This window comes from Wickerhamomyces ciferrii, contig 00052 (genome assembly GCF_000313485.1).
Source record: "Wickerhamomyces ciferrii WGS project CAIF00000000 data, strain NRRL Y-1031 F-60-10, contig 00052, whole genome shotgun sequence".
Taxonomy (NCBI): domain Eukaryota; kingdom Fungi; phylum Ascomycota; class Saccharomycetes; order Phaffomycetales; family Wickerhamomycetaceae; genus Hansenula; species Hansenula ciferrii.
Window position 1 is genome coordinate 1 of NW_011887688.1, and position 63,000 is coordinate 63,000.

General features: G+C 29.6%; 23 protein-coding genes across 23 annotated transcripts; 11 read left to right on the plus strand and 12 right to left on the minus strand.

The window, feature by feature from the left end:
• Positions 1–446: 446 nt before the first annotated feature.
• Positions 447–1,833, minus strand: BN7_2328 (Polyadenylate-binding protein 1; the record flags this gene model as incomplete). Its single annotated transcript, XM_011277035.1, has 2 exons — positions 447–1,726; positions 1,803–1,833. The coding sequence occupies 2 exons, from the start codon at positions 1,831–1,833 to the stop codon at positions 447–449; spliced, it is 1,311 nt and encodes a 436-aa protein (XP_011275337.1).
• Positions 1,834–2,077: 244 nt separating this feature from the next.
• SGF29 (Sgf29p) lies at positions 2,078–2,857 on the minus strand (the record flags this gene model as incomplete). The annotated part of the gene is made up of 2 exons (XM_011277036.1): positions 2,078–2,372; positions 2,445–2,857. The coding sequence occupies 2 exons, from the start codon at positions 2,855–2,857 to the stop codon at positions 2,078–2,080; spliced, it is 708 nt and encodes a 235-aa protein (XP_011275338.1).
• Positions 2,858–3,313: 456 nt separating this feature from the next.
• MRP7 (mitochondrial 54S ribosomal protein bL27m) lies at positions 3,314–4,459 on the plus strand (the record flags this gene model as incomplete). Its single annotated transcript, XM_011277037.1, has 1 exon — positions 3,314–4,459. One exon carries the CDS (start codon positions 3,314–3,316, stop codon positions 4,457–4,459), a length of 1,146 nt encoding a protein of 381 aa, XP_011275339.1.
• A 78-nt stretch (positions 4,460–4,537) lies between these two features.
• On the minus strand, positions 4,538–5,026 carry BN7_2331 (molybdopterin synthase catalytic subunit; the record flags this gene model as incomplete). The annotated part of the gene is made up of 1 exon (XM_011277038.1): positions 4,538–5,026. The coding sequence occupies one exon, from the start codon at positions 5,024–5,026 to the stop codon at positions 4,538–4,540; it is 489 nt and encodes a 162-aa protein (XP_011275340.1).
• A 264-nt stretch (positions 5,027–5,290) lies between these two features.
• PGS1 (CDP-diacylglycerol--glycerol-3-phosphate 3-phosphatidyltransferase) lies at positions 5,291–6,739 on the plus strand (the record flags this gene model as incomplete). Its single annotated transcript, XM_011277039.1, has 1 exon — positions 5,291–6,739. One exon carries the CDS (start codon positions 5,291–5,293, stop codon positions 6,737–6,739), a length of 1,449 nt encoding a protein of 482 aa, XP_011275341.1.
• Positions 6,740–8,647: 1,908 nt separating this feature from the next.
• On the plus strand, positions 8,648–9,199 carry RER1 (protein retrieval receptor; the record flags this gene model as incomplete). The annotated part of the gene is made up of 1 exon (XM_011277040.1): positions 8,648–9,199. One exon carries the CDS (start codon positions 8,648–8,650, stop codon positions 9,197–9,199), a length of 552 nt encoding a protein of 183 aa, XP_011275342.1.
• Positions 9,200–17,432: 8,233 nt separating this feature from the next.
• URM1 (ubiquitin-related modifier URM1) lies at positions 17,433–17,867 on the plus strand (the record flags this gene model as incomplete). Its single annotated transcript, XM_011277041.1, has 3 exons — positions 17,433–17,461; positions 17,555–17,686; positions 17,750–17,867. The coding sequence occupies 3 exons, from the start codon at positions 17,433–17,435 to the stop codon at positions 17,865–17,867; spliced, it is 279 nt and encodes a 92-aa protein (XP_011275343.1).
• Positions 17,868–18,226: 359 nt separating this feature from the next.
• NAS2 (Nas2p) lies at positions 18,227–18,709 on the minus strand (the record flags this gene model as incomplete). Its single annotated transcript, XM_011277042.1, has 2 exons — positions 18,227–18,505; positions 18,647–18,709. The coding sequence occupies 2 exons, from the start codon at positions 18,707–18,709 to the stop codon at positions 18,227–18,229; spliced, it is 342 nt and encodes a 113-aa protein (XP_011275344.1).
• A 547-nt stretch (positions 18,710–19,256) lies between these two features.
• On the minus strand, positions 19,257–20,039 carry PRE6 (proteasome core particle subunit alpha 4; the record flags this gene model as incomplete). The annotated part of the gene is made up of 2 exons (XM_011277043.1): positions 19,257–19,957; positions 20,027–20,039. The coding sequence occupies 2 exons, from the start codon at positions 20,037–20,039 to the stop codon at positions 19,257–19,259; spliced, it is 714 nt and encodes a 237-aa protein (XP_011275345.1).
• Positions 20,040–21,191: 1,152 nt separating this feature from the next.
• On the minus strand, positions 21,192–21,548 carry MIM1 (Mim1p; the record flags this gene model as incomplete). The annotated part of the gene is made up of 1 exon (XM_011277044.1): positions 21,192–21,548. The coding sequence occupies one exon, from the start codon at positions 21,546–21,548 to the stop codon at positions 21,192–21,194; it is 357 nt and encodes a 118-aa protein (XP_011275346.1).
• Positions 21,549–22,011: 463 nt separating this feature from the next.
• RTG2 (Rtg2p) lies at positions 22,012–23,718 on the plus strand (the record flags this gene model as incomplete). Its single annotated transcript, XM_011277045.1, has 1 exon — positions 22,012–23,718. One exon carries the CDS (start codon positions 22,012–22,014, stop codon positions 23,716–23,718), a length of 1,707 nt encoding a protein of 568 aa, XP_011275347.1.
• Positions 23,719–24,226: 508 nt separating this feature from the next.
• HXK2 (hexokinase 2) lies at positions 24,227–25,826 on the minus strand (the record flags this gene model as incomplete). The annotated part of the gene is made up of 2 exons (XM_011277046.1): positions 24,227–25,642; positions 25,788–25,826. The coding sequence occupies 2 exons, from the start codon at positions 25,824–25,826 to the stop codon at positions 24,227–24,229; spliced, it is 1,455 nt and encodes a 484-aa protein (XP_011275348.1).
• Positions 25,827–28,044: 2,218 nt separating this feature from the next.
• Positions 28,045–29,253, plus strand: RPN7 (proteasome regulatory particle lid subunit RPN7; the record flags this gene model as incomplete). Its single annotated transcript, XM_011277047.1, has 1 exon — positions 28,045–29,253. One exon carries the CDS (start codon positions 28,045–28,047, stop codon positions 29,251–29,253), a length of 1,209 nt encoding a protein of 402 aa, XP_011275349.1.
• Positions 29,254–29,350: 97 nt separating this feature from the next.
• On the minus strand, positions 29,351–29,977 carry ERP2 (Erp2p; the record flags this gene model as incomplete). The annotated part of the gene is made up of 1 exon (XM_011277048.1): positions 29,351–29,977. One exon carries the CDS (start codon positions 29,975–29,977, stop codon positions 29,351–29,353), a length of 627 nt encoding a protein of 208 aa, XP_011275350.1.
• A 340-nt stretch (positions 29,978–30,317) lies between these two features.
• SPO11 (DNA topoisomerase (ATP-hydrolyzing)) lies at positions 30,318–31,546 on the minus strand (the record flags this gene model as incomplete). The annotated part of the gene is made up of 2 exons (XM_011277049.1): positions 30,318–31,398; positions 31,458–31,546. 2 exons carry the CDS (start codon positions 31,544–31,546, stop codon positions 30,318–30,320), a joined length of 1,170 nt encoding a protein of 389 aa, XP_011275351.1.
• A 243-nt stretch (positions 31,547–31,789) lies between these two features.
• Positions 31,790–33,163, plus strand: AIM17 (Aim17p; the record flags this gene model as incomplete). The annotated part of the gene is made up of 1 exon (XM_011277050.1): positions 31,790–33,163. One exon carries the CDS (start codon positions 31,790–31,792, stop codon positions 33,161–33,163), a length of 1,374 nt encoding a protein of 457 aa, XP_011275352.1.
• A 377-nt stretch (positions 33,164–33,540) lies between these two features.
• Positions 33,541–37,533, plus strand: SPA2 (Spa2p; the record flags this gene model as incomplete). The annotated part of the gene is made up of 1 exon (XM_011277051.1): positions 33,541–37,533. The coding sequence occupies one exon, from the start codon at positions 33,541–33,543 to the stop codon at positions 37,531–37,533; it is 3,993 nt and encodes a 1,330-aa protein (XP_011275353.1).
• Positions 37,534–38,111: 578 nt separating this feature from the next.
• Positions 38,112–41,759, plus strand: ADR1 (DNA-binding transcription factor ADR1; the record flags this gene model as incomplete). The annotated part of the gene is made up of 1 exon (XM_011277052.1): positions 38,112–41,759. One exon carries the CDS (start codon positions 38,112–38,114, stop codon positions 41,757–41,759), a length of 3,648 nt encoding a protein of 1,215 aa, XP_011275354.1.
• A 322-nt stretch (positions 41,760–42,081) lies between these two features.
• Positions 42,082–45,819, minus strand: RAD9 (chromatin-binding protein RAD9; the record flags this gene model as incomplete). The annotated part of the gene is made up of 2 exons (XM_011277053.1): positions 42,082–45,195; positions 45,799–45,819. 2 exons carry the CDS (start codon positions 45,817–45,819, stop codon positions 42,082–42,084), a joined length of 3,135 nt encoding a protein of 1,044 aa, XP_011275355.1.
• A 71-nt stretch (positions 45,820–45,890) lies between these two features.
• BN7_2347 (uncharacterized protein) lies at positions 45,891–47,583 on the plus strand (the record flags this gene model as incomplete). The annotated part of the gene is made up of 2 exons (XM_011277054.1): positions 45,891–46,258; positions 46,338–47,583. The coding sequence occupies 2 exons, from the start codon at positions 45,891–45,893 to the stop codon at positions 47,581–47,583; spliced, it is 1,614 nt and encodes a 537-aa protein (XP_011275356.1).
• A 141-nt stretch (positions 47,584–47,724) lies between these two features.
• Positions 47,725–49,019, minus strand: SPR28 (septin SPR28; the record flags this gene model as incomplete). Its single annotated transcript, XM_011277055.1, has 2 exons — positions 47,725–48,936; positions 48,996–49,019. The coding sequence occupies 2 exons, from the start codon at positions 49,017–49,019 to the stop codon at positions 47,725–47,727; spliced, it is 1,236 nt and encodes a 411-aa protein (XP_011275357.1).
• Positions 49,020–49,215: 196 nt separating this feature from the next.
• On the minus strand, positions 49,216–51,153 carry BN7_2349 (Cyclin-T1-5; the record flags this gene model as incomplete). Its single annotated transcript, XM_011277056.1, has 1 exon — positions 49,216–51,153. The coding sequence occupies one exon, from the start codon at positions 51,151–51,153 to the stop codon at positions 49,216–49,218; it is 1,938 nt and encodes a 645-aa protein (XP_011275358.1).
• Positions 51,154–59,281: 8,128 nt separating this feature from the next.
• Positions 59,282–60,220, plus strand: BN7_2350 (Zn(II)2Cys6 transcription factor domain-containing protein; the record flags this gene model as incomplete). The annotated part of the gene is made up of 1 exon (XM_011277057.1): positions 59,282–60,220. One exon carries the CDS (start codon positions 59,282–59,284, stop codon positions 60,218–60,220), a length of 939 nt encoding a protein of 312 aa, XP_011275359.1.
• Between the last annotated feature and the right edge of the window lie 2,780 nt (positions 60,221–63,000).

Here is a 63,000-nt window from a genome sequence, read left to right on the forward strand (position 1 = left end):
GGATATAATTAATTTAAAATAAAATATATATTATAATTATAAGTTTAATATATATATATTAATATATTATTACAATATTTTCGGTTATACACTATATATAATATAATATTTTAAATTATAATATTTAATTAATCATCATATAATATATAGATAACTAAATTATTGAATTTAATATAAATTCGACTATAGTTATTTTTAATTTTAAATTATATATTTAGTTAAGTCAAAAAATTTATATTAATATATTTATTTAATGTCCATCGACAATTAATGTCGAGTGTACCGGTATTTATCAGCTATAAATTGTGCCTACATATTACTAAATCGATATAAATCCAACAAACCATAATTAATACATTTAAATTACAAAGAGATACAAACTTTTTTCAATGAATTTTATTTTCAAAGCAAATTCTATCACCAAAAGAAAAAGACAAGATTGAAATTTATGGAAGTTTTGCAAAAGTGATATTCAAAGGACGACCACCATAAGAATATTCATTCAATTCATTAATAGCAGCTTCTGCAGATTCTTCTGATTCAAATTTAACAACAGCAGATCCAGCTGGTCTACCAGTAGGATCATATTTAATTTCAGCAGCACTAACACGGCCAGCAGTTTCAAACAATTCAAACAAATCATCATTAGAGGTGGCGAATGGTAAATTATCAACATAAATGGTTGAATTTTTTTCACCATTTGCTTCAACACCTTCTGTAAAGTCTGAATTTTTTTGAACGTTTGGTTTGTAAGATGATTCTGGTTCTCTTTTTTGTTCAGATTCAAATCTTGAATTATTTTTACCTTCATGAACATCTAATTGTCTACCTTCTATTTCATATCCATTGAATTGTTTGATTGCATTATCAACATCTTCTTTATTTTTGAAAGACACTATACCGAAACCTCTAGATCTACCACCTTCATCTAATCTGACATCTGCATGTGTAATTTCACCAGCTTCTCTAAAGATGTCTTTAAGAGCTTGCCAGTTAATTGAAAATGGTAAATTTGCAACGAAAACTTCGAATCCTTTTGGACCATTACTTGAGGAGTAACCTGCTTCTCTTCTTGGTGGATATCTATCACCACCATAACCACCATAGCCACCTCTGCCATAACGGTCACCACCATATCCTCTGTCGTAACTTCCATAACCACCTCTTCCACCATAACTATCACCTCTACCACCATAACTATCACCTCTTCCGTAACCACCTCTTCCACCATAACTATCACCTCTACCACCATAACTATCACCTCTTCCATATCCACCTCTATCAGAGAATCTATCTCTTCTTTGACTTTGTGGAGGAGGTGGATTATCTTGTCTAACGAATATATCACGATCTAAAAATGGTGTATGATTAAATTCTCTGATGGCTCTATCAACTTCAGATTTTGAGCCAAATTCCACTGTACCCATACCACGAGGACGACCATTTTGAGTTACAATATCAGCACGAACAACATTACCAATTGATTGGAAATGATCCTTTAATTGAGTCCAATCGCAATCAAATGGTAAATTACCAACAAAAATACTGTTTTCATAATTTCTATCTGATTTACTGTGTGGAGGGAAGCCATCTCTTGGACCACTTCCTCTGCTTTCTCTACCACCCCTATAGTCATCTCTGTATCTTCTTGGTGAACGATCTCTTTGGTATGGACGGTCTCTTCTTGGTGAAGCATCACGATCACGAAGATCCTTTATTGATTTAACTGTTAGTCTTTGGAACCGGGGTTGGATATATAAAAATTAAATCACCCAAAGCTATGTTTTGATTTATAAAAGTACTCACGCTATCTATATCCATTGGTTCTGACATTATTCTCGAAATTTTTGTGAAATTCGAACTTGAAGTATTATTATTTTAAGTTATAAATGAAAAGCTCTCTTATTTACATTGTAATATCGTCACAGGTTCTTTTTTTTTTCAATCGGTGAACTTTGTGAATTCCGGTCACTATTGACCGGAATTCGTATTATCAATAAATCTTTACAACAACTACAAATCAATCACAAAAGCATTTAAATTTCATATTATTGGAGCTGATGTATACCAAGTAATTTCACTTGGAAGGGAAAGGAATCACCAGTCTTCTGTCAACTTCTGTTTCTTTACCTTCTTCTTCTTCACCTTCAAACCTAAGTCTACATCTTCCATCTCTTTTAGTTCCAATTACCTCTGCTGGATAAAAAGTTGTGGTTTCAGGATACCTTGCTAAAACTTTGGTACCATAAGGATAGCTTACTAAAGATTCAACTGATTGTGTACTGGGTATCATAATAACATCTTTCCATGTAGCTTTGTATGTCTTCCCAGGGTTATTATTTTCATCAGGTTCAGGATCACGAACTTCAAATCTAGTAAGGATTTTGTTAGTAAATTCAAAAACACATAAAAAAATTTATTCTGATATGTAAGATAACACTTACTTTGTACCATCTCCAATCACTTTGGTCACTTCACATTGAATCCACTCGTCTTCAGCACCTCTTTGACGAAGCCTGAATGCAACTTCACCACCCATTGTTATAGAATCTGATTCATTAAAAGGACTTGTCCAAAAACTTCTTCCTTTCTTGAATTTAGGGTCATTTGCCTTTCTTTTATTTTCAGTTGCAATCACTGTACTCAAATTATCCAAAATTGTTTCAAGAACTCTTCGGCTTTTATCAACATTTTCTTTATGATTTGTTAGATTTTGTAAAACTTCATTTAATTGTTTTTCATTCAAATCAGAAACATTTGTATTTAGAATATCTTTATCTTCATCGAAATTTAATTCTTCATTACTGTTGAAAATATCTTGTAAAGAAGAAATCACTATATCCCATTGTCCTTCCATTTTATGATTTACTATTAAAATTGTTTTATAATTGTTGATTAATGATTGTGTTTATTTATTAACGCGCGATAAACCACAAACTTTACAATAATTTTATCATAATATACCGTCATTACATAACAGCTTACATAAACATATTCTTGTTACCCTTAATTTCCAAAACTTTTGAAACATAAAAAGAAAGATTGGTAGTGAAGACAGTCGTTTCATGTTGATGTAATGAGTAGGTTGATTTAAGTTGAGTAATACATTCATTCATAGATTATTTTACAATCAGAATGGTTGATTCGAGTCCAATTAATTTTTGAAATGTCATTGAGTGGTATTCAACTTTTGTGTTACGAGCCCCGAGAGTTAGAGAAAACTTACTGAAAAAAAAATCAACGATATATAATGAATACAAAATGAATTAAAACGTTATAAAATTCTGAATAGTACTTTGAAACTTTAAAAGAAATGGCGTTTTGGAGTGCTAACAGAAATGTCTCTGTGATAAAGAGCGCACTAGGTTTAGCGTCTAATGTTTTCTCTAAAAACTCAACCTTAAGTGGTCCAATATTACAAGTTCGTACTGCTACTAAAAGAGCTGCTGGTTCAAGAACAAATATGAAAGATTCTGCAGGTCGTCATTTAGGTCCTAAAAAGAATGAAGGTCAACAAGTAGAACCAGGTCAAATTATAATGAGACAACGTGGTACTAAATTTTTTCCAGGTGAAAATGTTGGCATCGGTAAAGATCATACAATTTTTGCATTAGAACCAGGTTTTGTTCGTTTTTATTATGATCCATTCCACCCAAGAAGAAGATTTGTTGGTGTTGCTTTAGATCAAGAAAGTAGATTACCAACACCTCATTTTGCACCAAGAGCAAGAAGATTTGGTTACGTCCCAATAGAGGATCCAAAAAAAGCATCAATTGAAGAAACTCATTTAAATCGTAAACAATACCTTGCAAAACCAAAATTGGATGAAGATTTAAAATTTAGAGAACAAAAAAGAGCTAAGACTTTATCACAATATCAAAAAGACTTAAGCCAGATCATTCCAGAATTGGAAGCTGAACAATTGAACATTGCTTCAGAACATTTATTACTAGTAAGAAATCATTTGAAAAATGGTTCAAATGATACTGAAGCTAGATCGACAGCAATAGCCGTTCATATTCAAAACCTTAAATTGTCATTGAGAAAAAGAGAAATAAATGATTCAGAGTTTAAAAATTCATTAGATTCATACCAAAATTTGATTTCAAGATTAGAAAAAGAAGTTTCATTCGATTCTAAATACAATTTGATTAAATTCCGTTCTGAAGAAGAAAGAATAACATTGGTTAATGAATTAAGATCAACAATTGAAGAAGTATTGAAGAGCAACTCAAAGGATAAATTACAAAAAGTCAAAGATTTAATCTTCAACTCTACTGTTTTAACACTTTCAGAAGCCGTCAAATTTAAAAGAACTTTTGCTAAATCTGTTCTTCCAGAATCTATTGGTGTCTCTGAATCAGTTGGTAAAAACTCTATTGTTACAAAACGTTGGAACTACACTAAACAAAGAGTCGAAGTTATTGCCAGAACTAAAGAAGCATTTCTTTCAAAATAGAGAAATAGATGAGGAATACAACTTGTATATATCAAAGGTGTTTATATTTTAAAATCATGTAATTTATTTTAAATTATTTTAATTTTTCTTATGTACACTGGAATTTTCATTCTCTTTCCAACTAGATGTTCCATCGTTATAATTTTCCTTCTTCCATATTTCAGCTTCAGCTTTAATCTTCTCCAAAACCCATTCTGCTGCTTTCCAACCTTCTTGACGATGTGTACTACTTAACACAACTAGAACACTTTCTTCTTTAACAGGTACATGTCCAAGTCTATGCGCCAAATATACTTTATGAATTAAAGTATCTTTCCCATCATCTGAAAATTTGTCAAGAGCTTCTAAAGCAATACGCTCAAGTGATCTACAAGCAAGTTTTTCATGTGCTTCATAGCTCAAATCTGATACTTTTTTATCCTCAAAGGAGTTTCTTGTAGTTCCACCAAACATGATAACCGCACCTGCTTCTTCACACTTGACGAAATCAATACCTTCCGTAGGGTCCAGCTTCGATGAGGTTAAAAACACTTTGATAGCATCTTTCTTCACAGCTGATTTACTCATGAGTGGGAGAGTAATAATTTTTAATATTCAGTACTATAATATGGTATCACTTTAACTTTTTTATTCAAACTTGATGTTTGTTCAATGTTATATCGATATGGTTATCAAAGCGCGGAAAATGATTTCTCTATTGAAAAAACATTTTAAGGTTTCTGTAGAACCACACGATACATTGTAGCAAAATCTAAAAACAAGAATATCTGGTTAATTCGGGGCATGATCGCCAAAAGAATAGCTTATTCAAAAAGCTTATCAATCAGGAAAATGTCATCATTATCTGGTTTTCATCAGACTCTACTTCCGTTGGTGAAAGAAATGGATCAAGTAGCACCAAGATTTGAACTGAATAGCGATCAGATAGATATTATCCACGAACCATCCAATTTTTATGATCATTTAAAGCAAAAGATATCAAAAGCTCAGAACAGAATTTTCTTTTCTTCATTATATATAGGAAGGACCCAGGATGAATTAATTGGTTGTATTTCAGAAGCTCTAAAATCAAATCCAAATTTGAAAGTTCACATATTGACTGATGCTTTAAGAGGTACAAGAGAGGCACCATCCAAGTCATCGGCATCGCTTTTAGGTCAACTCATGAAAGAACACAGTGAACAAGTGGATATAAGAATGTATCATACTCCAAATTTGAACGGAATAAATAAATCAATTGTTCCTAATCGATTCAATGAAGGTTTTGGACTACAACATATGAAAATTTACGGATTTGATGATGAAGTTATGCTTTCAGGAGCAAATTTATCGTCTGATTATTTCACCGATAGACAGGATCGTTACTATTTGTTTAAAAGCAAAGGACTATCAGACTATTATTTTGATATACAGAAGACAATCAGCTCGTTTAGTTATAAGCTATTATATTCAAATAATAATTCAAAGTTCAAACTCGAATGGCCAGATTCAAATCCTTTAATTGAACCAATAAAGAACCCAAAAGAGTTCAAAATCCAATCTTCCAAAATCCTTCGAGAGCTTTTGAGAGGTGACAAATTTCGTTCTAAAATAATACAAACTGAAGATTCAACATCACCCAAAACGTTCGTTTACCCAATATCTCAATTTACTCCTTTAATGATAACCGACGAGTCAACAGAAAAGCCAAGTATATTAAAACTTTTGAATTATTTAAAAGAACCTTCAATAAAATGGGCTTTCACTGCAGGATATTTCAATATGTTACCAGAAATTAAAGACAAGTTATTGCAACTAAATTCAAAGGGTAATGTCATAACAGCTTCTCCATTGGCAAATGGATTCTATAAATCAAAGGGAATTTCAGGATACCTACCAGAGGCGTATTTGTATCTTTCCAAAAACTTTTTGAAAGAAGTAATATTGAGATCTAAGCAGGAAACAATTAAACTAAGAGAATGGAAAAACGGTGAGGTTAATACTAAAGGGGGCTGGTCTTATCATGCAAAAGGTTTTTGGGCAACTTCACCAGGAGAAACACAACCATCAATGACCATCATCGGCTCATCAAACTATACTAGAAGAGCTTATTCATTCGATCTTGAAACGAATGCATTAATTATAACTAACGCCAGTATTTTGAAAAACAAAATGCAACGTGAATTGGATAACTTAATGGCTCATACAAAGGAGCTAACTTTAAAAGATTATGACGAGGATGAAAGAAAAATCAGTAAATTTGCAAAATTTGCTACAAAGCTTCTTGGGAAAAGGCTTTGAATTCAAAGACTCTTGATAATTGAACTTAAATCTGTTAGTTATTTGGTCTTGTAAAAATTAACAAAAGTGATTTGTGGTATGGCAAACTTCATGTTAAAACTCATTTTCACTTAATTTCAATACATTCAGTCATTGAAAAGCCATATAGACAAACCATTAGAATTTTAGAGGCATCTTGTATCATATTGTGAATAATTAGAAAACAAATGTACATAGTTTAAAGAATAAGCTTTTAACTTCAATAAGATACATAAATCTTTTTCTTTAATTTTAAAACATTATATTCGAGATAAGAGTAACACAGAATGGATTTTGAGATGAGACTATTTGTGTCAGCGATAGCTAATCTCGATTCTCATACAATGAGGACGAATTTCGGTAAAATGAAAATGCATATTCAACTTTGTCAATTGAAAACTAAACTAAAAAAAAATGCAGAGCGAAACAGTCAAACCACTCCATCTGCAACATATTTTTTCAAATATGGTCTTTGATTCTTATATATCAAGATTTGTGAGTTCAACACAACCAATAGTATGAATTGCAGCTATGTTTCGTTAGTTATAAAAACCTTGACAGCTTTTTCAATATAATTATATATTACTCACTAAAAGCACAAGAACAGGTTTATTATTCTTAAGTCGTGTGTTAGTTTCAAGCCAAATCAGTTTATATGAATTTTCAACTTACAACTGGTTCATAGTGGAAATCCTTATTCCAATGAAGAAATTTGTTCAACAGTTTGAACATTTTTGCAACCAACTCCAATCTCAGCGTTAGGTGAGAAATCCCAGAGACAGACATCCCTAACCAGTTCACAGAAATCTAAAGCTTAAATTAGTGACGTATTCTAAATCCAATACTTGTAAACAACTTACCTGTGGAAGATATTTGAAGGAAGCTGATATGGATGCTAATATCCATAAGGAATCGATAAAATCAATATAAAATAGCCCAAATCTCCCCATATCAGATGCCGGATAATATAACATAGAATTGTAGTATATCAGCAGTGGAATTGAAGTTAAAAAGACCGCAATAATTAGGAAAGATGGTGTTATACTTTGAAACTTGTGACGTGAATATAATAATTTTCCATACCACATACCCAATACTAGAACTAGAGGAGTACGCATGAGATTTGAGAAAACCGCTACCTTGGAGACAACAGGATTTGGAAAGAGTGGAAACCTGTTAGAGTATTGGACTCTTGTCAATGAATCAAACTCATATGATAATGAGACAAGTAAATACAGTACATTATCAGCAAACTATTTCAATAACTATTAGCAAAGGAATGATACCTCTATAAGACTTGAATATACTCACCTCAAGAAGAAGATAGCCCAAAGAGTATCCATATATAGACTTTGACCTCTGAATTTTTTTTATTTGAACCGAGATGGCAAAAAGCTTTATATATCGTAGTTAGTTTATTGATTGAATCTCAGGATATCAAGATGATAAACCACAATTGAACTCACCTCGATTGATAATGCAAGAAACTCAAGAACAGTTTTCACCATGTCATCTAAGTAATAGATCCAATGAATGGAACGATCCTAAGAGGAACTGGCACAATATTTAAGTTATTCAGACATATTAAAGTAGACAGAAGAAGAGATAAAGGTGTAAATATGAACAATGGATACTACAAACCACAAACCCAATATAATTGAGAAGAAGTCTTTACAAATTACGGCTTAGGCGCTTTATCCGAAGACAGTTAAATAAACGCGTTAAACGCGAATGTGCTCTATACGAGCAGCATCGCGGAAGCGCGAAAACTTGACTGGGCGAAAAATTAAACAGATCATCAAACTCTGTTCATAACAACATCCAGATCTTAAACTTCCTTCACTAATTGCCGCCTCACTCAAGCTTGAAGTATTCATTTTCTAAAAAAATATGGAAGATATATCTCTTGAAGACGCTAAAAGTCATCCCTTCTTTCAACAAATTCAAAAACTCAATGTTACATACCAAAGGTTTTTAGATCAATCAACACCTCATGTCAAATATAGATGGTCTGGGTTTGCAGTTTTATTTTTGACGTTCTTCACTCGTATAGTCACTGCTCAGGGATGGTACATCATATGTTATGGTTTAGGTATATACCTATTGAATTTATTCTTAGCTTTTTTACAACCAAAATTTGACCCTTCCATTGAACAGGAACTACAAGATGATTCTATAGAAGCCGGTGAAATGACACAAGAATTCAAACCATTTATCAGAAGACTATCAGAATTCAAGTTCTGGTACCGCGCTACTGTTGCTACTTCACTATCTTTGTTTTTGTCATTATTCACTATAACTGATGTTCCTGTGTTTTGGCCAATTCTTTTGATGTATTTTATTATATTATTTTCATTAACAATGAGAAGACAGATTCAACACATGATAAAATATAAGTATTTACCATTTGATATTGGTAAAAAGAAGTATGGTTATAAATGAATAGCTTTCCCAAAGTTTCAAGATACTTCATCCGGAAATCATATTTAGAGAAATACTTTCGAGGACTCTTTAAAAAAAGTCAATCACTGAGTTAATATACATACCGCTGAATTAAAAAGCGTTGGTCTGTTTGGCACAGTAAGTAAGTCTATAACACGATGTCTATTGACCAAAAACCACTGTCTCAAATCTGGGGTGGAATATAAATATTTGGAGAAATGTTATTAATTTTTCTAAATTGTTTTCATTTCCTATAAGGACCCAAAACCTGCAATAAATAAAAAGAATAGACTTCACCCCTTTAAGCTCAATCACATATGCAAACCCCAATTATAAGAGTAAATTGTCTTTCAATTTTCCAAAACAGATGATATTACGCTTTAGATATTAATTCTAAATTTCTAGGAAAAACGTATAAGAAATATACAAATTAGGAAATTAGACAAATTTGTAATACTATTGATACAATTAGAGTAAGCCGATGTCGAAGTCGAATTAATAGAAACTGATTATAACTACTAGCATACTATGTTAATCCAATAAATGATAGCTTCATTAATACTTAGTCCATGAGTTATTAGGCATAAATTGGGAAATTTGGGATTTACGTGGTAAAAATCAGTTTTGTGTCACAATCACACTGAGATAATTAATCAGATTCAAATACATATCAAAATCCACAGAAACAAAAGCCAAGAGTTACATGGTTCAATCTGCATATTTTGTGTTGATTTGTTTGTTTTGTGTTTTGTGTTTTGTGTTTCGTATTTTGTGTTTTGTGTTTTGTGTTTTGGAAACCCGAAAAAAATATAAAGACTTCATTTTCCCTTTTTTCTTTTCTACTTTTTTGTTTTTATTTTCTGCTTCTTTTCTTCATTCAAACATTGGTTCAGCTGATTATACTTTTTAGTACAGGGGTTGAATCTCCGCTATGATCTTTGTTTATGTATTTCTTGTGGTGTTAATGTTTCAATTCCAGATCTATAGCTCCAGAGATTACCTGGTTCTATCATTTGTGGGAGATTAGGCTTTACATATTTCAGGGTTTATTTGGTTATTGATGATTTATGCATACTTTGATTATCTTGGGAGTGCCGACCCTTTTTATGACATGTGTGTATTATTGAATCATGAGTCTTTAAATCAGGTTTGAAAAATATTTTGGTCTATTACATGATTATGGTTCCATTGTGCTGTTTTAATTCAAGAGTTTTGATAACCAGATTTTTCAGGGTTTATTGGTGGACGATAGTTTAGTACATTATATTTGATTATCTTGGGAGTGCCGACCCTTTTTATGAAGTATGTGTATTATGAATTCTGAAGTCTTTAAATCAGGTTTGAATAATATTTAGGTAAGTTATATGGTATATGATATAAAGGTTGAATATCTATTACATTATTATGATTTTTTTACTTTAATAGAGTTTTATAACCAGTATGTTCAGGGCTTATTGATGAATGATGATTTATGCATACTTTGATTATCTTGGGAGTGCCGGCCGTTTTTATGACATGTGTGCATTATAAATTCTGAAGTCTTTGAATCAGGCTTGACATATATTACATTACACCTAAAGATCATAGATACTATTTATGCTAAGTTCCAAAATCACCTTAATAAAAATTGATTCTTGTTGGCTTCTCAGAAAGTTATTTAATCATTGGTGTTTTTAAAAATTATGTTTAACATTATGGATGTGAATGTTTGCAGAATAAGTTTTTCCTCTGTTTAAATCTTCATTTATTTCAAAGTCAAAACCTTTGTGTACTCATTAGTTGAAAGATTTTCAAACCAATAACTTCTGAAAAAGCTTTCATGGAAGCTTAATGAAGATTTTTGAATTTTTTTTCAAGTTCTTTATAAGGACTGTTATTGTGATCGCTGATAAATTTGCTTAATTTACCGTTAATAATTAATTATTGTTGCTATTATAAGAATTTGATGAATATCAAGGAAACTCATAGCTAAACTATAGGATTACTACTTCAAGTGAACATCTATTAGAGATTTCATTAAACTTTGCTATATGATTTGGTAATGGTTCAGATGTTATTATAATTCCAAAATTTTATGTGGGTTATAGGAATTACATTATGTCATTGGGACGCTTCATTTCATCCGTGTTTCATCTTCAGAGTCGTTTTTTCCTCCAAATCAACCACACCCACAGCTGCTTTTCTTTTGGGATATTATTGGAAAGTTCATTCGGGCGTTATAAGCCAATTCCAGCTACTCAAATTATCAAATTTATAAATTTTTTTCAAACCTTATGCTTATATGGTTATGTTTCGTTATAATGATTTATGGGTATTCTTATGAAAGCTGAATACTCAAATCATTCATGTTTGATCCCAAGAAATCAGAATTTAAGTATTAATTCCTGCTAGCATAACATGACATTACTTATTCCGGCTCTCATGAAATCTCATATTTTTTTGAAGTCATGTACTGTCGTCTATTTTCTGAGATATTGTGTTTGATGGCTCGGATCATTACTCAAACCAAAAACTTACATTTATCCTACAACTTTTATACGGTTATAATTAAAAGATTATATTATAATTGTTGAGCTATAAATCTATATTATTGATATAACTTTAAATTACAAAATTTCAAAATATCATACCTTCAGGTCCTGATAAGACCTGTTTATCATATTGTCTTTCACTTTTCAATTTCTCTTTCAAACCATTAACATCTTTGGGGAAATCTTTTGGATACTTCCATTTGAAGGTTTCAGTATAAATATTTGAACGACCTTCAATTTTATCAACTAAAAATTGTCCAAGTACTGGAAGCATCTTAAAAGCATGACCAGAACCACCACAGGCAACAAATAATCCATTTTTACCTGGAACAAAATCATAAATATAATCATTATTGATACCAATAGCATAACAGCCATTGAACTAACGATTCATAATGAAGGCTTTTCGCTTAGAAATTTATAAAATGCCGACCAATGTACATATGCTGGAGAAGACCAATAGTTTGCAAAAAAAATGCCTCATCCATTAGATCTGGTGGGTCCTTCGGTGACCTGATGTGAAAGATTAACCTATTCAAATTCATTTCAAGATCAGACTAAAGCTCTATCTATGATAAGCGCTAGTTCAGGATTTTTTAGAAGTGAGTTAAAATACTGTCATTATATTTTGGTTTGGCTGATTTTCGTTTAAAATTAACTGTAGTGATAAGCACAAAGGAATATTAAGACGAATAACTCTAGTTTTATACCTAAAGAAGTCAGAGAAAGCTTAGTTATTTATTGGAATGCATACTTTCCAGAAATTTTGGATATATCTTTTTTAAATAGTTTTAAAGATTCTCGCCGAACTAAAACCATATAATATTACATAGAATCTTATTTACAGCTTGAATTTCGTTTCAATTGATTTGAAGTAGCGTGATACAGCATAGCATTCTGTATGTCTTGAGATCAGATAATTAATTATATTGTATTCCAATTTCAATTATAGCTCGTTTGATCATACTGTTGTTCTAGTTTATTGTTAGTCAAGAAGACTTAACTAGGTAAAGTATGTAACTGTTACTATGATGACAATAACATGTATACTAGCTCTAACCCCAACACATACCTTTTAATTCTCTTAACTGTTGGAAAGTTCATGTATAGAGTAAAGCAGAGATAAAGGTCTTACCAACATCAGCGTCAGTACCTGTAATGAATATTCTTTTAGGAATTTCATCGATTTTACACTAGATTTGGACTTATACTAAATTGTGTATAATGAAATGATGAAATTATGATGGTATTCTATATAAAAAAGGCTCAACATTTTGAAATCTCATATAGTGTCATGCAATCTGACTGGAGAGTAGGCAACTAGATTATTTTTGAATCTCATTTGTTTGATTCTTATGCTCCTATGAGTTAACGCTATACACTCTTATATAGAAACCTAGTAGTACCTTTATTAATTGGACAGATAATAGATTGTTCAGATAAACGCGATGAAACCTGAGAAATTCGAGATTGACAAGTTGATGATTTTGAATCGGCATTCATCAGTTGATTAGTAGTAAATTGTAATGATTTAAATTATTATAGTCTTTGGAGCTATCATCACCAAAACATTTTGCCCCAATAAGTTAAAAAGGACCCAGAGTTTAAGTTACTAAAATTTCAATACTATATGCGATGGCCAATCTATAAAATACAACCAGCCCACATTATAGACCATAAAACCAATTCTTTGCGGTCATTATTCATATCATTAATAAAAAAACATATATATATATATATTGAATATTTCGTCACAGCTATACCCTAAAGAAGGTTCAGTCTTCCTTGGCACTTCATAAATACTGAATGAGAAAAAACTTAGGTGAACAAATACAGCATATTATAACCCGATGTGAGTATTAACTAAGCATACTCCTTTTTAGAATGACTGACTTAAAGTGATCAAATTATCAATATGTCATTTAAACTGTTTTACCTTGTCATTCAGTGAGGAAGTCGATTTTCATGGTTTATATTGCAAGTACTCAAAACAAATGTATGTCTTACTTTATTCATCAATTTGGAAGTCGTTTTTATTCAATAGCAGCAAAATAATGTATCGGAGCGGTTGTTGTTAAACTAGATAGTATAATACTTGTGAGAAAGACACTACAACATGGTGCTATAAATTATTCTCATGGTATTCAAGTAAGTCTAGATATAGTAAAAGGCAATGTTATAATAAAAAAAGAAAATCAAATGCATATCAGCTTCTTTTTATATAAATATATAATAAAGACTTGGATGACAAGTTTTCCTCAACAACATATTCTGTTAAACCACTATAAGCAATACATGGCATATCCAATGATCTGCAAGAGAGTTGAGATGTAAGTATACGGTAAATCGCAAATGAGGTAATGAAGCAATAAATCTTTTATTAAGATACGAAACTAGTTAATGTTACTAGTGAGAGAATTTTTTTTTTCCATAACCTGATCAACGATTAATCATGATGACATGATCAACTGTGTATTCATTTTATTTGACATTCAACCATAAAATATTCTAATCTCAAAACAATAGAAACGAATCTCGATATAAACCACCTTCAAATTTTTTCAATATCATATGATATCGACCAGCCGATTTGAGCTTTAAAAGGTCGAATTCATCCAGTAGCTTTACATAATCGCGGCGCATTAACACTAGAAAGCCGTTCTATAGATAACTTGGACATATTTTCAAAATTCTCTTGGAAGTTAGAGATCGTAACAGGAATACTCACTTCTCCACTACAACTACTATGTTCAAGTTAACAAACTTATTTTCATAATAACTAATAGACACTTTGATTTTTCTATATATTCGGTTATTTTTGAATCTTTACTTTTAATCACATTTATAATCATTAATATATATAATCATTATTAATCAATGTCTTTGTCATTGGATCATTCCATCCTATTGCAGGTTAGAGATCGTACCAGATTTTCTACTCATCACTCTATAACAAACTGTATATCAAACTTATACAAAACTTAACTAATAACTAATAGACAATTTGGACTCTTTGAATTCTCATTTATTCTTTTAATCTTTCTTTTACAATTCCCTTTAATCACAAAGTATATATCTTGTATAAGTATCAACACATCCAACAGTCTATTAGTTATATAGTTAAGTTTTGTATAGGTTTAATATAGAATTTGTGAAAGAAATATGTCTGTACTAGCAACGATCTCAAACCTGAGCCCAACGTATATGCAAATTAATGAAGTTGTCTTTGTGCCATTCAGCCATTTTATGCCTTATTACTTTCCAGATGCCAACCTAGTTTCAAATAAGAGTTACCACCAAACCTCCAGCTGTTTTTTGGCCTATTCTCAGCTTCCAGACTGCTCTCATTAGTTCAAAATAGTTGATTTCAGTTTTAAGTGCAGTATTCGAGTTAATCAGTTTTTTCAAGTTCTAATAAAGATATCGTAAATCATCAATGAAGTTTTTTAAGTTAAGAGAACAGATACAGGAAGATGATATACATGATGTGATTTAGCTGTCTAATAATCAATTATATTAGTTGTGTTATATATTTTTGAAAACCAAGAGTACAATTGACAATCACTAACCTAGAAAAGTATCGAATAAAATAATTATCTCAATGATTTTGATGAAATCTAATTTTCAGTTAGAAAATCTATAAGGTGATGGAATGAATAAAGATAAATGCTGAAGTGGTAGTGGGTTGGTTTTAATTATTTTTTTGATTTATGTATATGGAGTGTGTAGTAAGTCAACAAAATTATGAGGTGCTTGTATTCTACAAGACGATGTTACAGGTATAATACTTGAAACGATTGTTCAAACCATACAGAACTGTTCAATTTGATATATATGAAACAGTAATGTTGTTTAATCATTTAATTAACTGATTTAATAAACTTATAAGGAAGCCCGAATTTGCCCAAACGTTAAACTAATGTGAAGAGTTTAGGAAAGAATCTCTTTTTGTAAGATCGAAAAAGAGATGGAAAATGGTTCAGATAGATTATTTCTGGTGTAAGTTTCGAAACAGTTAAAAAAATTAAATGAACTTAGCTGTATTGTGGTTAAGGTTGTAACTATTAATACAAATAAGAAAACATCTTTAAGTTGATTATTTCTTCGTTAAGTAGAACACAATGAACTTTAGTTGATCTAACTTTTAAAGTCTTAACTCTTTATTGGAACTTCCTCATTCACAAAATTTCCGAAAGGTTTCACTAAAAATAATTCAGTCAACACCTTCCACATAAGGTAGTGAACAAAATTGCAATTGAAACGTTTCGAGATTTCACCTTTTCATTTCTATTAAAGGTTAATGAGTAAGGATGGTTCACTTCAACCAGTATATCCTATCCCAGTTTCATTTTCTTTCTTTGGATCTATTACTATATTACTACAAGGTTACAAGTAAGTAAGCCTTGTAACGACCGAGGAATTAGATTGGTACTACTAGTCTTTGATCTATAGCGCCTAAAGTTCCAGTATCTGTAATCTGTAATCTTTAAAATATTATATGTATACTACTCAATAGACTGTGTCTTCAAAGCCGAAGTTATGGTCTGAGAATATAGGGCGAACTTCTTAATTTGGAGACATTTCTATTGCTGCTCGAAGAACAGCGTTTTTGGAAAAGGTGCAAGGTGTATAGCTTTCAATGGATTGAATCCGTGGCTTTTGTTTTTCATTAGTGAATCCTCTATTATCAACAGCAAATGAGAAGTCTGATTGATGACTATTGAAGGGAGATTTGAATTAATTTATTGTTAATTTAATATATTTTTTGCATAATATCTTATAGTTAAAGTTCAGTTGATATGATAGCTTTGAGACGGCCATGGGTTTCAAAAGCATGCTTTAGTTATTTTCATTGATATCAAACTAATCTGATTAAATAAACTTTACGCAGAGTTTGATGGTCTAATTCTTATTTCTCTATTTTTGAAACTTTTCCTCTAGTGGTTTATGAATTTGGAGCTGGTAATAAATTTTAGGTGTGTTTAGACTTCTCTGTACGTTATTCTGTTTCCCATGCCACTATTGAACCAACTGACATCGTTTTATCAAATTACTATAAAACGTCCTTTTTTGATAACAGCCTTGAAAATCAGCCATAAAATCTTGAATACTTATGATCAGTTTTCATAAAATTAAAACGACAGGTTTTGATCAATACACCCAAATTATATTCATTGATATTCTTCACCTTTCTCCAAATTTCTTATTTGTTTCTTTGGATTGTTTTAAATTCTTGTTTTTGTTCTCAAGCACAACTGAATTAATACCATATTTCAAAAAAATAATCAGTATACTAAGAGGATAATGACCTGAAAACTCAAAACCCTAGAGTTTGGTGAATGACAGAAAGATTAAACCACAACTGGAAAGGAGCTCAGCAGAAAAACAATGATAAAGACTTGGGCAGAATCATACCTTGTTTCAAAAGCTAGTTAGTCCTTGAAGTCCATTGATGTCTTGAAGAAACTTAATCAAATGGGAAAAATAAGAATTGCCAAAAAAAAGCCAAACTTATATTCAATATCAACATTGAATCACAAAACCAATCTTTAGAATAAATATTCTTTTTATTATTATTCGCGAAAAAGATTTAATTAATTGAAAAAAATTATTTTAGTACCTGGAGTAATAGAAAGAAGAATGAAGGCTGAAGGCTGACAGCAGAAGGTAGATTTAAAACTTTGCGTGAAATTTTAAGGGAGATGGGATTGCCTATAAAGCTAGAGTTTCTGTATGTTGAACTTAGAGCCATATTGCCTACTATTATACGAAGATACTAACCTACTTTCAGTGGTGGACTAGATGTGATATTTGAAAGTCAAAGGTATTACAAAATAGACTTACCACAAAATGAAGACGGTTCACCGTCCACTGTTGCTGATCTTATAAAATTTATTGTGGACACTATGATAAAAGATCCTAAAGATGTTGAAGTCTTCTTAGAAAATGGAACCATGTATGTATTACATCTTTAGTACCATTATTATAAAATTAATATTAACAAAACTACTTTTTCTAGACGTCCTGGTATTTTAACATTGATCAATGATACCGATTGGGAACTGGAAGGCGAAGAAGGATATGAGCTTGAAGCTGGTGACGTTATTGCTTTCACTTCTACATTACATGGGGGTTAGTGGAATCGCAGAGGATGTCTATTTTGAAAAGAACATATTTGATCAACTAAATCTGTACAAAGCGACAACCCAATAGTCCCTGACCTGACCAATTGTTTGTAGGTATCACCTCAAGATGAAGTTTTTGAGATTTTCTTAGTACCTTTATTTCAATAGGCTTCTAAAATCATTTGTTGTTAATATATATAATTTCGATTTAGAAATACCAGTATACATACATCCACTGAATTTTTTACTGTCAATCCAACTGCTTGTAAACTATTGTGATTCGTAGCATCAATGTTGCCAAAATTTAAAATTTTATCGTTCAGCTCTAGCATCTTTTAAATGTAAAATTAGTATATTATAAATATGAAAAGTTAACGAAAAAAACATACCGCTTTATTAGCAGGGCTATTAGGAATGATTTCGACTATTTTTGCAAAGGGAATTTGACTGTTTGGCTTGAAAGTCTCTTGAGAAGTATTCGTTTCTGTCAATTGAGTTTGAATCTTTTCACTGATCTCATTTATAACCGCTTTCAGATCGTTTCTTAATTTGATAATTTTTACTCTGGAATTTCTTACTTCAATAACATTAATATCAGATCTTGGAAACCCATCAAGCGTCACCAAAGAAGTATCCATATTTACATTATTCTAATCACAGTGTTAGCTTTCGGGTAGTTGAAAATGAATATTAGTGATACATACCTTATTTAATATATCAAATGCTTTTTCCAGTTCACTTTCGATTTCCAATTTTATTAAAGAAAGATCATTAAAGTTGAGATGTTTGACCTGGTCAATATCATAAGAAGGCTGATAAGAGCCTTCGTTCAAGTTTCTCATGGCACCATTCATCTTGCTGGTTTGATTTATGACCTGATCAAGTGCAACTTCGTTATGCTGAAAGAACTCAAAATCATAGAATAAATGAATGACATAAAACCAAATCTCAAATGGTGTCAGGATGTGTCAAAGGAATAAATAATAAATAATATTAAATGAACAGTACTTCAACACATACATGACCTATATATACTACATGGTTATATTTATACATAGAAGGTTATGGACAGCTTGGGACATGATAAACTATCCAAAACAAAGATTATTAGCGATCAACCAAGATTTAGGATTTATGTAATATGTGTTAAACTTGATTATAGGCATCTTATATAAGTTTCCGATTAACACAAAATATCAATAATTAACGAAGTAATTAAAATAAATTTTATTAGTCGAAAAACTTCACTACTTAAACGTACCTAAGTTTATTGCAGTAATTAAATATATCTTATATTACAATACTGAATATGTCGAGTGGTCTACAAAGAAATATGTTCAATATAAATCTTTTAGTATACACAAATGCTTAATAATTTAAACATGGAGTCACTTATAAAACTTAAGCTGAGCTACTGGTGGTCTTCTTTTTTTCAGCGTCTTTCTCATTTTCTTCTTCAATCTTTTTAACATAGCTCACAATTTCATCATTACTCAAGGTTTCAATCTTTTTACCAGGTAAAAGAACAGATATTTCAATATTTTTTGCACCAGTTTGAACAACTTCTAATAAACTTTTGATAGCTAATGAAATTGTTTCTTCCTTTTCTAAATCTTCTGTATAATTTTTTTCCAAAAATTCACGGACTGTCTTGCTGCTACGTCCAATTGAACTTGCCTTCCAAGCGGAGTATATACCAGATGGTTCTGTTTGATATAATTTTGGTACAGTATCATTTTCATCAAAACCGGCAATTAAAGTTGCAATACCAAATGGTCTTACCCCACCAGATTGTGTATATCTTTGTTGAACACCGGCAACGTATTTGGTCAAGTAATCAATGGTAACTGGGTCTTCTAAAGTTAATCTATGAGACTGAGCTTCAACTCTTGCCTTGTCAACCAAAATTCTTGCATCAGCATTTAAACCAGCAAACGCCAAATATACGTGGGAATCAATCTTGGTTATTTTACTTGGTGTAATACGTGGATCTTGTAGCTTTAAAGTACTACGTCTTTCACAACCCAATACAACAACATCTTTACCTTTCACACCTACAGCACATGTACCTCTTTTGACAGCTTCTGAAGCATATTCAACTTCTAATTGAAAAGTAAATTGTTAGTAACATTCTTTAATGGGTGTTTTCTTTAAAGAGTTTCACTCATAACTTACGAAAAACATGACCATCAGGACTGGGAGAAATCAATTGTTAATAAATCTATTCATTTGAAATAGTTGAATTGAGTGGCAATAGAAACTTGAATCATCCCAATTGAAATTTCTATCTGGCTTCTCATTCAAACATAGAAAGCATACCTGAAAATAGATAAAGCACGATCGTATCCACTCATTATATGAACTTTTGTTTCAATTTATTTGATATTGAGAATTGATTGTTCTTATAGAAATACTAATCAGTATTCCACTTTATTAACTGCGATCTCTCATAATCAAGCGCGCGCTCAAACGATCAAAGGACTTCCGGGTAAAACAAAAATATATTATAATTATTATTATGTGGCACACACAGATATATAAACAAATTTATCATCTCTGTTATAACTAAAAATTATCAAAAATATAAAGAGTATGAGTTAAAGGTCTGAAATTTGAATCTAATATATTAAATCTGAATCCAAAATTACAATGAGTACTACCGATAATCAAGATCAAAAACAGAGGCAAAAGCAAAAGCAAAAGCAAAATCAGAGTCAAAAACAAAATCAAAAGGTACCAAAGAAACCAGCTATACATAACAGAGAAGGATTTTCTAGAGCTTCATTTTTATATCAGGCCTCAAAGTCACTTTCTCTTTCAAATGAGCCCCTTTCAAGAATATATTCAAGAACTATGGATTCAGTAACGAAAAGAAGTGTTTTAAAATTGGATCCAATGATCAAAAGAACCCTATGTAAAAAGTGCCATAGACAACAGATCGTTGGGAAAACTTCAAAGATTCAACTCGAAAATGCGGATAAACAAAGTGAAGTATATCAATTAATCTGTCAGTGTGGGCAATCCAAAAGATACCCAGTAGGAAAAGATAGAAATTATGTATTGTTTAGCTCGAAGAATAATAAAGAAGAAGAAATATGATGGTGGAATCTCAGAAACCTAATGTTGGAGCACATTACTTATTTTTGTAGGAAACTACGTCAAATTTGAAGGTAAAATTGGTCACAAAATGTATCCATGTCGTATCTCATACCATTTAAAATTATATATACCTGAAGTTCCGAAACTATAAGAGCTTACTGTTTTTCTCAGCGATTCTTCTTGGTGGGTACACCTGTTTATTATGTTAGTATTCTGGTAGATTAAATATAATCGTATTTAACTCACTCTTGCACCTGTCCAGTTATAATGGAATCCAATTTCATGAGCTATTATTTCACCAAAACCCAACATTAACCCATTGATGAAAGGTAATATCAAATTCACCGATAATCTTCCCAAGAATCTTGTAATAGAAAATGATTGTTTATCATCTTCATCGTAGGTCCCATTATTCGAGTAAATTTCTTGCAGCACTTCTTCCCTAGTTATTTCTGACTGAACTTCTAATTCTTCTTCACTTTGTTGTTCCTGTGCTCCATTTATTGTTTGTTGTTTGGTAACATCAATCTGTTCTTCTACTTCTTGTGTGGTTGCAAATTCGCCTGTCTGGCCTGTTGAGTATACTGAATCCATTGGTTTTGATGTCTCGTTAATTGTTCCTTGAAATATTGCAATCTGATGATTAATTCAAACACTTTCTTGTTTCTTTGGATATGTACTGCACAAAATTGAACTGTTGTTACGTAATTTTGAATTCTTTAATTTTTTTTATTTTTTTTTGGGTTGGGCTCAAGATGAATCAAAAAAGTCCATATCAACATCATCAAAAGATAAACATTTCAACCAAAGGAGATTTGATATCACCAGGTTCAGCCAATTAAAAACCAACGTTCTTTCCATACGCTAATATTACATTGAAGCGTATCAAATAAATATTTGGATATATACTCCAGCTACCAATTATCACTAATAGAGATTTTAATTGTCAATTATTTTGGTTGCATCTGATCAATTCTACCATTCACCCACTCCTTTTAAAGTTATATATTATTGAACATAGAAGTTTTTAGCGCAAAGGTATAAATTAAATTAAGAGATGTCATCTATTTCACCAAATGACACAGAAGATGAAGCAGAAGTTGTTGGAAGAGCCTTGATTGGTATTGTGGATATTGGATCTAATGGTATAAGGTTTAGTATTTCATCAAAAGCATCTCACCATGCAAGAATTATGCCTTGTGTCTTCAAAGATAGAGTTGGTATCTCTTTATTTGATGCTCAATTCAGCCCAGACTCCAACGAGAAAAAACCTATACCAACAGAAATCATTAATGATGTTTGCGCTGCAATGAAAAGATTCAGATTAATTTGTGAAGATTTTGGAGTGCAAGAATCAGGCGTTCGTATTGTGGCAACTGAAGCTACAAGGGAAGCTGTTAATTCTCAAGAGTTTAGAGATGCTATTTATGACACTACTGGATGGGAAGTTGAGTTATTGAATAAAGAAGATGAAGGTAGAATTGGTTCTTATGGTGTTGCATCTTCATTTAATTCACTTTCAGGTCTATTTATGGATTTGGGTGGTGGTTCAACACAAATTTCATGGATTCAATGCGTCAATGGAGAGATAACATTAAGTTCAAATCCTGTTTCTTTACCTTATGGAGCTGCTGCATTAACAAGAAGATTACAATTTGAAGATAAAAAATCGTTATATTTTGAAATTCAAAATGCTTATAAAGAAGCTTTTCAAAAAATAGATGTTCCACCACAATTATTAGAAGAAGCTGAAAAAAACGGTGGATTTGATTTATATACTTGCGGTGGTGGTCTTAGAGGTTTGGGTCATGCATTAATAGCTGACATTAAACAATATCCAATTCCAACCATTATTAATGGGTTTTCTTGTTCATTCAATGATTTCATAAACATTTCAAATTTTCTATTTTTAAAAGATTCATTACCTCAAAAAGATTCTATATTTAGAGTCAGTGAACGTAGACGTTCACAATTACCTGCTGTTGGATTACTGGTATCAGCTGCTTGTGATTCATTACCAAAAATTAAAACAGTTCATTTTGCTGAGGGTGGTGTTAGAGAAGGTGCTTTATATTCAATGTTACCAAGAGAAATACGTTCACAAGATCCACTTATAATGGCATCAAGACCTTATGCTCCATTGTTAGCAAATAAATATCTTGAATTATTAAAAACTGCATTGCCAGAAAAATATGTCCCAAGAGAAGTTAGAGAAAGAATTGCACCAGCTTTATGTAACTTGGCTTTTGTTCATTGTGCCTATCCTAAAGAATTACAATGTACTGCAGCTTTACATGTTGCCACAACAGGTATAATTGCTGGATCTCATGGGTTATCACATAGAACTAGGGCTTTAATTGGTGTTGCATTATGTGATCGTTGGGGTGGTGATTTGCCAGATGTTGAAGAAAATTTTAAAACTGCATTATGTGATCTAGTTAAAAGAGATGGTAATAAAATTGAAATGGAAAGGGTTGTTTGGTGGACCAAATATTGTGGTGCTATAATGTATGTCATTTGTGGTGTTCATCCAGGTGGTAATATTAGAGATGGTGCTTTTAATTTTAAAATTGTAAATGGAGATATGGAAGTTAAAGATGAAGATGAAAAAAGAAAATTTGATGTTATTGTTCAGATTTCTAATGATGATATCAAAACAAGTGCAAGTGTCCGTGGTAGAATTTTAACATTACAAAAGAAAATTCGTAAATTATCTAGAGGTAGTTCTGAAAAAGTTAAAATTGGAGTAGAAATTTATGAATAATAATAATAATGAGCTAATTGAAAGCTATAAAATATTTAATATAATTATACAAAACTAATTTATATGTACTAAACATATGTCATTGTAGATTATCTGCACTGTCGTTAAAATGTAGATACCATTTGAGAAGACCGCTTTTATTTTTAAACAGTTTGATAATCTCAAATTGGTCGGATATATTATGATTTGATACATGAACAAAGAGACCCAAAAGTCAAGTATAAATTTTAACTCTATAATCATCTATTTTAAAACAAACATATATATAAATATAAAAAAGAGGGTCATTAAATTATGAATAAAATTTTGATAACAAAATTTCAACATCATAAATAAAAAAAAACACAACATTGAAAAAGGTTCCCCACTCTTTTTTTATAAAATCATATAAAATACATATCTCATTTGGTCGTTACTTTAATATTTTTTTTATATTTTTTTTTTCTTTTTGGCTTTTTTTTAATCATGTCAAACATCAAACCCATTTTCCTAATATTTTGTGATTAAATTATTGTTTAATACCAACACTTTTACCAGCAGCTAATCTTTTTTCAGTTAAAGCAGCAATAATGGCAGCACCAGCACCTGAACCATCTTGAGCTGGAACAATAATGATTGGATAATCTTTTGGTTCTAAATCCCAATCGAAAATATCTCTTAACCCTTGAGCAGCACGTTCTTTGAAGCCTGGGTATCTATTATAGACTGAACCATCAGCAGCACAATGAGCAGTTTCATAACCTCTTTTCTTACAGATAGCAGCAATACCACAAACTGACAATCTTGAAGCTCTGTTACCAATTAATTCAGCAAGACGACGAATTAATTTACGTTCATTTAAGTTGGTTTCGACACCTAAAATTTCTTTGAATAAAGCTTCAGTATCTTTTAATTCTTCATATGAAGCATCTTCTTCAATTTTAGCTGGAACTGAAGTATCAAAAATAAATGGTTTACTTAATAATGAAACATCAGCACCTTTGAAAATATGTTGATCATGATATAAGTCTAATAAAATTAAACGTAATAATTCACCTAAGTAATAACCACTAATCATTTTTTCAAAACTTTGTTGACCAGGTCTTGGTGATTCCTCATCAACTTGTAAATCATATTTGGTTCTTGGTAAAACTTTATGTTCGTTATCAAAAGCACCATATTCACAGTTAATGGCCATTAATCCATTTGGATCAATATCTTCAGCGTATTTACCTTCTAATTTTGGAATGTTTTTAGCAACTTCGTAATAAGCACCATTACAACCAGTACCAAAAATTAAACCCATTTTAGCTTCTGGATCAGTATAAGCTGAAGCAACTAAAGTACCAGTAGTATCATTAATTAAAGCAACAACTTCAATTGGGACATTTCTTGAGGCTAAAGCATCTTGTAACATTGGAACAACATCTTTACCTTCAACACCATCAATATCATAACCTTTAGTCCATCTTTGTAGAATACCTTCATTAATAGCATTTTGAGAAGCTGGATAAGAAAATGTAAAACCTAAAGGTAATTTTTTTGAAGTACCAGATGGGAAATGTTGATCAACGAAAACTTTTAAAGAATCAGCAATAAAAGACCATAATTCTTCAGCTTTTGCAGTTCTAATGTTATCAGGTAATGAATATTTATGTTGTTCAGTTTCGAATTTTGAACCACCCAATAATTTAACCAAGACAACTCTTAAGTTTGTACCACCAAGATCAATAGCTAAATAATCACCTGTTTCTTCCCCAGTTGGATATTCTAAAACCCAACCTGGAATCATTGGAATATTACCACCTTCTTTCGATAAACCTTTTTCTAATTCAGTAATGAAATGAGCAGTAATTTTCTTTAAAGTTTCTGGTGAAACAGTTAAAATTTCTTCAATTTTTTCAATTTCAGAAAGAATTTCTGGAGAGACACCTTTTAAAAGGTTCTAAAAACAGATCAATAGTTAGTATCATGATTATAATAATTTTAATTGACCTCTTCATTCAATAATATAAAGCCCTGTTTGTAATACAGAATATATATTTTTAAAAACAAAACAAAAAGATCTTTAAGAAACCACAAACACATACTGTTCTGTTAATGGCAGCTTGTTCAACTAAAGAAACCATTATGATAATTTAATTTTAATTATTATAAATATAAATGTAAGATAATATAAGTTTACACTTTTGGTATTTCACAAAAGAGATTTATTAAAACTTGGAGAATGTGATTGGTTTTTATATTCAATGGATTTTCTTGACAACTTTCAACACCACCAACAAAAAAAAACGTCAGATGGTAAACTTTTGTTACAAAAAAACCAAAAACAAAAAGGTTTCACCGAAATTATGCGAAAAAAAATAAACGAAAATTACTAAATAAGGTAATCATTGCGAAAAATAAAACTAAATATTTGAATTTGATATTTTCAAAAATAAATCAAAACTGTCTAAAACAAAATTCCCCATTTGATTTAAACTTTAATAAACGGGATGATTATGAGCACTATACATTACGGTATTGTTGTCTCTTTATTAACCTCTTGATGATGTTGTTGTTGGATCGTTGTTGTTGTTTTTGTTGCGTTGTTGTCCATTTTACGTCGCACAATTCTGGTGTGATGCATAAAGAATTAAGGAGTCTAAAAAGGCAACATCCATCCATATCCATAAAATACTTTTAACCCGACTTTGCCTTTTATCTGGAGAAAGTCTGGAGAGTACATGTGGTTTTGAAAGAAGCTGGGGTATGAAGAAGTTATGATGTTTGTATTGAATAGTATACTAGTATAATACACATTAAAGCCTATTGTAAGAGTTAAGTATAACGATATTATCGATCGCTCTTTGACGTCTATAGTTTTTCCGCGGTGGAATATTAATTAATTACTGTCCGATCAAATATCAAAGTGTAGTAACAATATCTTTATTGATCAAGAACTGGTTCAAATTGCTAAATCACGGATATAATAATTGTTCCAGTAATCAGTAAATACACTTAAAGATCCTTATAACTGCTGTTGGTATCAATTAATTAAAATAAGTTGTTTAATTGTTTTCTTAAAAATTAGTTGATCGTTTTTTTAAACGTCGCGTGTTGTTCCGCTCCAAAGTTATCGATCCAGATCAGTAACTACTGAGAGCCATTAGAATTTATAAGGCATACCGTATTAATTTATTTGATCTTTCATAGTTGTGAGCAGTAAATGACCAATACTTTTAAATAGTAATCAAAAATATTGAGATCTTAGTGGCTGCAACGCTGCAACTTTCAAATATCGTAGTGAACGTTCATTCCTTTTTCCATGATCGAATGATTGTCAATTTTATTTTTTCCGGAGATGTTGCTAGATAATTCCGTGAGTGAACACTGAACACTGAAGGAGCTTCAAAACAATTAGCTTATCTTGATCCATATGGGATCGATCCATATATTGGTATATAGTATCTGGCACTCAACGATAAATATCCTGGGTATAAGCTTCTAATAGGGCTAAAACTATACTCCTAGCTTTATTTATTTGTGCTTAATTTATTAAGATCGGTACTAAATTTTTTTACCTCCATATTCTCTCCAGTAAAATCATCTGGAGAAATCTGGAGATCGTGTTAGCCGGGGTGCAAATTTTCAAAATATTAAATCCAGCAATGAACAACAAAAAGCATATAGAATGGGAGAACATATCATCCGTATACATAAAGTTAATCGGGTTTGAAAGGCCGTATATAATATCGTGATCATTATTCATTATTCATCTTTACTTAAGATGTTATCAAGTATAGATTACGTGGGGTGCTTAATTTCACACTAAACGCATTGTTGTATCTTTGGGGTTACAAGTTACAAGTTGGTAATTACCACTCACGGATCATTAAATCCACAGTTCTATAATTCAAATTCTCCGTTCAAACTAATTCATACGTGTTGATCATTTTTAGAAGAATTCTCTCACTTTATTGTCGAAGTGTCGAAGCACTTACGTTACGTTTAAGTAAATTCATACGTACTTTTTCGCAAATTTCTCGAGAATTTAGCGTACGTTTTAGTGCAAAAAATGCTTCATGACGTTTTCAAATTTTAAATAATATTTTGAAATTTTAAAAATTGAAATTAATGAAACCGTGTAAATGAGCTTGACGGGGTTCGAATGGGGAAATGTATTATGTAATATATTATTAATTAAACTATGCTTAATTTGAATATCGCGAACTTATATTTTCAAAGGTTTTCGAAATCTGAGTATTTTGAATTCACAGATATCAATAAAAACAAGATTATCAAATTATTATTCAATTGCAAATCACATTATAAATTATACAATTGAAATCTCTTTAAACCCTCACAATGACTGATAAAGAATCTTCTGAATCATTAAGAATACCTAATTTTGAATTGGCTGATAAGGCTTTTTTATTAACAAAATCAGAATTATCAGATCGCCACCCACAAATTATTAAAGAATTAATTGAAGAAATTACAATTGAAAAATTAGCACCATATTATTATCATTTAACAAAAGAATATGTACCAAATTTAATTAAATTTGATGAACATTTATATAAAAATTTATTAAAATCAAATGATGAAGAAATTTTTAAATTAAATGAATCAATTAAAAAAGTTGAAGATGAAGATGAAGGTCAATTAGAAACTGCTGAAGGTTATAAAAAATTAGGTGAATATTATACTAAAATTGGTGATAAAACAAAAGCAATTCAAACTTTGAAAAAAGCTATAGAATTAACTCCATCAACTGGTTCAAAAATTGATATTTCTTTAACAATTGTTAGAATTGGATTTTTTTATGATGATAAATCATTTGTTTCAAAACAATTAGATTTTACTAAATCATTAATTGATAAAGGTGGTGATTGGGAACGTCGTAATCGTTTTAAAACTTATCAAGGTTTATATTATTTATCAATAAGAGATTTCCAAAAATCTTCAAATTTATTAATTGATTCATTAGCAACATTTACATCAACAGAAATTACAACTTATGAACAATTGGCAATTTATGCAACAATTTCAGGTGCTTTTTCACTTTCAAGAAATGAATTAAAAGAAAAAATCATTGATTCACCAGAATTATTATCTTTATTACCAGCCACAAAAAATTTAACACCAATTACTTCATTAACTAATTCATTATATACAAGTGATTATTCATTATATTTTAAATATTTATTAGAAACAAATGATGTTAATTTAATTCCATCAAGATTTTTATCAATACATTCAAATTATTTTATTAGAGAAATGAGAAGAAAAGCTTATGCACAATTATTAGAATCTTATAAAACTTTATCATTAAATTCAATGGCTCAAGCATTTGGTGTATCAATTGAATTTTTAGATAATGATTTAACAAAATTTATTCCAAATAAAAAATTAAATTGTGTTATTGATAGAGTTAATGGAATTATAGAAACAAATCGTCCAGATAATAAAAATTCTCAATATCAAATTTTAATTAAACAAGGTGATGCTTTATTAACAAAATTACAAAAATATGGTGCAGCTGTTAGATTAACTGGTACAACTGAAAAATAAGTAAACTATATAGTTTTTACAATTAATTAAAAAAGTGTTTCTTTAAATTTTTATTTTATATTGTAATATACATAAATGATTGAATTTTCCCTCCCAATTAAACATAATTTTTAGTACGTGATTGAAATAAAAATTGAACAATTAAAGCTTGACCAACACTAACAACCACCATTAATAAAATAATTGAAATTGATAAATAAAAAATTCTTGAATTTGTTGATTCAACAGTTGACATATTTCTCCATTCTCTTGCTCTTAAATAATTTGAAATTTTTTCAATTTTATTAATATTTCTATCAATTTCATCTAAAGAATGTTCAGAAATAATTGAATCTTTATCTTTTGGTTTTGAATTTGATGAATCTTTTTTATGTTCTAATTCAATTGAAAATTCAACTTTTTTAATAACATTAAAAGGATTTGTAAAACAAAAAGTATATTCACCTAAACCAAAAGTTTTCAATAAAAAATCAGCATATTTTTCATTTGTTTGTTTTATTATTGATTCACCTTTTGGAGAAGTAATTTCAAAATCTAATTCAAAATTACCACCTTGTAAAACTTGATAATTAATAACTAAAGAATGATCATCATCATTTAATTCATGGAAAATACATTCTTTTGCAAAAGGTGATAAATTTAATGCAACTTTTTGACTTGCTTTAATGCATGATAATAAAAAAGTTAAAGAAATTATAAATTGCCAAAGTTTATTAAAAATCATATTGTATTGTTTTGATTTGACACGAAAATAAAATGAAATGTAATAACAACCTTAAGGTTTTCAATTGAAATCAATAAAAAATAATGTATATGACACGAAACCAATTATTAACTTAATAAGAATTGAATTAACGCGTTGAAACAATAGAAATAAATCAAATCAAATTATATTTTAATATTATTGCTTTGTGTTTTTTTCAAAAGGTACCCAAAATTGAATTCGTTGTTCTTTTTTTTCCTTTGTCGATGATTTTCGTGAAAGTTTTGGTGTTGCACAAACCGGATCTGAAAATTATTATCAAATAAACAAATTAATACTTTTCAATTCTTTTCAATTCTTTTCAATTCTTTTCATAACCATTTGATATTTTAATTCTTTCATCTATAAATTGAATCAAATCGGTTTTGTTGTTTGATTTGTTATCATCATTTGATTTAATCAGATCAATTTCAGCTTTTTTACCGAAAAACATTGTTCTTTGTAATTGATTTCTAAATTTTTCATTTTCAATTGAATTATTATCATTATCATCAAATTCAGATTCAATTAATTTAAATGAAATTTGATAATCAATTAAACTAAAATCTAAACAATCAAACGTTTTTAAAAAATGTAAATTAGATAATAAATCTAATAATTTTAAATTTTGACAATGGAATTGATCCATTTCATGAACCATAAAACAATTATTTAAATCACCACCATCTTTATATTGTTTCATTATATTTAATCCATGAGGATCTATATCTGCAAATCCATAAATTGGAATTTGAGGGTATTGTTTAGATAAAAGATTTAAAAACATTTTAGTATTATTATCAGGGAAACCTTTACCAGTTATGATTAAATTATTTGACATTTTTAAAGGGTCACAAATTAATTGGAAAATTGAATCTTTTTCCACAATTAATATATAATCAATTGGGTGTTTGATAATGATTTTAAAATTTGAATTAATTCTTGGTATTAAAAAACAACCATCTTTTATATTAAATGATTTCATATCATTATTGCTTATATCAATTATATCAATATTACCAAAACAAAGACCCTTTTGAGCAGCAACAGCACCAATTTCAAGATTATTAAAGCCTAAACTTTTACAAATTGAATTAATTAATTTATCAACATTTGATTGATTTTCAAATAAAGAAACATCTTGATAATAAAGATCTCTTTTAGTTGTTATTTTTTTATTTTTTAAATTTTCAATTAACATTGATATTAATTTTAAACACATTGCAAATTGTCTTGATTCATTTAAATTATTTGAAGGTAATTTAAATATTGATTTTGAATTGTTATTATTATTATTACCAATTTTATTTTCTGGTTTGATATTTAATATTATGGAATTATTGGCTAAGATTCCATTTGTTATAGTATTTTGAATCAATTCAAGTTTCTCCAAAGGTGAGCGTCTAATTTGGTGTTAATTAATATAGGGTCTATAGGGTTATAGCACAGCGGGTATCTTTACTTGTTTAGAATCTGAGTAGATACATCAGGATGGAAATGTACTGTTCTTTGTTTTGAATTGTTGTTGAATGAGTTGTAAATGTTCTTCATGATAACTTGTCTATCTTCAACAAGTAAAAACAAAAAGTATTAAAATTAAAGGATTTGAATAATAATTTGAAAAGTAAACAATAAAGAGAATGTTTTAAGATCTGATTACCATTCGCGATTGCAGGTATTAGGAATTTGTGGGAGTTGCATTAATCCGGAGAAGGAATTGATTGAATACTGATAAACAAATTAATTGTTTGACAAGAAATACATCAAAAGAAGTCAATATCAAGTATCAATATCATGTTTAATAGAAACGTTATCAAAAGTTATAGATCATTTCATAAAAGTTCAATTGGGAAATTCAAATCAAATTTACCCCTGAATAACAATAAAGTGATTAATGAATTTATTGATAATGATATAAAAGTTGTTTATAATAAGAAATCAACTTCATTCCAATTCTTAAAAGAAAACAAGAGTTTTAGTTATAATAATGTGTTTTTAAGAGATTCATCAACTTCTTCAAATTCAATTGATTATAATTCAGGTCAAAAATTATTTACAACAGCTTCAATAATTAATAGTTATCCAATTAATATAGAAATTCCAAATTCAAAACAAATTAAAATCTATTGGAATGATGGTGATTATTCAATTTATGATCAGAAATTCTTAGAATTAAATTCCACAATTGAAAGTAGAAAACAAGATAAAGCTAAAAATTTTGAAGATGAAATTATTGCATGGGATTCAAATCATAATATGTTAACCGTTGATAATTTACCACGTTATGAGTATAATGATTATTTAACTAATGATTCAACATTATCCCTTGCTTTAAATGATTTAAATAAATTTGGTTTAGTTCAAATAACTAATATTACTAAAAATTTATCTGATGAAGAACATGAATCTCAGAAATTAATTCAAATTATTGGTGAAAGAATTGCTTATTTGAAAAAAACTTTTTATGGTGAAATATTTGATGTTAAAAGTAAACCAAATGCTATAAATATTGCATATACAAATCAATTTTTACCTTTACATATGGATTTACTTTATTATGAATCTCCACCAGGTTTACAATTATTACATTTTATTAAAAATAAATCCAAAGGTGGTGAAAATGTATTTGTTGATGGATTTGCTGCTGCAAGACATGTTAAAACAATTGATTCTCCTGCTTACCAGGCATTATTAACTGTTCCAATTAATTATCATTATGAAAAAAATGGTCATTCTTATTATTATTCAAGACCTTTAATTGTGGAAAATGAAGTTATTGAACAAGGTGGATTTGGTGAATATAAAGATCATTTCCGTGAAATTAATTATTCACCTCCATTCCAAGCACCTTTTGATTTTGGTATTACAGGTGAAGTAATTGGTGATGATAATAATCATAGTAAAATTTCAGGTGCAAAAGAGAAAGGTGATCGTCATTTATTTCAAGATTTCCTAAGAGGTTTTAAAGAATTTGAAGATTATATTAATAATAAAGAAAATCAATTAAAATTTAAAGTTGAAGAAGGTTCTTGTATTATATTTGATAATAGAAGAATTTTACATGCAAGAGATCAATTTGATAATAATAGTGGTGAAAGATGGTTAAAAGGTTGTTATATTGATAAGGATTCGTATCTTTCCAAGCTAAGAGTCATGAAGAAGAAATAAGAAACTATTTATATATTATTTTATTATTTTTAGATTATTTATACTTATTTTATAAAATTGGTTATATTGATTACGTAAGATTGTATCTGTGAATTTCATCAAAATTTCAAAATTCTTAAAAAAAATCAACGCGTCAAATTTCATTCAAAGAAAAAAAAAAATTAGACTTTGTGTACAAAAACCAATAAATTTATAATATTATATTTTCAATAAATATTCCCAAAAACTAATCAATTCTCCCTTTAAAAGCTTCCTTATATTTTCATTTATAGGAAGGAACACTGTTGAATTATAAAGGTTGATATTTTGGTTTATTACTATAGGACTATAGGTGGTAAAGTTTTGGTGTTTTTGTTTGTGGGTATTATAGTTAAATCATGTCATCAGATTTAAAACATGATCAATATAATGATCTTAGAACTTATCATACTGCTTTAAAACAATTCCTGAACGTTTCAAATGCTCCTTCAAAACCAAATCCTAAAAGAGCTGCTAAAGCTAGAGAGAAATTATTAAAATTATCTTCAACTCAATTTTATGAATTAAGTACTGATGTTTATGATGAATTAGAAAGAAGAATTGATGAATCAAGAGATGAACCTGATTTCCTTTTACCAAAACCTTCATTCCATCCAAAAAGAAATGAAGCTAGAGAAAAATTAGGTTCTTTACAACAAGGTAGATTTAGAGATTTAGTTAGTGATATTTTTTATGAAATTGAAAGAAGAAATTATCAAAAAATTCCTGAAAAATTAATTGATCTTGATGAAAAACATGAATATAATAATAACAACAGTAATAATAATAATCAAGATGAATCTAATCAAGATAGAAGATCTGATCCTTCAAATAAAAATGGTGTTGTAGGTTTACAATCAACAACTGTTATTCCAACAAAAGCTGATTTAGCTTGGAGTTCTGATGAAGAAGATGATAATGTTGGTGAATTGAAAAAATCTAATGATACAAAAAGAAATACTATACATTCTATTCATTCAAGAAATCATTCAAGAAATCAATCAAAAGAATTAATTCAAGATTTTGAAAAAAATTCAAATAATTCAAATAGAAATAGTTATCAAAGTAATTTATCAGATTTAAATGATTCTTCTACACCATCTCCACAAAAGAAAAATATAAATCGTGGATTATCTATATCAAAAGGTAGAAATAAAGATAGAGAAATTGAAATGTTATTAGAAGAAGGTACAAAAATGGATCAAACTATAACTCAATTAGAACAAAAAATTGCCTTATTACAAAGTAAATCTGATAAATTTGAAAATGAATCAAATGATTTGAAAAAAATTAACTCAAATTTAAATGTTAAAATTGAAGATTTAAAAAATGAATTAATTTCAAATAAAGAAATTATTGATAATCATCAAAAAGATATTAATACAAGATCTTTACAACAAGAACAGCCTCTTCTAAATACATCTAATGGCTCATCATCAATCAATCAAGAACAACTTGATGATTTGAAAAAAGAAGTTATTGATTGGAGAAGTAAATTTGAAGATTTAAAATTACAAAAAATCGAAGATATACTGTCAATTAATAAATTATCTGAGATTAATACTTCAAAACATTTAATTAATAATGGATTAATACCTATAAATCTGATTAATTTCTTATATCAAACTATTGAAAATTTCTTACTTTTTTTAAATAAAGAAACAAAATCATCAAATTTAAAAATTAATATTAATGAATTATTTAATTATATTTCAAAAATTTCAAATGTTTCAAGTAAAATTATAAGTTTTGCACCACATTCTGAAAAAATTGATTTAGTACGAGCTTCAATTTCTCATGCTATTACATCAACAAGATATTATGCTTTATATTCTGAATTTTTACCAAAATTAATTGTGGAAAGTGCAGTTAGTGAAATTGTTTTCACAATTTGTGATTTAATTTCTGATGTTAAATTAATTAAAGATGATTCAAAATTTGATACTTCAGAATTTAATCAATCAATTGAAAATTCAAATTCAAATACTAAATCTAAAAAAATTGAAGATGAAGATCCATCAGAAATTTCACCTGTTAGACCTTTAAGAATGGCTAAAAAATCATTTGAAAATAATAGTAATAATAATACTCCAAGTAATATTAATAAAACTATTAATTCTTCAACAAATACAAATACCCCAAGATCTTTAAATCTTACAATTAATCCTCAAAATGCAAATAATGAATATAAAAAATTACATCCAGAAGAATTTTCAAATAAAAATACTATTACACCTTCACCTAATCAATTGAAATCAAATTTTAATAAATCAGATGGTTTTAATGATTCATTTGCTTCTCCATCAACAACAAGAAGTTTGAAATTGAATAGTAATAGTAATAATAATAATACCTCAAGTATTAATGGCTCTGATAATAAGGAAATCAGTGGTAATATTCCACCTTCTTCTTCATCATCAACTACAACACCATTGAGAAAAAGTGGATTACCTTCATTAGTATCAAGATATAGTCCAGAAAGTGAACGTAAACCTCAAGAAGGTACAACACCACCAAAACCACATCTGAGAAAATCATCTTCGAGTAACATTTTATCAAAAGTTAGACAATTTGAACAACAAGGTAATAGTGATTCAGAATCTTCTAAAACTTCACCTCAAAGATCAATTGTTAGTCCTTTTAATGATTCCAAAATTGGTAAATTAAGTCCAAGAAGAACAAGTTTTGATAGTCAAAAAAGAATTAGTGTTGATAGTCAAAATAGTTCAAAGCAAAATAATGTTTCAATTCCAGAATCATTAGAAAAGAAAGATTTATTACCAAATGATAAATTAGATGTTGATACCAAAAAATCAAATGAGCCTGTTACAAATGATTTATTAAAATCTATTGATCTACAAACCAAGGAGGAATCTAATTCTAAACCAAATACAAATAATTCAGTTTTAAACACAGTTAAATCATCAATTCCTGCTGTTATTCCAGCTGCTCTTGCATCTGTTGTTCCAGCAAGTTTATCATCAAATAAATCACCAAAAAAAGATGAAAAAGATCAAAAAACTCAAACATCAAGTCTTGATGATGGAAATGGAAATGGAAATGGTGTAAATGAAGAGAAATTTGAACAAGAAGTTGATCAACAAAATGATCATAAGAATGGAAATAATGATGTTGTTGATGATGATGATATTTATGAAGATAGTGATGATTTAAATTCCGTTGCACAACTTAGAGGTGCTATTGCAAAAGATAAACAATTTTCACCACAAAAGGAAAAAAAGAGTTTGAACCCAGAATTGAATTTTAAAATATTAGATTCCAATACTATTCCTCAATTAAATAATTTAAAAATTTCTGATGATAATAAACAAGATGAAGAAGAAGAATTAGAAGATGATCTGAATGAGGTTCCAAATGAAGTTTCAAATACATATGAAGAAGTTAATGAAGGTCCATTAAATATTTCTAAAACAAGACAACCACAATCTTTAACAAACACTTATCAAAAATTTAGTGTTAAAGAAGCTAATGTTGATCCTTATACAGCTGGTAGTCAACCAAAATCATCAACAAATGAAAGTGATTATAATAAATCTTCAGCTATTTCTAAATCATTAAATCTTGAAAATGATAAAAGTGGATTTGCAACTGCTCAAACTCAACCAGATGATTTAAATTCTAATTTAATTGAACAAAATGGAAAAAATGTTATAAAACCAGTTGAAATTACAAAAGGTGATAGATTAAAAGGTGATGATGAAGATCATGAAGAAAAACAAGATGACAAAGATGCAGAAGAAGAAAGTTATGATAAAGAAGAAGAAGAAGAAGAAGACGAAGAAGAAGAAGAAGAAGAACATGGAAATGTTAGAAGAGGTCGTGATTTAGATGAAGATTTTGATGTTAGAGATTTTGATATTGAAGATCCAGATAATACATTATCAGAATTGTTATTATATCTTGAACATCAAACAGTCAAAGTCATATCAACTATTCAAACATTATTAACTTCTATTAAAGCTGCTGATTCTACTAAAGGTGAATTAAGATCAGGATCTAGAGCTATTAATGCAGTTGTTTCACAAATGATTGATGCTACAAGTAATTCTATGAATCAAAGTCGTAATGCATCATTAAAAGAACATGGTATTTGGGTTGTTCAAAGTTTAGAAGATTCTGGTAGAAGAATGGATATACTGTGTAATTCATCAAGTAAAGATGGAGAAGAAAGTGAAGATGATAATGAAGAATATGCAGAAAAACATTTTAAACAAAGATTAGCAGGTATAGCGTTTGATGTTGCTAAATGTACTAAAGAATTAGTTAAGACTGTGGAAGAGGCGAATTTGAGGGAAGAGATTGAGCATCTGGATGCTAAAATGAATAGATGAGATTGTATAAATAAAAGAGACTTGAATTGAACAATTTTTAAAGTATTTATAATAGATTCAGTAGTAAAGTAGAATTTAGTTATATTCCGACTATATATTCACGTGATGGTGTCATACCACCGTATTTCCTCTTTTGGCAACCGCGCCTATTGTTTGAAATTTAAATATAATTTAGGGCCTGGGCCTTCCCCGCAAATTTGTACCAGTTTTTTCGTTTAATAAAGCTCATTTATTTTATTTTTGAGGAGATTTGATGATCAAAATTCGATAATTTTTATTGAAGAAAAGTGCCAAAACCGTCAAAACAAAAGAATCAAAACAAAGGAACAAAGGAAACGAAGGATATTTGATAATTTTATACGTGTAATTTATTCAATATTTAATAATTTATCATTTATCTAATAAGATCAGTTTGAATCCTCAACTTATTTTCCAGTATTATACGTCTGTCTTGCTCTTGATTGTTTTTGGCGCGTTGATCTTTTCAATATTGGTTTTTTCACACTCTTTTTTCACTTGAGAAGATTTGGTAAAGTTTGGTACATACTTTATTGGTATAAGTTGATGTTTTATTTACAATGTCTTTGACTCATTCACCATTCAATTTTGTCAAAACTTCAAGTGGACAACAAGATCAAGGTCAAAATCAAAATCAAAATCAAAATCAAATGAATAATCAAATGAATAATCAATCTCATCCAAATGGTGTTGCTTATCATCACGGAGTTGATGGTTCTCATACTGGTGCTGGTTCTGTTGATTTAGGTTTCAGTTCAAGCAATTTCACTTATCAACATGAACAAGAAGTTGAAATACCCAATGTTAACAATGATTCTTCTTCAACTTCAACAACTACAACTACTATTAATACTGCTGGTCAGCCAATAACTACAACAAATAATAATATGAATTCTAAAATTAATAAAAGATTAGATAGTATACCTGAAAATTTAGGTAGAAATGGTAAAACTCCAAGTGGGAAACCAAGATTATTTGTTTGTAATGTTTGTACAAGAGCTTTTGCAAGACATGAACATTTAAAAAGACATGAAAGATCTCATACAAAGGAAAAACCTTTTAGTTGTGGTGTATGTCAAAGAAAATTTTCAAGAAGAGATTTATTATTAAGACATGCTCAAAAATTACATGCTGGTTGTGATGATGCAATTAAAAGATTAAGAAGAAAATCTGCTCGTTCAAAATCAGTTTCAAGTCCAACTCCTCAATATCAAATTGATGAAAAATCTGAATCAAATTCATTAGAATCTCAATCTGTTCAACCTCCTATAAGACAATTGAAAAGACAAAAAACTAATGAATCTTTTAATTCAAATAATTCATCATCTTCTACAAATCAACATCATCATCAACAACAACAAAATCCAACAAATAACTCAAATTTATTATTTGGAAATAGTCATAGTGCACAATATAATCAACTTCATAATCAACATAGATTTGTTAATGAAGGTCGTCGTTCTTCATTTTCTGCTGCTTCTGCTGCAAATTATGCAAGTGTTCCACAAACTCAAAATTATCAAGATTCGGTGGAATTTTCAACTCCTCAATTATTACCAGTTGATAATATTTTAGGAACAAATTCTCAAGATCATAATAGTATTAATAATTGGTTATCAGATATTAATACTTTACCTGGGTTAGACTTCTTGAATAATTTTTCATTAACTGATGCTCAAAATCACACTGGTGGTGGTAATATAACAAATTCTGGAAATCAAAATCAAGGTTCAGTTTCAATTGGACCAACAACACTTGCAAGACATAATACTACATTAGGCTTTCAACAAGATTCAAATACACCTTCTTCATTATTATCAGAATCAAGAGTTTCTCCATCATCAAGTAATTCAAGACCAAGAAGACATTCAAGAAAACAATCAAGAAAATCTTCAACTGTTAATGTTAAAAGAGAAAATGATATTTTTGGTTATTCATTTTATGATGATGATTATACATTTGCAAATCAACATGAAGATTATAATGATATTAAATTTTCTTATCCAAAATTACCTTCATCATATTTAAAAGATTCAAATTCAAATTCTTCACCTGATGATACAGCTAATAATTCTTCAACAAATTTTAATGATTATGATTTATTATCTGAATTAGAAGTTCCAAATCATGAAGAAAAAATCTTAGCTGCTGGTTATTCATTTTATGGAAGTAATGATTTTGCCCCTTCAACTATATCACCATCTAATATGTTTTTCAATGAAAATAATAACAATCATATTAATAATCATAATACTAATAATTTTACTGTTTCTAATATGGATGTTGATCAATTATTAAATTCTAATAACAACTATAGTGTCAATAATTCAAATGCATTTTCAAATCAAAATCAATTAAATAATGGTAATTTATCAAATCATTTATTATTTACAGAAAATATGAAATCAACAATTGAAAAAGTATTAGCTAAATATCCATTTGTTAATATACCACCTCCAGATTTACCTTCATTAGATGTTTTAAATTCATTTGCAGAAAATTTTAAAACTAAATTCCTAAGTCATTATCCATTTATTCATATTTCAACTTTAAATGAATTAAATATGCATGAATATACCAAAAATAAAGAATTACCAAATGATTTAACATCTCATGTTTGTTTACCTTTATTAATTGCAACGACTGGTTCGTTATACACAAATAATAAAAAGATTTCTGCTGATTTATATGAAATTTCAAGACGTTGTATTCATGTTTATCTTGATTTAAGGAAAAAAACTGATGATATTGAAAAAGCAACAACTCATAATAGTCCTTTATGGTTAGTTCAATCTTTAATTTTAAGTGTTTTGTATGGATTATTTGCTGAATATGATGAATCTGATTTAAGTGTTATTTTAAGACAAGTTAATGCACTTTGTACATTAATTAAAGTTTCTAAATTTACAAGTTTAAAATTTGAACATGAAAATATTGAAATTAATGATGGATATTTTAAAGAATATATTATGTATCAATCAAAAATTAGAACAGTTTTCATGATTTTTAATATTTCAAGTATGTTGACATGTTTTTATGAAATTTCACCATTTATTAAATATAGAGAAATTAAATGTGATTTACCAGATTTAGAAAGTTTTTGGGATTGTTTAAACCTTGATGAATTTAAACAAGTTTGTGTTAAAAATAGTTCATTAAATTATTCATTAAATTTGGAAAAAATTATAAATGATATGTTGATGAATAATCAAATTTCTTATAAATTAAGTGAATTTGGTGCAAATATTGTTATGTTTAGCTTATTACAATATTTTTATTTTAATAAAAAACAAAGTTTAACAAATAATTTTGCTGGTATTTCACCATTTCATTCAAATTCTTCAAATTTAGTTAAAAATTATAAATGGGAAAATATGTTGATTAATGAAAGTTTAAATATAAATTTAGAATCAATTTTGTTAAAAAATATCTTGGTTATTAGATCATTAAAGATTGATTTATCTAAAATGAAAGATTCAATGTGGAATAGACGTTGGAATGATTTAACTGAAGAATTTTCCAAAATTAATGCTAAAAATGATGATTTAATTGATGCTTGTGATTATTCCATAAGAACCATTAGTTTAATTTTCATCAATGATGTTAATTCTTCAAATTTTAGAAAATGTCTTTCATTAACTTTACAATGTTTAATGTTCAATTTTGTTTATATTGCAAGATTTTTACATTCATTTGAAAAAAGAATTTTAAATAAACCAACTACTTCAATAACTCCATCTAATTTAAAACCATCAGAATTAAAACTTATTTCTAAAAATTTTTCTATTTATATCAAAATTGCTAAATTTTTGGCTGATTTAGAACAAATTATGGTTAAAAATTTTGGGTATAATGATCCAGAAAGTAAATTAGCAACAAAAGAATTTGATGAATCAAGATTTAATTTTGGAATTGCACCAAGATTATTAAATGAAGCAGAATATTCAACCAATATTAATCCAATTCAAGTTTATCAAGTTGCTAAATTAAGATTATCTTCAAATATTTTAAAGATTGGACAATTTGTTTATAGTCATGTTTTTGAAGAAGAAATGAATTTTAATATTTTTAAAAGTTTAAGCGGTGGACTTTACCATTTAAGAATTAATCTTGATAATGAACATCAACAAGATCAACATCAATTTCAACAACAACAGCAAAAATATCAACAACAACAACAGCAGCAACAACAACAACAACATGTATGAATTTAGTTGCAAAAATTTATTCAAAAAGGTTTGATAACCAATATATTATAATAGACATATAATACCATAAACAAAAATTAATTTATGCAAATTTACCTTAATGATTTTTACGACACATGCCAAAAAGATTATATATTTTGTTAGTATAGTTCTTATTTATTTATTTATATCTTCAATTTTCAATTCATTCACATTATTTAAAACTACATAATTCATATTATATCAAAAATATTTCTTTATTGATAATTTGTAAAGTCATTATTAAATATATTAAATAAAATTATTTATTGCTTATATAAATTAAAAATTAATGAATTTTATTTCAAATCTTACATTGTTCTTTTGATTCCAAAATATCACCACTAATAATACATTGAACTAACCATTCCCAATCCACCAAATCAAGTGTTCGTTCTTGATTACTTGGGACAATTTGAGACAGTATTGATCCTTTTCTTGATTTTTTTGGCTTTTCAGAAGAAAGAGTGGATTTAATAACACTAATTTTGTCATGATAAACCAATATTTTAGTGCTATTAGAATACTGGGAAGCTTTGTTAACAAAGTTTGTATAGTTTGTAATTGGTAAAAGAACAACCTCACTAGAACCTAAAATTTGAAACATAAATTTTGTTATATCTTCATTTTTCTTTGAGCAAAGGAAAACAACTTTATCTTTCAAAAATTTATTATTATCCAATTGACTTGATAAATTATACCCAGAATCCCATTTTTGGATAAATAAAAAAAAGTTTGCTGATTTCAGGCACCCAAATCTTGTTGATTCTCCACAAGGTAAAGCATAAGAATAAATGTTTTCTTTTAATTTATTCTGGAAAATACAATCTTCAATAAATTCTTGAAAAAGTAAAGGCCAACCAAGAGCAACAGTTTCTAAAAATTTTGAACTTCTGAAAGGTTTATTGGTAATTAAAGCAGCAAATTTAAAATTTTCAAAAAATTTACTTGTAGGTTCACCATTTGAAAAGCTGATTTGTGCTGCAAAACCTTCTTCTAAAATAAAACCACCATTTGATTCAATTTTTTCTGTTAAACTATCTTTATCAACTTCACCTGTAATAACAAAGACACATTCATCAAATATACCAGGAGATCTGCTTTTAGGTCTTTTCACAGGAGCTGATGATAACAAATCATCTTCATTATAAGATATTGGTAATAATCTTTTACGAGTTTTAGAATCTTTAGCTGAAAATCGTTTTGGTTTGATCATTTGCTCTTCACCTAAAACTCTTGATCTCAAATGCCAATCTTCATTCTCTATTCTAACTTCTTCTAAAGGTACACGTATTTCATTATCCAAAATTTTTTGTCTTTTACCTTTACCTTTCAATTTCTTTAAAAGCACTGTATCATAACCTCTCATACATCTAATGACATCCTTTTCATTATCATTAATAACACATTCAAGTCCTGTAACTATATATGATCCTCTTTCAACTTTAACGTGATCACCTACTTGAATATCCAATGGAAATATACTTCCAGTAACTTCATTTGTTGATTCGAAAAACTTCACGCTTAATGCATTCTCAGATAGACCAATAATCAACCCTGGATAATATCTAGTATTGTCAAGACTCCAAATACTGTTTTTGAAAATTATATCATTTTCAGTGAGTTCATGGTTTTCTTCACGTAAAATTTCATTTGGAAATTCTAATTTACTTGATAAATCTGGTGTTTCTCTATCATCATCATCAGAAGTTTCATGATCATCATTTCCTAGCTGGGATGTATCAGCATCTAAAACAACAGATAAATCTTCTTGATTAAAACTCTTTTCAGGTGAACTTGTGTAATCAATTTTTTTATTTTTATTTCTTGATGATCTCCGTATCCTATTAGAACTATCTGTATTTTCTAGATCATGGATATTTGAGCGTTCCTCCACCAAAGAATTCTCAATTTTACTCTCATCATCAACATCATCGACATCAGAAAATTCCTGTGTAACATTCTCAGCAAGTCCATTAATATCAACAGTATCCTTTTGATCATCTATTTGAGAAGGTTTCTTCTTTTTTTTGAATTCATAAAGATCTTCATCACGAATTGCTGGTGATGATTCTTCCACTCTCAATGATGATGTTGGTTGTGATTTTGATTGTCCATTTGAAGAATTGATAACAGTTTGTGTCTGTTTTTCAGGTACAGCTGTCAGTTCATTGTGATTAATTTGTATTTTATTATTGTCTAATTTTAAAGGTAATGAATTCAATCTTTTTCCCTGACTAATTTGTAAAGTGTCATTAGTGAATGATTTTGAATGTAATAAACTTTTACCATCATCTGTAGGTAATTCATTCACTTTTTTCCCTAAATCTCTATGATATTTCTGAATGCTATCTTCAGCCAATATATTCAAGTAATTAGCACCAACTGGTTCACTTTGTAGCCTTCTACCAATATTTAAGGGGAATGTTTCATCTTCAGCATCAGAATTAATTGGTGATGATCGATCTTCTTGGTTATTTATAAAGTGGGCATCTTTTGGTTCATCCATTATAGCACTTTCTTCAACATCAATTGAGGCATCATCATCTGGAGCTGTACCTGGAACTTGAATATCACCTTGTGTATTGTCACTTTTGAGGTTGGTGTCTTGGTTATTATCATCAATGGGTACTGTATCGTCCAAAACTTGTGTAGTGGGTAGTATTTGAGAAGTTACATCTCTTTTAGTTGGTTCAATTTCTGTCGTTGTATCATCTTTTGTTAAATATTTATTATCATCATCATCATCATCATGACCACCATGAGTAATGTCATCATTCATTGTGGAATCGTTAATCGTTGTCTCATTAAAATGAATATTTTCTTCTTGTTCTTCTTGTGTAGGATTTTCAGATATAGGTTGGGTATCTTTAAACATTGCAGGTAGAGATTGTGAATCTATATCAAGTTCAGGAATGTTGTTGTTTTCACGAAGTCTTTGAAACACTTTATGGGCTGCTGCAGTTGGTGTGTTTAAAGGATTAGGGGATCTTTTATTGGAATTTGGAGTTTCATTAAATGCATCAAAAACTTTTGTATTAATTGGAGTCTCTTTGAATGGATCTTTCATTTTGCTCAACCAAGGAGAATCTTGATCATTGAAAGGGTCTTTAATTTTACTTAACCAAGGACTATCACCATCAGGAAGCTTGAAATTTTTAAAAGGTTCAGATGATTTAGTATCTTCTTCATCTTGATTTCCTTCTTGATCATTATTGGTATTGACATCATCTGATTCTTTAATAACAACTGTATCTGGTTCTTTCTCAAGAAGTGCTTGTGTGCTTATTGAGTCTTTGAAGTCTAATGAACTATCAATAATACGATTTTCTTCATTATCACTGAGAAGTCTAATATTTGGAGCTTTTGAGTTTTGAGAGCTTATCCCCAAACTTTCTGGTTTTGATAAAGGTATAAGCTGTGTCTGAAGGGATAAAGTTAGTATATAGGTTTCATTTCACTGAATCAGTATAACAAATCAACTCACATCATCCAATAGATCATTATAAGTTCCATTGGGTTGACTCTTCAGCAAATGCTGGGTATTATTATCATCATTGGTTGCCATTATGTTGAAACTTTCATTCAAAGCAGTAGGTATCTCATCAACTTCAATTAATTTTGCTCTTCCTAACACAGACAACTATTTCCCAGCGTAAACCACCTTTCAAGGAATACAAATTTGCCTCTGTTTTGGCTTTCTTCAAGTTTCAACTTATAATCTGAATGAGCCCAAACACGAACATTTGAAAGTCGCGACTTTGATTTGAATTTTTGTCGTTGAGACAACAAAAAATTTTGGTGATGATTTTTTTAAATTCTGATGCTCCACAAAAATGATTACTGAATGAACACTGGAACTTCAAGTTTGTTCTAGATTTTAGAAGCTTTAGCTTGGTATTGTGTGGGACGCTGTCAAAAGATGGTGATTGGTCGTCTTGAACAATTGTTGGTGGAAAGAACTAGAATTTTCTTTCCCAAAGATGCTGTGAAACTATACTTAAAGGGTGAGCCTTGATACCATGATACCTTTTAGTAACATTTTCTCTGAATTAGAAAATTTGAATTATAGCATGGCATATTAACATAATAGGAAACTATGAAGAATGCTGTATGAATCTCACAAAGGACTACTCTTATGCTACTTTACCAATTCCAAATAGATTGTTACTTGGGTTTTGTATGGTTAGTGCTGGTATACTTGAATATGGACTACATCATATATCTATGGCTTTAGAATTTACACCCCATCATTTGAAATGTCTACCTGAAGTTCTACTTGGACAAGCTTATGATTCATCTGGACTTTCTGAAATTGCAGAGGGTCTTTATTCACAAACGAATGTTGAAAAATTGGAACTTTTATTAGAAAAAGATCAAAAAGAACTTGAATCATTTATCTCCAAGACTCCAATACTTGAAAATTCTATTTTGAAGCCCAAAAACCCACATCATACATTGAAAATGTATTTGCTTCAAACGTAAGAACTAAGATACCATCATTGTTTTTCTTTTATCTTTGACTTTTTCATTAGATGAGCTACTAATACTTTGAAAAAGAAATGATGCAATTGATAAAGTTGTTCCTGAAAATTTGGAAGAATGTGATCAAAGTCAAGATTTTTTAAAATCCAGAACCTTAGATAAACTTTCAAATCTCATTTGCAGGTTATCACCTACAGAAGATTCAATTTGTCCACTTTTAGAAGATGATGAAAAACTTGACAATCTTTTAAATTATTATACAAAAGATTTTGGTTCAATTGATGGAAGTCAACGTCAGGAAAATGTGATACAATATCTTTTGAAATTAGATGATAACGTTGAGAAATATTCACAGTTTGTTCGCTGGTGGTTTATTACAACATACTTAATCTTGGTGTCAGGTGAAAATAACGAGATATTCCACAATTTTCATTGGCTTTTAAAACTTCATGAAATTGCTTTACTGTCTAATATTGTTTCGAAAAAAGATTATCCAAAATTAAACATCATTATGAAATGTTCATCTTTGGTATGTGCTAGAGCTTCATTAGTATATGATAATCTTACTATGGATAAAATTGATTCATTAATTGTTGAAATTTTAAAATTTAGTTATAATTTTGATTCAAAAAGAGAGTATCTTTGTGGAAGAACAGAATATTTCTTCGTAACAATGTCTTTACTTTATCAAAGGAAAAGTATTTTGAATCTTAAAGAAGTTGGTGAAAATAGATATGAGTTTTTAAAGCCTGATTTAGAACAAACTTTGAGAAATCTTATAATTTTAGCTACAATAATTCCATTGGATAATTCATTAATTAGTCGGATTTATGATGAAATTTCAACTTGTATTATATTACATGGACAACTTCATCTGAAAATTATTTGGATTTTCAGTTTTTTAAAAAGTTTCTTCTCATTAACTGCTAATTTAACTTATACAATTGATTGTGATTATTATAGCAATTTATCAAATTTTAATGATTTAAATGAACAAATTAAAGATCGCATTTTTGATATTAAAAGTATTCAATTTATGTATGAAAAAGATTCAATTGTGGAAGATGTTGAAGATGTTGATCATTTAATTGCTTTTATGATTCCAAGAGTGAAGGTGATTTCTGGTGAACATGAATTAATTGATGTTGAATTTCCTGATGATTTTAAAGTTATGGATGAAAAATCAACAGCTATTACACATAATAATAAAACTAATGAATTAATACAACTTTGGATTTCATCGTTTTTAGATTATAATGAATCTATACCAAAAGATATTTACAAATTTTTAAAGAAGTTTAACATAAATATTCCAAATTGAAATTAAATAATAATAATAATAATAATAATAATAATAATAATAATAATAATAATAATAATAATAATAATTTATAAAAGATTTTATATATAATATAATAAATGTTCTAGCTAATCTTTTGCAGTAATATATAATCAATCATCATCAAATGTTGAAAGAATTGGTTGTAGAAACTTCAGAACCTGCAATTTTAGAATTTCTATTTTGTGAAATACTTGAAACACGGAATCTTTTCTCTAATGCTTTCAATTCAAGTGCATAATTTTCAATAGCCTTCTTTTTTTCAAGAATTTCTCTTAATGCATCTTCATCTTGTGAAAAAAGTTCAGCTTCAGATTCTGCGATAACAGTTTCATTAGCATAACTATAACGGTCTAATAAACTTGCTTCATCCTCATCATTATTAACACTAGTTCTTGATGATTTTCTTAATTTCTTATTATTTTCACTTAATTTTTGTCTTCTAAAACTTTCATATAAAACTGTATGAGTTGTATCTTTTAATTCTTGTAAATGAGATCCAAAAAGAACATTTCTAATATAATTAAAGTCACTATGATTTAAATCTTCCACTTTAAAAGTACCCCAAGGATATTCTCTAACATGATAATAATCATTATTAGTACCATCTTCTTCATAATCAACACCATCAACTTTTGATTTTTTCTTTGTTTCAAAACTACCAGCAATTGCAAATGGTAAATTATTTTTCAAAAATAAAACTTCATCTAAAAATTCTGAATCTTCATCAACTTCTTGAGAAAAATCATAAACTTTAATTCCATTTGCTTTAATATCTTGTAAAATTAAGGCTTTATTAAGAGAAATTTCATCTTCTGTTAAAGTATCACTTTTAGAAATGATTGGAATAACATTAACTTTTGAAGCTAATCTTTTCATAGCTTCAACATCCAATTCTCTAAGACCTTTTGAAGTTGGTCTAATAAAATATAAACAAGCATGAGGTCTACCATCTTCAAATTTTGTATTACGAGTAATACGAATTTCCTCTGAAAGAACTTCATCAAATTGTTGATCCAAATATTTAATAACATCACCAGTAACATCACTATTATCAACGTTATCACCAAAACCTGGAGTTAAAATAATATCCAAATTGATTGGAGTGGCATTTTTCTCAATAATATCAACATGTTTCTTAATGATATTTAAACCAGGACTCAAATGAGATTCAGAAGCAACAATTTTTTTACTTTCAGCCTTGGAAATAACCTGTTGGTTACACAAAGTATTGATAAAAGATGATTTCCCAGAACCTTCTTCTCCAGTAATCAACAAGGTAAACTTGATACCTTTCTTCAAGATCTTACGACGACGAATCTCTTCTGGTGATGACTAGAAAACTCAAAATTGTTAGCCGCTGTTTGGTAATCCTTCTTCAAAACTTCAAATACACTCACAATATTTCTAAGCGCCATTCTTGCCTTCTTAACTTTTGTTTATTTGAACTACAAAAATTCATTTGAGAAGAAAGTTGAAATTGAAGCTTTTCAGGATTTAAATTTGTACCTGTGAAGTAAAAAAAAAATTAATTGTTTTGACACAAACACAAAAAAAAAAGATTGAATATCAAAACACACAAAAAATCATTTCATTAAAATTAATATAAAAAATTCAATCTGATAAATCACTCAAATCAGAATCAATCGAATCTAAAATATTTTGCAGTTTGTCCTTCCTACTTTTTCTACCAGCATTTGATTTTCTTTCACCAGTAGTTTGTCTTTTATTTGGAACTTTACCACTTAAATTTGTAGATGAAGCGCTTCTCTTTGCATGAGGTTGTGCAATGTTTACAGGTAGTTTTCTACTTGGTTTTGAATCTGGACTTGATTCTTTATCATTTTCTTTCCTTCTTGTAACTCTTTTTGTAGTTGTTGGTTCTGTATTTGGTGATTTAGGTCTTGAAATTGGTGCTGAAACTCTAGTTATTGGTGAATTGATTTTAGAATCTACCGCTGTTGATGCTTTTGATACTTTTGATGTTTTTGATGTTGTTGTTTCTTTTGGTTTTGATGAAATTTCAGTCTTTATTGATGATGATGGTTTTAATGAATCTCTTGTTGGTGAATTGATGAATTTTTGAGGTGAAGGTGATTTAGTTTTAGCAAATACTGAATTTGATTTTGGTATATTTAAATTTTGTCTTCCAAATGTTGATTTTGTTTGGAAAATTTTAGATTTTGTTCCAATAGATCCTGGTGGTAATTTTGTAGATTCATTTTCCTTTTTCGAAACTTTAGTAGAATCAATAGGTTTATTCTCTTGTTTTATAGCCTTATCAATTTTAATTGAATCACCTAAATTTGGTGGTTTTGTTTCAATTTTTTCAACTTTAACATTTTTAACAGAATCTTGAACTTCTTCATGAGGTGGTAATGAAATTTCATCTTTAACAGGTTTTGGAGATTCTATTGAATCTGCTTTTTTATCAATTGTATATATTTGCTTCGGTATTTGAGCTGAAGTTTCATTTGGTTGTAATTGTGAAACATTTTGATTGTTTTGAGATGTAACTTTAGGTAAAGTTGGGTTTAGTTGTGTTGTATCTGATACTTGATTAGGTTGAATTGGTTGTGATGTTTCTTGTTGGTTGGGTTGTAATGAAGGTTGTGATTGTAAATCAGACTCAGGTTCAGGTAATGGTTCAGGTGGGGATGTTAATGAACCATTTATCACTTTAACGATATCTTCCTCAGCTATATCCAAGTTTAAAACATCATCTAAAGGTGTTGAATTCAATTCATGAGTTTGATAAATTGTTTTAGTTAATTCTTTAATTTTTAAAATTTCTTCAGGATTAATTTCTAAATTTAAATTTTTAAAATGATCAATTGGAAATTCAATTTTTTTCAAAATTGATGAAAATATTAAAAATGTAATTATAATATCTTCAATTTTAAAAATTAAAAAAATTTGACTTGTTGTTAATGATTCAATTTTTGATATTGTAAATGCTTTAATTAATTTATAATCATAACCTTTTGGATTTAAAATATCTTCAATATATTGATAAGGATTAGTTAATTTCAAATCAAAACATAAAGTTGCTAAAACAAAATCTTCATTCATTTCAAGATCATCTCTTGTTTTCCAAAGAATATCTTCAGGTATATCTTCACTACGACTAAATTTCCCACTAATGATTCTAGCATAAGCAGCTGAAAGTTGTTTCAAATTTCTATGCATCTCTAGCTTCTTGCAAGCAATATAAAGACATGCACAACTAATAGAAGTTGTTGAAAATTCCTTCATTGAATAACGTTGATAAAATCGTTGTAAATAAATCATTGAACAAAAAATTGCAGCTTTACCAATATTCAGCATTTTACAAGCATTTATGATTCTATCTTGTGACATTCTATAACGGTCCAGTTCATTCTTCAATCCATATTGAGTCTTAACAGAGGGTGATGAATTTAAATCATTTAATGAATATAACCAATCATTCTTATCAATTTTATTATTTCTTTGCCAATAAAGACTTGGATCTTCAAATTTGGGATTGACATTCCCATCATGATTATTATTATAGCCAATTGAATCATTCATGGCTGTTCTTATAGATCTTGTAATTGAATTATGCAAATGAGTGAATGCTAAAGAACAAATGAAATATTGTTTAATATCAAAATACTAAAATAATAAATGTTTACTTATACTCAAATTTCCCGAGAAAAAAAGTTAATGCTCGCAAAAAATCGCGAACCTGAGACTAAAATATTTCGCGAATTTTTATAAAATTATGTAATTGTTGTGCCAATGATTATGTAATTCATGAAGAACATAATTTAAATAGCTTTATATTTTCAAATTGCTGGAAATATTGAAGGATTATTACATAAATATCATTAAAATATATTTATAATGGCACAGAAATTAGCGTGGAGTTTTTCAAGAGTAATTTAATAAAAATTATTATATTATTACAAATAAATTGATGACCTTCATATTTTCATTTTAGTTCTAAAATTAATACTTTAAAAAACAACAAAAATTTTAAACTTGAAAAATCAGATAAAAAATGGCATTAATATATTAAATCACCTTTGATTTACACATTTTCACTCTTGGAATCTGTTTTTCGCTTACTTTAAAGTAAAAAATTGACTTTTATTAAAAGTTTTATCGGATATTCGTGCCACAATATATGTGCTAATATACACAAAAGCCCAATATAAAAGTTGAATTCTATTATATGAAGAACATCAACAGGAGAAGAAATGATAAGTGTGTACTACGAGATAAACAAATTATTACCAAACTGCCAACGTGATCTACTGTTGAATCAAACTTTACCTAATATCATATAAAGATCTCATGGATTTCCAAAATAATTAACCAAGTTTAAAGTAAGTATACTAAAATCAACTTTAACCGATGACATATTAGGACAACAGGAGCTTTATGCTTATAAGATAAGCCAAAAGATTAACATTTTATTGATTGATAAGGTATTTATTGACACTATTCGATATCCCAGCGTTGTTATACTAACGATAATTAGGACTGAAAATCTTTGAAACTTAGTACTAACTTTTAAGGTAATAAGTATTACGTAGATTTTTCGTCAAATAGCAACGTATTAAATGAGGTGAGTATTAAAATTGAATTTTCCCTTTTCTAATAGGTTGTACCTGGTCAATCTAATTTGCTCATTACTCATCTTTTGAACTCAGGGATTTTCAATTACAAAATGTGTTGATTTTAATAGGAGTTAGATATAACGTCATAGCTTATAGGCCAAAAACACAAACCTACAAGTGAATCGTGATCCCAGACAATCCCTTGATGAGATGTTGACAAAAGATAGGTTAAAATAGGTACGTTAATTAGCGTTTAGTCGAATATATATCGTTAAATACATGGATCTTCAATGTAATAAGTTCAAGGTTTGTATATTAATCTAAAAGATATAAGCAATTAATGTTCAAGGATCTGAAGATTTACATTTTTAGACGCAAGGTAATAATTGATACTCTTTCCAATTTCCTCTATGAATCTGTTCAGATTCCAAATTCTTGTACCTAATTAGAGTTTGATTTTGTACACTTTTGGAAAAGATCTACACTATGACATTACATTATCATCAGTATATAGAGATATAGAGGCCAAATTATACTTCATTGGTGATCTAGTTTCGTCATGATAAGAAGGTATAAAGGTATCATTTTCGCTTCAACTTTCAAGAATTAAGAAACTTTATGCAATCAATAGAAAAAGGTAATTCTTTAAGATAAGCTTTAAGCGAGAGGAAAAATAGTAACATAATGAGCTTTTCGAACAGTTGCTCTAACTTGAAAGTTGATTAAGTCCAGCAGATACCAGCCTCCAGGTACTCAAATCCTAGGTAAACGACTAACTCAGGAGAAATTTATCATCACGTATATTAAATATTAGATGACCTATTTCTTCTTCTAGCTAACGAATCTATTGCCAGCCACAATTTAGCTTAAGAAGTCAGAACTAACATTGGAATAAGGAATTTGGCAAAAAAATGTGGTTTTGATTCATCACGTATTTTTAATATGAACTGATTCTGGCAAATATAGTTCTCATGAAAGATAAAGTACATAGCTAATATTTATGGGACTAAATATGAAGTTTGAACCACTTCTCATATCGAAAACCAATGATAATCTCGTATTGATATAGTACTCTGAGTTCAAATGTTCAAATGTGACTAATTGAACTTGTCAAAATGTTACCATGTGAAGTCATTATCAAAAGTAAGATAGTCAACATCATCATTAGGTAGTAGGTACCCATTTTACACATGATGACTTACAATTGAATAAGTACATACCAAATGTTAAGGTTTGACCTTCATGTCCGCAACAACGCTATACACGCTTTTAAAAATATCCATCGTACATATTTATGTTAGATCATCAAGATAACGTATAATGGATCTGAGAGAAATAGCAACAGTTATAGGCAAGTTGCAAGTACGAAAGTAGTACTAAGTACTCAAAAACTTTCCATCAAACCATATTATTACGGACTCCAAAGATAGTAACTTAACGCATTTTTTTAGATTCTAAATAATAATATCTTTGTTTAGTTGAGGTCTCTTCAAGCACATGTAGTGGGATTTAACTTTTGAATCTGATGATGATGACAAAATATTGACCGCATAAATTTTACGATAACTCACGATACTTACATGCTTGAACCTGCCTAAAAGAAGATTCGATATAAACTTCAGAAGAATAAATTCAAGAAAATATACTTTTGTTTGGAACTCTTCACAAGTAATTTTATGAAGACATCGATTTGACATGAAACTAAACCTTAATTAACGTTGGTTTTATAGATTGTTGGATCTGGTGACCAAATTAGCGTAATATATTAAGGTACGGTACCAATATAAGCGTAAATAATACTAAGTGGACAAATAAATGATGATTCAATTGACACATACACATGACTCTAGCTCATACATCTTGACTTTGTTTATTACTATACTTAAGATAGTGTTAATATACGAGCTTCGGCTGAGTTATAGTCTAATACCTAGAGAACGTCCGATATGTATAACTCTGCTTCGTTAGGTTTCTCGTCTTAATTTTTAAATAGGTGAAAGCTTGGAAATAACGAAAATAACATTGACGAAATCTCAACATTTTGACATCGAAAGACTTCTCAAGTGATAAATATTGCAAACAATCACGAGAAGAGTTAAATATAGCGGTGAAGTTATAAATAAATCAACATTAACAATAGTCTATATCTCTGTTCAATTTAATTCTATCAATAAAGAAATTTGAGTCAATTCACAGACCACTGTATAACTACAAAGCTAGGTTTCAAACACCTTTAGTCCTAGTGTCACACAAATGGTATACTTTCGTTTATAAATGTCATGCGATAAATCCCATGATATTCTCAAACAGGTTTAGTCCTAGTGTCCCACAAATGGTATACTTTCGTTTATAAATGTCATACGATAAATACCATGATATTCTCAATCTTTCGTCATGAGTCCAAGACTCCAAGCTCGTATCTTCCATCTTGACGGACCAAACCGTTAAAATTGACACTTGATAGTACCTATTACAAAGAATTATCAAGTTTGGTTTTGTGGGCTTAGACAATACTAGATATTGCCGATTTAATTTTTTGAATTAGTAAATATCCGATTAATTGTACAATATAATTATTGATGTTGGAATCAATCAAGCCTAATATTGTTTGATAAAAATAGCTTCTATCATATTTACTCTAATTATTTTCTTTGTGGGCACTGGGTTCCTCCCGTAAAATAATGACACATTTTTCAAAAGCATCTCCATATACGTACCCAAGATGACTCGCCGAGCTATACATACGTTCGTACGATGATTTTGTTCTATCGTATAAAAATGACACCGATTAGTCGCTTGGTTCTTTACAAACCTAGAATACCAAGAACTCATAAGAGATGGGTTTAGGCTTTAAGCGTTTTAAATAGATTTTAATTCCATGAAATAATTTATTTTGTGTACTATATCTCCTTCTATCCTCATATCTACCATCTACCAACATATAGTTTATCCGAGCAGACGTACTAAAAGTGATGTAATTGCTGAGATTTAGGGTAATATTTGATCACATGGTCTGATTTAACTCAGAAATTCAATCACTTGTATACAATTATTCAAAGATATTAAAGTAAGTTTGTAGAAATGGGTTTGGTATACGCCTAAGATCCAAACATCATGACTAGATTTATATAATATACCATAGAAATTGAATTTTTGAAAATTAGTTATATAATCATGTTAAATTATATGTTACCATATTTAATAATAATTCCCTTTCCGGAGAATACCGTCATTATCGATACCAATTCCTGTATAATTATATATGACACGCTAATTATTGAACTTTTCAAGTTATATTGAACATCATAAACATTAATTTTTAGCGATATTATACATGTGACTAAACGGAAGAAGCAGAATAAAGACCAGCTAGAAAGATATATTGAATTAATTATAATAATCCCTTTTAAATACACAACTAATTAAGGGCATCTTTCATTAGTTAAAGTTCCAGCATTATTCAAATCCCTGACAAGCAATCAACTTGTGTCACGACTCACTACACCTTTTAAACAGGAACAATAAGTTAATATGTGGGTTAAATAATATATTGATTTTCGATATCACCATTGCCTTGAAAATTGAAGCAATCCATCCATGAAAATCTATATCCTTATTTAGAAGAAGAGGTATCCAATTCTGGATTGATTGACCGTTGATACTTGAGCGATAACCATAGCGTGAACTATTAAGCTCAGCTTAGCTATTCCTTGATCCTGGACAACCATCCCTGTTCAGGGTTGACAGCATTTTAATTGTACTTCAACAGCCAGAGATCAGCTTCCCTTCAAATCGAAACAAAAGCCCCAGTAAGCGAAAGATTCGCCTACACATAAACTGGCACGCTGTATACCGAAACCTGCATGTTCTCTCCCAGAGTAGAAAAAATTAAGATACATCTCTGCCTAATTCATGTACTCTCGATCGCAATGTTGGACCTTTGATAAATGAGATACGAAGGCTCAAGACTAGTTAGTAGCTACTAGTTAGTATGGAAATGAGGTGTTCAAGTTACAATTGAGGAGCCTATATAGAACTATCAGGATGTTGAAGTATTGATTACTGGAACTTGACAGTAAGGACTTTTGATTTATCGGTGATAAACCATGCACTTTGTTGTACCCGACGTAATGCTTCCTCAGTGATTCAGCAGTCATGAGATACACCCTTGGATGTTATCTCGGCTACAATCTAAGAAGTTCAATTAAGATGCATATATTTGAATTATTTCGGCGAGTTAAACATAATGACTAACAAGTTGTATCTTATATTTATCAAATTAAGATTTAAGGTTATAACTAGAAGTCAGGTACCTAAGGCATCGATTGATTAAACTTTTTGGCATTGTTGCGTGCCAGTAGTTCATGGGATCTGAGTTGTAGCCTGTGATTGTAATGTTCCTGATAAAAAATTGTGTCATGAATAATTCTCAAATAGTATATGGGATATGTTAGAAGTTAGAAAATCAGTACCTTGGTACTTGAGCATAGATATCAGAAGGTTGAAGCTAGTATACGACAACTGTAACCGTAATTACTACATCAAGATTCAGATATCAATTAATTCCGCTCCGTACTTAAGCTTATTATAATTCACCACCCACTACAACGCGTCTTGAATTATGAATATCTTGATGTTATGAATCTTCGAAGCACGTGTATTTTTATCTAAGTAGAAAGCGTATGATCTCAATAAATTAAGCACTTTCTGTTGTCCGAATCTAATGTATAAAGAGTCACGACAATATTGTGGATCAATCATCATATTGTGCGCGTCTTGATATAATTTTCGGGGAAACTATTTAAGGAGTCACAATTGTGGACTCAGAACCAGCAGTGAAGGGCAGATACTATATGGAATAGCTGGTAGCCAATGGTCTAATCAATTACAAAATGGAGACCCAATTTTACTGAAATCGTCATCGACGAATTCTGATCAATCTCAGTTTAATATACTGTATAGTGTTAATTCTCAAGCCATTTACGAATTAGAAATTGATCAGGAAATGCACTTCATATTGATTTAACTTTATCTCATCTGGATTCTGCACTGCGCAGCATTTATCTCGAAAAAAATAGTTTGACATATAATAAAGTTTGTGTATAATGAACTTTGAGTTTGAAGACACGCAGCAACAATACGTATATATCTATTCAAAATTTGACAGAATTAGAGCTTAATTCATTACCCTATATATAATCATTATTTAGAGTAAGTACTCACTTGATGAGATTCAAGTTGCCAAGTATATGTAAAAGTGGTACTATATCGTTTCACAATTTGATCAATATTTGTTGCCTTCATTTAATTATAATTTCCAAAATGTTGAAGCCTGCTGACAGCCAGTGATCTCAAGCTGTCCAGCCTAGGCCTAGCCAGAGGGTTTGTAAATTTAAACAGCGGGCGCGTTCCACCAGGTAAAACAACCAATTACCGATATTGAGCCCAATCTGGGCCAGGCCCAGGCTCCGGTCCAGCTGCTAGCCGCTAACCGCTATAACGGCGCTATGGCCGATTGGAAAATTTAAGCTGGCGACTGCCAGGCTTCAAGAATCAAGTAGTGCAAATTACATGAGGTAAATCTATTCTATGGTGGAATCAGAATGTTCTTTACGAATCCAATCACCAATGGAAAAAGTCGCTATCAAAACTCATGTTAATATTTTGGAATACCTCGCGCTTTGAAACAAAAAAGATTAGCTCGACTGCACAATGATTCAATGAATACTTGAAATATACTAGAATCTAGAATCGTTATATATATAAAACCGATCTTATGTAACATAAAAACAATTAGCCCGCTTAATTATAGCAGAGCCAAATATCAGGCCAGCCAAAAGTCGTAACATCTGGTTACGGATCCTAAGTAATGATCAGATTATGCTGAAATGAAATATAGCGGCTTGTTATAATATATTAATGATCGATCTAAATTCAATATAAATATCGTATATATATTGCGGAACAACTATTCAATATTCAATATATTAATATGGTTATTAATAGATCGGCTTTTAAAATTTTTGTTAACATGAATAATATTGATCACTAATAATTAGTTTATTTAATAATCTGAAACAGCTTCCGTCAGAGAAATACATATGTTATCAATATTACTAGTACGTACGTGTAATTCCCCGCTGTTAGCTTTACTTCAAAGCTCATATATCACTTTCTGGACGTTGACATCCTTGAGATATTAGCTCTCGACTATATTGGGTTAGTGAAACTATACACTAAAAATTAGGTACCTTTCTAGCTAGAAGTGAATCAAAGTGAACACTATCATGGTAATCATGACTTATAGTTTTTAACTACACATTTACTAACGTTATACTATAAATCAAGATCTCGATTCTTTGGTATTGAATGGCGTAAAGCTCACCACAACAACCAAAACTCTACTGATTTTGGTAATTTACGTGATTGGTGATTCTACTTGTGAAAACCGGGAAAGTTTGACGAGATCTTGAAAAGCCTATATCCAACCAGCGACTATAGTCATGCTCAGATCTGGGGCCAAATTGAAATCTAGCTTTTGCGCAAAGTTTTTCTTTTGTCAAAAGCTAAAAGTTAAAACTTTAACACGCATGCAAATGTTTATGCATCCGCTTTCAGTACTAAAAACTCTTACATATTACTATGCTGATGGAGGGCCGCGAGTTGCATCGTGACACACTGTAGCTGTAAGATTGCCATCATGCATGAACTTTCTTTTTTAAAGTTTGTGTATACGTTTTTTGCAAAACATTTTTGAAAAGAAAAAGACTTTATAGATACATCTACATGCATTATACAGATTGCATGCATCATCTGCTACACTTTGAGTTGATTTTTTGAATTGATTTTAGAACATCAAACCTTTCTTTCTTAAGATGAATATGAAGGTTACCAGCTTGAACTTTGACATCTCTTTAATTTTCAATATATAATATATAAAGGATCTAACGTCCCATAATCAAAGAATTAAGATTAAGTTTATAATTCTTTAAACTATCATTGCAATCCATTCAAGCTTCAAATACTCTATTGCTTCAAATACATCATATCATTATATCATAATCAAAATTACAAAATAAAAGTTTTAATTTAATATGAGAACTACATTACCAGGTATAAATCAGCTACCCAGTTTACAATCATTTGGTGCTAAAAATGAAAGTGTTCATTCAACTAATGTTGCTAATTCAGCTAATCAATCTAATAACTATTTTGAATATAAACCAGCTGTTTATAAACCAGTTCCACCAACTTCAATCCCACATCCACAAAATCATTATGAATTTCATTCAAATTATTCATACCAGTCAGCACCTCAAGTACAATATATGACTACATCTTCTCAAATTATTCCTCAATATACTTTACAAGCTACAGGAAATACATATACCCCAGGGAATTATCATCAACCATTATCATCACCTTTAGATACACCAAACTATAACCCTAAAATAATCAGATCTGGCTCATCGGATTCAACAATGTCAAGTGGGTCCAATAGTGTTAGATTACCTTCAATTCATGAACTTGTATCACCAGCTAGTGCAACATCTTCACCACCTGCATATCATCCAATACCTCAACATCAACAATTTCAACAATTTCAAGAACAACAACAACGCGTCTTACAACAACCAAGAGCTGTACAGATGCAACAACCAACTGTTTTACATCATCATAATCATCATCCTAATTTCAACCCATCTCAGCCTATTATTCATCATCATCACGTTCCTTTACAACAAGATTTAACAATTTCTCATAACCATCATAATCATGTTCCAACAAGTTATTCATCACCAGCCCATACTATCCATCACCTTTCTCAAATTCAACCTAAAAAGATCCGTAAGAGAACCAGAACAGGATGCTTAACATGTCGTAAAAGAAGAATTAAATGTGATGAACGTAAACCATCATGTTTAAATTGTGAAAAATCTAAGAAATGTTGTGCAGGTTATGTTGATGTTATCAAAAAGAATAATAGAAAATCAACAAATACTACAACTACACAAGCTATAATTACAGTATGACATTCAAAAGTGAACTCGTATTGAGCTTATTTTTATATATTAATTTAATGATAATGATAAATTTTTTGATATACGACTCCATGTAATCTTTTCCAGTTAGATATGGTACACATTGAAAGCTTTCCAAAATATCGAGTATGTATAACGATTGCGTGTAAAATCTATAAAGTATAGAATGCTAAATATTAACTTTATCAGATTTTTGAGGTTTAAAACATTTAAAGTTTACGCGTTATTTACAAATTTTTACCATGTTAAGAATAAATTGTGGATATATTGCATATGGGCCTAATCGGTTTATTATTTTTTTGATTCTATAGATTTTGTGGTTCACCATTCAATCCACATAATAACACTTTTCGTGTTTTATTGAACCTCAGATTTCCCAGGTCTTATGGTACTTCACTTGTAATGTTCGTTTATTTTGTAAGATTAAATCAGTGCTTTATACCTTGGTTAATTTGCTCACAGTGAAGAATATCAACCCTAAATAGTGGTAAGTTATAAGTCACAGGTCACAGGCCAATTTTAATATACATGGCATTTGAAACTCGAACCTTTTTGAAGCCTGGATTAGCAGAGTTCAAGCACGCTAAATTACTTGATCCAATATGCCTAAGGCTAAAGTCGAATCGGTATTCGGTGTACACAGTAGAGTTTGAGCTAATTTTGAAATACGTGATGCGCTTTTATACTTGCCAGGTTTTCTTAAAATGTTTAAGCGAGGTGTAACTTTCGGTATTTTAAGCCTCAATACAGACTGTCAACAGATACAAAATTGGATATACGTATACTTGGGAAACTCTTTTGAAATTATTTGAAGATGAAATGAATAGCACGTATAGATAAGTAAGATTGAACAGTAGTGCAGTATAAGACTGTACAAAACAAATAATTGAAAGCATAACAGTATTGAATTAAACGAAATAACGGTTTTCCTGCTGATTTTTCCCAGCCAATTGTTTCATATTCAAGTAGCCCCATTTTAGATGTGGGATTTCTCTTTATGGAAGTTGCATGAAGATATAAAATTCACTGGCATTAAAGGCCGACAACAACTCATACTAAATATTGCCCCAAGTTACTTCAGCCACGGTTGATAAGTGTAGTGTATCACAGGATGATTATTTATCTGATACGAAGCTCAAGTAAATACTATAGATCAGTATCCTGGAAAACAAAGGTATTACTACTCTTCTTTTCCAATGTCAAAATTTTAAATATTGAACAACAGAGTTTCTCGAATCGGATTGGCTCCTGTAACATATAACGTGTAAGTTATAACCCATGTTCGAGACAACGAAAAGGTGCTTGAGTTGAAGGATCGACAGCATAGAAACGTACCACCTTCGAAAGTTCCAACTTCTTTCACAACTTCTATTCATTCAACAAGTTTAGAGCTATTCAAACAATGCTAGCACACAAGCACATAGAAGTTAAGAACGATGGCTTGATGTTCATGTAACGGTTTAGTTTTGAATGTCTGCATTACTGGATGAACTTTATCTTGAATCTCGATCATGTTTATTCTCTTTATATGTTACACTGTTAATTTGTGATATCAAATTAGGAAGAGATTTTGATAAGCAAGTCTTACTGTCCTACTGAAGCAAATTTTAATCTAAGGCAGATTGGTTCCAGAAGCTAATGGTCGACTAAAATTTTCAAAGATTTACTGTACCATATTATGAGCTCCTAAGGACTCGATACAAGTTGTAGATTGTAACGTATGTACATCATAGACAGTTGATATCACTATTATCACTACCTCATGGTTATGTTCTCTACGTGACATCTCATTGGTTGATATCTCCATGGTGCATATGCCGTAGGGCTGGCTCCGTCCATATATAATATCCTAGGTCTGCTCCATCACTTACACTCTAAGTTATATATCTTACTATGCTTATTATCATTGTTATATTGTTATACTAAGGTTTACACTTATATATTATTACTACACTACAGTCTCATCATATATATGCTTCACCACCAATCACCTATACCAGTAGTCTTAGACCTTAGCGACGTTACCATATCTACACTTTGACATATACTATATAAGTGTGATTGGGCTCAGAAGTTGAGACGTAATTGTGTTCTCAAAAGCCTATCAATTATGCAACTTTGTAGCTGAACTAAGGTATTCAACTTTATACTAACATCTAACATCTAACACCCATGCTCATTAGTAACTACTAACATATATCTCTCCAAGTTATCGTAAAGTTTCTGTTTATCTTACATTGAAAAACAGTAAGCATATGGGTGAACCAGAGATTGTTTTACTACAGTGACCACTGACCACAGACCACTGACCAGTCTACCACTGGTAAACAAAGATCATAGTTAAGCGGCCCTATATTTTCAGGAATAGAAGTACATTTCATGTACAATTCCACGTCTGTTTATTATTTATATTGTAAGCTTCTTCGAGTTTTCAATGGATTTCTAGCGTGTCTATGATATATATGCATCATTTGATGCTTAAACTGCACATTTAGGTAACATATCTGGCTGGATCTCGTTCTTTTTCGAGACACAACAGCATAACAATTGAGTTTTTATTACTCCACCTGTTTTTGAGATATAACTTATAACTTATAAGCTAATGAATTCGATAACTGATAGATCCTAACCAACGGTTAAGATGTTGAGTCACATGGTATACGAGAATATTTTAACAAAACTGAGGAAATTTTTAAAGTGAGACAGACATTTACAATCTGATGCCCGAGACTTTGGTAATGTGTGATCAGTTCTCAAAACACTCAATATAT